Source organism: Leuciscus leuciscus, assembly GCF_965113295.1.
Source record: "Leuciscus leuciscus genome assembly, chromosome: 4".
Taxonomy (NCBI): domain Eukaryota; kingdom Metazoa; phylum Chordata; class Actinopteri; order Cypriniformes; family Leuciscidae; genus Leuciscus; species Leuciscus leuciscus.
In genome coordinates this window covers 20044651-20111805 of record NC_138728.1, presented here as the reverse complement: position 1 = coordinate 20111805, position 67155 = coordinate 20044651, and the positions used below count along the sequence as shown (strand labels likewise).

General features: G+C 36.6%; 2 protein-coding genes across 6 annotated transcripts; one reads left to right on the top strand and one right to left on the bottom strand.

Moving 5' to 3' along the window:
• Positions 1–14466: 14466 nt before the first annotated feature.
• prkcq (protein kinase C, theta) lies at positions 14467–37684 on the bottom strand. 5 transcript variants are annotated; one of them, XM_082168215.1, is made up of 18 exons: positions 37574–37684; positions 30879–31314; positions 27809–28008; positions 27079–27139; positions 26438–26618; positions 25688–25719; positions 25494–25579; positions 24957–25086; positions 24190–24299; positions 23104–23242; positions 20832–20989; positions 20159–20332; positions 19697–19788; positions 19525–19587; positions 17513–17651; positions 17203–17391; positions 16997–17125; positions 14467–15789 (listed from the first exon to the last, which is right to left on the bottom strand). In XM_082168215.1, exons 2-18 carry the CDS (start codon positions 30994–30996, stop codon positions 15631–15633), a joined length of 2160 nt encoding a protein of 719 aa, XP_082024341.1. In that variant the 5' UTR covers positions 30997–31314; positions 37574–37684; the 3' UTR covers positions 14467–15630. The 5 variants fall into 5 exon arrangements, with proteins under 5 accessions (XP_082024341.1, XP_082024345.1, XP_082024342.1 ...); XM_082168219.1 differs by having other exon boundaries at positions 23104–23239; XM_082168216.1 differs by lacking the exon at positions 37574–37684 and adding an exon at positions 37071–37536.
• On the top strand, positions 32625–55236 carry LOC309497897 (protein FAM13A-like). Its single transcript, XM_082168324.1, has 8 exons — positions 32625–35495; positions 53363–53480; positions 53561–53767; positions 53853–54030; positions 54243–54369; positions 54586–54641; positions 54846–54932; positions 55151–55236. Exons 1-8 carry the CDS (start codon positions 35442–35444, stop codon positions 55194–55196), a joined length of 873 nt encoding a protein of 290 aa, XP_082024450.1. The 5' UTR covers positions 32625–35441; the 3' UTR covers positions 55197–55236.
• Positions 55237–67155: the final 11919 nt, after the last annotated feature.

Genomic DNA, 67155 nt, shown 5'->3' with positions numbered 1-67155 from the left:
TCGGAACATGTTGTTGGATCATTTTCAGTATATAAATACAGTATATACTGTGTGTATATATATATATATATATATATATATATATATATATATATATAAATCTTTGCATTTTATTTGCTTATATATTGGATTGTTTATTTGTTTCGTATTTAAAGAATATTTTGCTTAGTTACTATATGCATTATCAGAGAAAATGCAACATTTTGTTTCTGCAGTTTCATCTTGCAGTCACATGGTTCAAACAGAGGTGCAGTCTAATTTCAGTAAATGTCTTTAATAATTACCTCTTCAAGCTCAATAATTTAGAGAAAAAAAGAATAATTATATATATATATATACACAAAGCACAAAGAATAGTGATTGTACATAATGTGCTGTGGTGTAACCAGCATATTTGCTATTTAAGGCCATTTTTCACTGACCGACAAACCTTCCTAAATGTATCTGAAAATTGGAGGACTGCATCTTCCCAAATGTCATGCGATACCAGGCATGGTACTGAAATTGGACAATATCATTTTCAAAAATGATTTCTTGTGATCAGCAGTACACTTTTCAGACAAAATAAATAACATCCTAGATATACTTAATTGTACCTGAGTTTAAAATGACCATGTAGTAAATGACAGTGTAGCTCAAGAGTCTATGTGGCTGTTATCAGGGAGCTCTAATAGTTATTTATAGCTCAGTGTTGAGTCTGAGCTCCAGGCTAAAGCGATGCAGAACATATATCGACAGTGTCAGATCAGTGTGAAGTCAATCAGGTCGTCGGTGTTACAGCTTATCACATGAGAGGAACCCAACGCCCCAGTCATTCACGTGCACATGGATACCGTCAGCTCGTGCTGCACACGCTATGGAAATGCCACCAGCTGTGTTTTGGAAATATCTATAATATTTGTAAAAGCAAATGATGATTGTGGAATGTGACACATATTTAAAATGAAAGTAGTTTGTTATTATTGATGAGCATCATTTCAATTCCTGTGCGGGCATATTTCCCATTTGAACGGGAACTTAAAAGGCTTATTCTTTCAGTTGCATTTGTGTTACATTATTGCAATGAACCATGATGTACTAGTGTGCTAATTCTACTTGGATGCAGGTGGTATCAGGGAAAAATACACTCACCGGCCACTTTATTAGGTACACTCACTAGTACCGGGTTGGATCCCTTTTGCTTCAGAACTGCCTTAATTCTTTGTGGCATAGATTTAACAATGTGCAGGAAACATTTCCCATAGATTTTGGTCCATATTGCATTATAGCATAACTCAGTTGCTGCAGATCTCTTATGTCTACATGTCTAAATGCATTGAGTTGCTGTCATGTGATTGGCTGATTAGATATTTGTGTTAACAAGCTGTTGAATAAAGCTGTTTGAATAAAGTGGCTGGTGAGTGAACATTTACATATTTGTAAGCATTTTGTTGGATTGAAAATGTTGCCAATATTTGTTGCCTAATATTTTGGTTTTCCAGGAAGAAAAAGGTTTAAATGCACACATATGCAAAAAGTGTTATTTTTAGGAGTACATTAACATGTGAGCGCTGCAGTGATTATATTTTTGTAAGCCAACCCAGAAGTTCACCATGGGTCAAAAATCCAATGGAAGAACCCTAAAAAACATCGGCAGAAGTAAAAAACTGAAGTAAGGGTATGAACGAACAAAACTACAGTTGCACCTCTTTAATCGTTCTAACCTACAAGTTAGAAAGTTTGAGTTAGAAAAGTTTGCAAGTTTGAATGTACGAATAAAAGCGAACTAGAGTAGATTAATTTTCCTGTTTTGCATGATGATGCTGTGTAAAGTCTGTAGTCTTCTGCTTTTTTTAAAGGAAAGTAAAAGCTTTAAATCACAAGGGGATATTACTGGTGTATTTTATGTCATAGAATAAAACATGAATGTAAAATCTTGAGCTTGTTTAAACCACAGGCTTTATTTCAGCCATTTAACCAAAAACCCATTGACTTTTAGACAATGTCAACCAGAAGAGCAAAAATGCCCTGTTTCCAGGATTTAGGACTCATTCCTGCACCACTCTATAGATGACCTCAGATGTAAAGCAAAAGACATGGATGAAAATCCACGTACAGTAATTAACATATTGATTTCATTGGATTACTTTTGACATGGTCGCTTTATATCAATATAATGTCATTGCTTAATGTTTTAAAGTTTTGTTTTTCACGAAATGTGCTAGACTTGTATTTTCTCGTACTGTTTTCTTACAACAGGAGACTGCGGCTGAAGGAAGTTGGATCAGGGTCATGATAATACTGAAACCACACAGCTTCCTCTGAGTAGAGCTGACATGAATGTGCAATGAGCAAGAAATTCCACTCGTTCTCAGAAAACAAAGACGGTTCTAATTACTTTGGCAAATTGTGCTGGTTAATTAACGCTCATTTTCCCAAATCTGCTTAAAGAGACTTTATGAACTCTGACAGACATTATGAAGTTCCTGTGAGGTGGTTATTTTTTGTTTGTGGATATTTTGGTCTATTTTTGGTCCATGGAAAACCTTCATAACATGTAACATCCAGTTGGCCAGTGTTAGAATGTGACAGAATGTAGCTGAAGGAATAGCTGATCCATCTAAGGGTACGATTACATGACAAAACGGTACCCTTAAAAGTTTTACTTTTTTCGCGTATAGACTACAACATTGTCAAAACGATCCCTGTTTACACAGATCCGCGTAAACGACTAAAAACGCTGTATTATTCATGCCAGACCAGTAGTTGGCGATGTCACTTTGTAAAGAAAAACTACGCACCTATGTAGTAAACACATATTACGCATGCGCATGACGTCATCATTACACAAATTCAAGTTTTTGTAGTTTACTTGGAGATGATAGCGATATCCGCTTTAAAAGTTTACGTTTTGAGTGTTGTATTGTTTGTGTAACATTGTCTAAATGTCTCATGAATGACAGTAAAACCTTCTTCCCGAAGATCTTAATAAGGTGCTTTAGTTGTGATCGATCAGGGTTGGAGCTGAACTTTACAGGATCTCCAGGAACAGGAACACTCCTGATGTACACAAGTTCAGGCTCTGGTAAGGACCCTGCCTCACTAAACATTGGGACACTGACATTGAGACATCGTCACTACGGTCATAATTTTGCCAAGTAAGACATGTTCAACATATTTTGTTAGTCCTAACCATATTCCTACCCCTCAACCTAACCCTACCCATACGTTATCCCTAAAATCAGAGGGGAATTATAGGTAACTGATGTAGAAGCACCTAACCCTGGTTCTATGACTAAACTGGACATAAACTGTAAACTTCTGATTGGTTGGTAGGAATGTTGTTCTAGGAGCATGAAATATATTTATCCAGGAACATGTTGCACTTGCTGATATCACCTTCATCACATCACTACAGGTATTTATGAACAACAGTGTAAGGATGACAATCAACAATGACTTTTGCTTTCCTGTTCCAACCCCCTTCAAGGGCATAAGAGGTGTTGATAGTGCTCAAGGCTTCTAGGCCAAAATGTTTGCGGGTCTGCTAATTGTCACACCTTTAGTGCAGTGGTGGAAGTTGTAATATTCTGATTGGTCAGTTTGAATGACTCACATTTGGGTTTCAGCCACATGGTCACATGGAAGTGATAAAAGAAGATTGTATCTGTTGCTCTGGTCTCTTTTTCTAGGTGCTTTTCTCTGATGTTTTCTTTCTTTTCTTTGTCTCTTCTTCTTGGGGGCGTTGCTCTTCCTCTCTACCTGAGCTCTGCCTTCCATCTGTCTTCCTCTCAACACTTTCTCTCTCTCTCGCTCACTCTCTCTCTTTCTCTCTCTCTCTTGCTCTCTCTATCTCTCAGGTAACATTTTACATGCTGGGTACAATTAACTGTGTTTTATACAATTTCATTCATCTCATTTGTAACCAAGTCAAGTTTAACCATAGCCAAATACTGTTATTAAATCTTCTCAATTATAACCTGAGCTAACTCAGTATTAACATTAACATGCTAGCTATTGCAATACAATATCGTCACACTATAACAACACTCTCCCACATGTTTTGCTATTATAATTGCGCTTATTTCGCCATTGGTATAAGTAGCAGCAGAAGACTTCATATAGAAGAATTTAAAGTTTTATACCATATTTGCTGATAACGTTTCTTTAGTCATTCGGTAATCCTGCAGCCCGAACCGCTGTAGTGAAACCACTTACAGCAGCAACACAGATTTTTTCTGACATTTTTTTTTGTAATGGTATTTACAATACATTATGATCATTTGATTCTTACAAATCTCTTCAACATTTCAGCTTACTATAAATGGTGGCTACATACAGTATGTTCACATATATTCGTGCTGAAATATGGTTAAATTATGTTTTTTTTAAAACACCTCTGTCTCATGGTGTTTGAGTTGGCTTGCGCAATTTATGTTTCACGCTAAGGGTGAGCATCGATGCTACCTTGTTTTCACGGTGCATTGTGGGACCTTTTATTGTGTGAACGTTTCAGTGCACTGGAAGGATTTTGTGGTTGAAACAAAATGGCCGACTCCCTCAACATGCACCCTCAAAACACCTTAGCATGTAGCAATTCCATAACACAGCCCAGCCAACACTAAAGCATTGTGGGGTGAAAAATATATAATATGTACTTTGCATTTAGCCACAAAGAATATACATAGCTAAGACAAAGTAACAACTGACTTTGTCAGACTTTGTCTGTTTGACTAACTAAGAGTTTTAGCATTTTAGCATGCAGTTATGATGGCTTCACACACGTGTCATGGCCATCAACGTTTGTCTCTAAGCTCTTAAAAAAACTTTTCTGTTTGGCTTAGCTGAAATAAATATATAGTTGTTCTACTGGCTGTTTTGACATGATCCTGCTAAGCTCTGTGTCTTTAAATAGAGCTGTAATTCTCAGGAGATTAGTTCAGTGTGGTGACTTAGCACGACTGGCAATACACACTCAACGCAGGATACCAATGAGCCCAAGATCCCACGGCTTCTCATTCACTTTCTCATGTAAATCAATTAGCGCCTACTAAGTGATAAGTGGTTTTGAAGAGAAAAAGAGCTGAGCTAATGTTCTTTTTTGCAGCTAAATGTGACATGCTACTCACTACACATAATAAAAGGGTGAATTCACATCCTGTTGACGTGCTGTATTCATTTGGGACGGGATACTCGTAAAACCCTGAGTCAGATCTTTTGTTTGATCTCATAAGGACAGGAAGGCCGGTTTCTAATCCTGTCAGTCAAAGCTGACCCATCAGGCACAGGTTTACATGATGCGTCACTGGGCCTAAAATGACAACGCTATACGTGCTCAGCAAGGCCTGTCGGAAGCCAGAGAAGAAGCGACCTGTGTACAATTTTATCAGAGATAAAAGACTTAATTGCACCTTGAACTCTATGCAAAACACTCTTATCTGCAGAGTCTGTTAAAGTAATGTTCCAGGTTCAGTGTAATTTTAGTATTATTGTTATAGTATTTATTACTGTTTAAAATGAGCTGGTTTTATATATTTTTTAAAATAAATTACTTTTACATATTTTCAGTTTTCTTTTTAGCTTTTTTTGGTCATTTTGGTATGGTTATGTGCTTTTGTAATTTACATTAGTTTGTATATATATATATATATATATATATATATATCATATATTTATAGCCTATGTCTTTTATTTATTATAGCCTATTTTTATTTCAGGCTCAATATTTAGCAATTTTTGTACCTCAACTTCAACTTACTTAATAAAAAAACAAACAAATTCAATTTCATTTAAAAATGTCAATTACATTTAAAATGTAATTTAAAAATGTCAATTACTTTATTTTCCATTCATTTATATATATATATATATATATATATATATATATATTTTTTTTTTAATATTTATTTATTCATATTTATATATTCATTTTACTTTATTTTAGCGAATAACAGAAATTATTTCTAATATTTGTATTACATTTCAATGCTGTTGTCGATGACAACAGAATTTGATCTTATAAGATTTTTGTGTGTCAAACAAACAAAAAAGTTTACAGTAATGCACTACAATGGAAGTGGAAGCAAGTGTAGTGTTTAAATTAAAAAAATTAAAAGATTATATTTTGTTAATCACCAGTGTTAAACTAATGCAAATTTTATGGGGTCATTTAAAGATCAACAAATTTGCCTCTAATAAAGTTTTCTCCAAAATATATATATAAATAATTAATTTAACACAATGAAAATTAAAATAGTTTGTGTGATTCTTTCACTTTTTGTTTAGATTATGACGGTTTAAAACCATGTTAATATTTTATGATATATTTTTCATATTCAAAAAAAAAATTCACTGAGAAACACCCATCAAAGAAAAACAAATGTTCATCAACGGATCTATGAGGTATTAAGATATCGACTGAGATGGCAGACTGGCACCACTGTCCTCATGTGGCACGCAGATCTCTTTCACGTTTGCCTCTCCTCCTTTTTTCTCTCTTTATCCCTCGTTCACGGCTGAATAATTAATCCCAGAGTATGGTGTGTTCAGACTCACGTACTCACTTTCTGTCTCTCCGCCCCACTCTAACCATCCCTTTCACACATGCATGCTCATACTGGCCAACATGAACACTCAAATAGAAAATAAATGCTTAGTCAGCTTTCTTTCTTTCTCTTTTTTTTCAGAAGTGACCATAAAAGTGTCCCAGACTGCAGAAGAGACAGTCTTTAGTTTAGTTAACTTGGCATCTTTCAGGGTTTCCATGGAAACGCTACATCATGCAGGCTTCACTTTCACTGTGCCCAGTGTTCATATTCACTGGAGGAGTGATTCAACAGTCTCTAGCAATAAAACTTTACATAGAATTTTTTTATAAATGTGATCTTTTTAATGGCTCAAATTTTTCTTCTAGCCTCTCTTTAGCTGTTAATATATATGTAATATATATTATAATTGACATCATATAATTAAATAAATCATAAATATATTATAAAGTCTATCTATCTATCTATCTATCTATCTATCTATCTATCTATCTATCTATCTATCTGTCTGTCTGTCTGTCTGTCTGTCTATCTATCTGTCAAATGATCTTCCCATCCGTCCGTCTGTCTGTCTGTCTGTCTGTCTGTCCGTCCGTCCATCCATCCATCCATCCATCCATCCATCCATCCATCCATCCATCCATCTTTCAACATCACAATCTATGCTTCTAAAAGTTTATATCGAAATGAATTTTAGGAGAAACACCTGAGACAAATTTATAAGCCAGCATAAATGCAAACTCCATTAAGTCTCTTAAAAGTCTCTATAAAAGTTCCCCCTTGGCTATCTAGTGAGGAAAGTCATTTAAAGCCAGATTGAACTTAAAAAGTGTGATTTTTCTTCATCTTCTGAGCTTGACAAACACTAAATTTTTCTTTTTCTTTATTTCTTTACTTCTTTACAGTGCAGATACAAAATGAGGGGATGTCTGCGTCTCATTTGTGCCAAACCTCCCCCGATTCTGTCTCTAAATTACGGTTTGAACAGCGGAGGAAGAATAAGATGGGCGGAGTGAGAGATCGGGATGGGGTGGAGGACAGACTTTCAGGTGGACGTGATACTTCTCACATTCACTGGATGGGGCTTGGTTTAGTTCCTTTTTTCCCCTGTCTTGCTCCAAGTCCAGCCTCAAAGGAGCGAGTGTGCATCAGTAACCTAAACCAGTTCCTGAATGTCATCCAACAACTGTCCCTGGAGTCCTGAACAGTCAGATCTCAGGTGAGCATGCGCTTATTAGCCCTGCTAAAAGATCAAAATGAACGTGACGCACAGTTGTCATAAATATAGTAGCCCAAGAAAAACTGACTTAATACTGCCATTCTGTTACAAAACGACAGATTAGGACACAAATGCAGAAGTGACAGGCAAACCAGTTAAACAAAAGGACAAAAGGACAAAAGGACAGGTCACACTCTTTTATTAATATTGCAAAATGGTGGTATTTCCAAAATGTGTATCTGTGCACATGTGGCCTAGACATCTGACAGTGACCACAAACGCTTCATTGTGCTTTAAAATGTACAGGAAGCAATGTGAGGCATACCAGTGAGAAGAAAACACACACACACACACACACAAACATATTTTAGCAGTGTTTGTTTTGTTTTGCATCATTTACTGCGTGGTTTGTGGGGGATAATTATGTATTTTTTGTAAGTGAGGATGTAATATTCTTGGCTTATTTGATTGGATTACTGGCAGACAATGAAACGGAAAAATCCCATTGATTTACACTGCATGAGCGACCCAATGAATTTGAATTAGACTGCTCATGAGCTCCCAGTACATTTCCCTGGCCCTTTTTTTTGCAATGATGTCATTGAGTGGACAGGAATTCGAAGGAGAAAAATAAACAAGCACTGCATTTGCCAGACCATTACATCACAATCACACGATTACTGGCATTGTTGGGCCAGAAATGGTGTGACACCGTGACCTCTAACATGGGACATTTCAAAATGTACTGGACAGCTGTTAGGTTTTCTCATCCAATTAAAGTATAAAAGTTTAAAATACTTAGTTTAGACAATGTTAAAAGGTGCACTCAATATTTCTTCACTCATTAAAAATAGAACCTTATTTTTTATTTGAATTTTTATGAATTAAACAGATCGTAACATACTTTATCACAATAATAATAATAAAAAATAAAAACTGTTAAACAAAAATGTTTAAATATAATCATTAAAGACATTCCTCCTTATATAGAACCTTTTTGGCATAAAGGGTTCTTTAAAATTGAGTCAAGAACCCATATAGGGTTCTATATAGAACACCATTGCACCTTTCTTTCTTAGAGTGTACACATGAAATCATTTGAAAACATTTATTTAAAATTAAGAAGATGAGATGCAATCATATATCAGTAGCCTAATAAAAACTGCTTATTAGACTACTTTTTATAATTATTTATTTTACATGGAGACCATAGGCTTTATCCAGCCAAATACTACTCGTTTTTATCTCTGTAAAACCTTTATTGGACACTTATGCTCACAGAATAAAGTAACGGTTGACTATCTGCAAATAGCACATTTCTACAGTGACAAACTGAAAACTTTAGCTTTGTTTGATAATACATCCATGCCACTAGATGTCAGTATAAATCCCAAAACGACAATCTTAGCCAGTTCAACAAAAACAAATGAACTGAGTACACCTAAAATAATGGTTATGCTAATGTATCAGTTACCATTTCTGACCATATTCTGCAGATCAAAGGTTACCACAGCGATTCAGCTTTAAAATAACCTAATTTGAAGAAAATGTGATGTTTGACCAACCAGAACTTACTACCATGATGTTAAGGTAAGTGTTCCCTTACAGTTATGTTACTATACAGCTGTTTTTTTAGTTTGTTGCTAGAAGTTTAGCTAGCTTTGTTTGTTGCTTGGGTGTTTTGGATGTTTGCTAGGCCTTGCCAGGTGTTAGCAAGGGTGTTCTGTCGTTTCCAGGGTGTTGCTAAGCAGTTGTTAAGTTGAGTTGGAGTGTTTTTTAATTTGTCGCTCTTCGATTGGGTTGATCTAGGTGGTTGCCAAGGTCTTACTGGCCTCGAAACAACCCACTCACAAGTTTCACCTTCAATGTAGTCTATGGGGCTTTTTGTCCAATTGCTTAGAAAAAACAATAGACGACCTTAAATGACAGTACTTTCCAGGCTAAGAAAAAAGGGTATAAAAGATGTTTTCTGGACTGCTTTCAATATTACATGTTTTAGGAATTCCAAGTATCAGTCATGGGTTAAACGGATGCTTCTGTGTATCTTTTCCTTAAGAGGTTGTTATTGGTTTGTGTTTGTCCAGAATTGCTAAACTGACAGACTAGGTGAATGTTAGTCAGTTTTCTGGTTTTGTATACATTTAAGCAAAGAATTACAAAAGGATGAGAGCACATTGTGTGTGAGAACAGTGCTTAGAACTTCCTATTTGTCACTTTTTGCATCCACTTTCACAAGCGGACACAAACCTTGCACAATGTGAACCTTAAATTAAGGTTCCTTTTTTTTTTTCTGACTACTTGTGTTAAACGGATAGTTCACCCAAAAATGAAAATTCTGTCATTAATTACTCACCCTCATGTCGTTCCAAACCGGTAAGAACTTCGGAACACAAATTAAGATATTTTTGATCAAATCTGAGAGCTTTCTGACTGCCCTACAGACTGCAACGTTATTACCAATTTCAAGGCCCAGAAAGGTAGTAAAGACATTGTTAAAATAGTCCATGTGACTACAGTGGTTCAAACTTAATGTTATGAAGCGACTAGAATACTTTTTGTGCGCAAAAACAAAACAAAGATAGCAACTTTATTCAACAATCTCTTCACTTCCATGTCAGTCTCCTGTGCTATTCACATAGTAAACACAGTGCAGCGTTTCTGGGTTCTACGTCAAAACGCCGGCTCATTATTGGCTGTCTCCTGTATCAACATCACACGCGTGCGTCGGCCAATAGTGAGGTGGCGTTTTGGCGTAGAAAGCGCTGGAAGCGTTTTGGAAGCGCTGTGTTTACTATGTGAATAGTGTAGTACCTAGCGTTGCCAACTGTCCCAAATTAGCCGGGACGTCCCGTATTTTGGGTCTAATTTATTTGTCCCGTACGGGACCTCCCTTTTCCCGATTAAATAGACTGCTACGCTGATCTAACCACTGACTGATACAACAGCAACACGACACTTGAAAATGATCACGACACCGCATCATCCAATCACAGCCCACACTCATGCGCATCAGACCATACCAATAACAAACTCTAAATTTAGAATGAATTATTCTTTTGGGACAATTATTGTTTGATTTGCGAACAGAATCCTCTGCTGTCTGGTCGCTCCCGGTTCGATCCGGAGATTCCGGACTCGCGCTAACGGCAAATCCCTTTCACTGTCCGGCCGGGTTTTGATTTCGGCAAATCAGTTTTGGTGAATTCAAACAACGTGATTATTGTTCATGAGTCCAACATCCAGCCACTCAAGAAAACATGAAATCTTCTTGAGGGAAAAGTATGCTATTACTTTCTTTTATTTCTTTAAAATGTAGTGTATAATGTTACAAAAGCTTTCTATTTCAGATAAATGCTATTATTTTGAACTATGGTTTGTGTGTAATGTGACTTTTTTGTGTGACCGTAAAATTCATTTTAGAATTAAATTGTACATAAATAGGTTAAGCAAAACAGATGTGTTTATGTCTGAGAAAATTTTAAACGCATACGAACCTGAAATGACATATACTGTTTGATACAGTACAAATGTTTTGAGTGTCCCTGATTTTCCTGTAAAGAACCACGATTGTCCCGCATTTTTCTTTTCTGAAGTTGGCAACCCCAGTAGTACCTTTACTATCTTTCTGGGCCTTGAAAGTGGTAATTAAATTGCTGTCTATGGAGGGTCAGAAAGCTCTCTGATTTCATCAAAAATATCTTAATTTGTGTTCCGAAGATTGAACGAAGGACTTGCGGGTTTGGAATGACATGAGGATATGTAATTAACGACAGAATTTTCATTTTTGGGGGAACTAACCCTTTAATGGATTTTGATTGATTGACTTAATGACAGTCCATTCCCTCCAGTTCAGATACAGTGCCTTCCCTGCTAACCTTGCATCATGCACACTCACTGTTAAACCTAATCCTGTTATCACAAAACCAGTAATAGATCACTTCCCAAACATGCCATGCGTCATGTCACTGGCTGTCTGGCAGTGTTTCAGCCTTACAGTAAAAGACCTCATAATCTAAATGTGTTTTGTAATTATGTAATTTCTAAATGTATAATTCCATGTGTGTATTGTGTCAAAATCTCACCACTTTTTATTTAACATTTTCAGCATCCTTTTCCAGTTTTCCACTTTCTACTATGTAATTTTCTCCATTTTCTTCTCGCATGATAAAATAGTTTCCCCACTGCACCCAATCGAGAGTAAGAAATCTCTTCAATGCTGACTGTTTAAAAGTCTAATCTCGCAAGTGTCTAGGCTGGATGTGTGAGACTGTTGTCTGCTCTTGACCTTGATCACTTTAGATCCCATTACTTTGCACACTGACTCTGGCCCCCATCTAGATTAACTTACTTTCAATGCTAGACCATCAGCCAAGCACGTCGTGCACATACACAAAGAGAAACGCATGCCTACTTTCAGGTAGTACAGGTTCGCGCATATACTGACAATGCTATATGCAAATTGTGTATGTGACACATTAAAATAGTAACCAGAATGTCAACCTACGTGCACTGAATCAAGCAGCATTCTCAAATTAACACTGCCCATATATCACTGCCACTAAACTATAGATGACCATGGATGGATGGATGGACGGATAGATAGGCAAACATTCAGATAGATAGATAGATAGATAGATAGATAGATAGATAGATAGATAGATAGATAGATAGATAGATAGATAGATAGATAGATAGATAGATAGATAGATAGATAGATAGATAGATAGATAGATAGATAGATAGATAGATAGGCAAACAGACAGACAGATTGGAAGATCATTTGACAGATAGGTAGACAGACAGACAGACGGATGGATAGATAGATCAATTGACAGATAGATAGATAGATAGATAGATAGATAGATAGATAGATAGATAGATAGATAGATAGACAGACAGACAGACAGACAGACAGACAGACAGGCAAGCAGGCAGACAGACGGATGGGAAGATCATTTGACAGGTAGATAGACAGACAGACGGATGGATAGATCAATTGACAGATAGATAGACAGACGGACGGACAGACAGACGGACGGACGGACGGACGGACGGACGGACGGACGGACGGACGGATGGATGGATGGATAGATCAATTGACAGACAGACGGACGGATGGATGGATGGATGGATGGATGGATGGATGGATGGATGGATGGATGGATGGATGGATAGGCAGACAGACAGAGACAGACAGATAAATAGACAGACAGACTTTGAGCATTATAACAATAAATCCCTTGGGGACAAAGTACTTCAGCTACAGTGACATGTCTACATTCTTTAACCTTGACCACAGTGGAGTCACTTGTGCACGTGTTTGTTTATGGAGCCTTTGAATAGACAAACTGAGCAATCAGCCTATTTGGAAATTAGGTGATGCCAGGTTATGGTGATTTGCAGGGTGTGACAGCGAGTTTGCATGAACGCTGTGGGCAGCTCATGCCTTTACCCAAAGGATTTGGCTGTACAATCTGAACACTTTCAAACCGCATCAAACGAGGAGTATTTTGAACAGACAGTGTTTGAAAGTACATGCATAAACGCAAATTCATATTTCAGTAAAAAAAAAATATATATATATATATATAAAATAAAATAAAATAAATTACAGCTGGTAATTAACGTGTGTAATAGTGATATTGGATATCACGTGATAGAAATTCACTTCCATTTATGGTCTTGCACCTGCATAGCATCATAAAGTGAACTGCGTATGCACTGCAGGCAGGGTGTGTGTGCGTGTGTGTGGTGTAGGGGAAATGTCACGAGGAAGAATGTGTGACAGTTTATACAAGTTCAGGGTGATGAAATTTGTTGTCTGAAGGTGAAAGATAAGTTAGACCGTCCGGTCAGGTCATCTTAGGAGACCGTCGAGACAATAATCTGTCTCCGAGTCTGTGGGCATAGTGATCATGTCCATCTCTCTATGAATCGAACCAAGCACTGCAAACGAATAAAATGCAAATGACCAGATTCACTTCTAGTAATTGAGAACTATTTTGTCCTTGTCCCATAAAAACACAAGGAATAGTGTTATATCACATTGATACAAAACATGACTCATTTTCCTCATGACTCAGTGGTCATGTGCGCTAAACATTTGTCTCCTTGTTCTTCCGGTCTCTGACTCTCACGCTCTCCTATTTCATTCTGAAGTAAATTCTGACCTCTAGTGGACTGAATGTGCCATTGTAAGCGTTTGCATATCACTGTTCACTGTATTCACAAGGGCTTAAATATTTGTAACTCCATGTTTTGAGTCAGAAGTCCAAATATGTAAATGCTATGTTGATTTCACACCTAGATTAAAAGCCGTCTAAACTTATAAATAGTCATGTAGCCTACTGAAATATCAAAGATTTTGTAGCTCAATACTGTAGCATGTTGTCCCAGAAGTTTTCATAAAGAAGCCTATTGATTTATACTTATGTTATACTATAGCAAATGCGATATAGGCTACTATGCCAACATTTCAATTAAGACTGATTTTGACTTGCCTTTCGTCTGAAATACTTGTTCCTCGATTAGTTTTCAGCTTTCGTTGTTGTTGTTGTTGTTGTTATTATTCGTGGCTTTGTTGTAGCACAGTTTAATTTATTCAACAATAAAGCTTTAATTTTTCATGCACCGTAAAATAACCATACATAGCCTAATATAATGAAGGAAATCATTTCTAGACGTCTCACAAGAATTCATAATGCTGACTACACAGACACGAACTTGTCTCTCTAAATATATTCAGTTTTATGCACTACACATTAATTTTCAAGAATTCACATATAACTTTGTACAATCCAAGAACATAACAGAATTCCACTGAACGTACAGTTTGCTACACAGTGTGATATTTTGCCACAACACTTTTATACAAGGCATTTAGAATTCAGTATTATGGAACACATAAATCTGATCATTATTAAAGATAAGGACACCAGCACATTCATTCTAATAAAACAATCTAATACTCTTTTTTTTTAATGACTTTGATGATGCACAACTATCTTGATAGCCTATGACAATAAATGCATTTCAAACAAATACAACCCACAATACGAAATGTGAAGCTTTTTTCAAATTCATCACCTGCACAACTTCACTTTCGTCACTCCCATATTTAATAATGTCTATAGGCTACACTGTTGTCTGGGATTCTTCATTGGCCTTTTTTAGTAACTTACGTCATTATACCAGTAGGTGGCGATAAGTGCCTCATTCACTCTGACTCGTTCAAAATGGATCAATTCAGGAAAGGAATGAAAAACATCTGTTGTGTTTGATTCTATTTCGAGTTCGGTTGGCTGAGCAAAAAATAGAATTATTTTGGCAATGTGTCTAAAATGTAAGTTAGTCAATATTAAAGACCCCCTGTGGTGAAAATCAAGCTTTTAATGTTGTTTATATGTCTATGTGGTGTTTTTAATATGCTTTAGACAAACCATGTGCAAATTCACCTGAGTATTTTCTCTTTAAAACTGCAGTGAACCTAGTTTCAAATTACTGGTGTTTCTTACATCACAAACTACCTTCCAATCACGTCATGAGGGGGGCGGGCTTTAGCATATCATTAGAGTCTCAAGAGAAGCCAAGTTCTCACGGTATATCATTTATATGATGTTATGATGAATTATATGTTTTTCTCCACTGAGATTCTAAGTTGTTCAAAACATTTCTAAGGATGCTGATTATTTGAGGCACTAAATAATATAATAATAACAATATATATCTTATATTAATTTGACACTACTGTGTCTTTTAATCACTGCACATACTGTAGTATGAAATGAGGTTGACCAGAGGCTGATATAATGTTCATGTGAGTGTTTGTCTTTTGCTTTGGATCTGTTCACAGTATTTGCACAAATGTCTTTAATGAATGTTTGTGAGTCAGGGGTTCTTGAGACGGGCCATGACGGGGTTGATGAAAGAGAAGTTCTCAAACATGCTCTGGTCCACGCTGTTGATGATGATACGGTCTGTGACGGAGAGCCGAGGCTTCTCATTTATGAACTCCTTGTCGAAGTTACTACAGTCACTTGCTGATTTCTGTAAACAGACAACGTGTCAGACAACGCTCAACGTGTCAGTCACAGGTAACAGTTCAGTTTGTGACGAACTCTGTTCCAAAATCTAGTGAGCTGCAGCTTTGCAGTTTAATGTCTACATATGGAACTGCCTGCTAAGTCAGGTCCTTAAAGGATTAGTTCACTTCAAAATGAAAATTCTGTCATCATTTACTCAACCTCAAGTTGTCTGAAGAATGTCGGTAACCAGACAACTGATGGACCCCATTGATTTCCATAGTAGGAAAAGGAAAAAAACAATACTATGGAAGTCAATGGGGTACACCAACTGTTTGGTTACCCATATTCTTCAAAATCTCTTCTTTTGTTTTCAGCAGAAGAAAGAAACTCATACAACTTGAAACAACTTGAGGTTGAGTAAATGATGACTGAATTTTAATTTTGAAGTGAACTAATCCTTTAACTGAAATGACACCTTAAAAGTTCCAGAGAAATGATCTTCATAGGGAATAATGTCGCACATTGTGTTGAGTGTAATTAATTACCAAGTAATCTAATTACTGTAATTTAATTACTTTTCCCTTGAAAAAGTAAAGTAAGGGATTACTCTTAATGTTTGTTAATTTAATTACAGTTATTTCTGATGTAATTGCATTAAATACTGTATGGACTATAGAATAATTCTGTATAAAACAACAGTGGATTTAACATCAAAATTTTATGTAAAATGTGTTTTTAATGTAACCTTCTCCCTTTGCACACTTTGCTCAGTTTAAGAATAATTTATGCAATTGTATATTGTTTATTTGAAAGAATCAAAGCAATTTCGTGAAAATGTACCAGTTGATGGCTGAGAGTAGGATCCCTAAAAGCTTTTTATTTCTGTTTCAACATCTATGCACAATATTCCATGCATTTAAGTCACCAAAATGAAAATATGAGGAACAAAATTACTTATTTTAATTTTAACTTTGTGGTGTGTTATTGCTATTTTTTGTTTTTTGTGATATTTGGAACTGTTTTTAACCCCCTGTTACTGTAGCACTTTGAGATTTCATTGAAATGTAAAGTGCATCATAAATAAATGTATTATCTGTCTTCATATTTTTATGATAGTTGTAGTTCCATTGAGAATGAGACTTATGATACATGTGATCCTATGCCTATGTAGGGAGCTCATTAGGTTTTGGAACAGAACAAACAGACTTTAACGGCTGTAATGAACTTACCACAGTGGGCCTGAAGGGCGGCTCCACCTGTCGTTTCTCCAGTGCGTTCCAGTCTGTGTCTCTGAAGAACGGATGCTGTCGAATATTTCCTTTCACGCCCAGCCTTTTCTCCGATTCCCGGACAAATAGCTAGAACCGGTCATAAAACCCCAGTTATAGTTTATACTCACAAATCAGAGTTTTTTGTATCGTTAGCTCAGACGTACCTTTACAAGAATGTCCTTTGCGTCTCTGGTTAACCAGCGTGGGTAGCATGGGTCATCAGTGCGAATCGACTGAAACAACTCTTCCTCGTCGTGTCCATGAAATGGGGATTGGCCAATCAGCATCTCATAAAGAAGTACACCAAATGACCACCAGTCTACAGAAGTCCCATATTTGTGCCCAAGCAGAATCTGTGAAACATACAACATATAGTTCAAATACATTTGATTGATTTATTTGCTTAATTCATTTTTTTTTGCAAATATTTTTAATTGAAATAAAAGTATTTTGAATGGTGGTAGAGATCCTCACCTCAGGGGCGATGTAGTCTGGTGTTCCACAGAAGGTGCAGGTTCTAGCTTCTCCAATCATGTTCTCTTTACACATGCCAAAATCTGCAATCTTGATGTGACCATCAATGTCTAGTAAAATGTTATCCAGCTTAAGATCTCTGCGAAGTCACAACACGCAAATAAATCAGCGATGTCCTTTGAGGAAGCAAAGCGCTAGTTGTTTTTTCTTTTTTGTAATTCAATGCAAATTCATGTTCCAGATACACTTAAAGGGGTCATGACATGAGAAATTAAATTTGTCTTGATCTTTTGACATAAGAGGTCTTTGTACTATTAAAACATCCAGTAAGTTTCATAGCTTGAAACGCCCTCCTCATTATCACAGTTTTTGTATTCGCTTTGATACTATTTTCACAAGTAAGGTGTACATTTTCAAAACTCCTAGTACTAATATCACAATCATCAAAAGTGTACTTTTTTCAAACATTTCAACATGTTTTACACAAAATCACAAAGTGTCCTTTCACAACACAAACTAAGTGTTTCATCTATATAAATGTTTCATTCACAGAAACTGCTTTTCATAATGGTATTACTATTCAACTTTTGATTGGTATCTCTTCTCGTTCAGTTTAGGCTACCGGTAATTCTTTTGTCTATTATTTAATCCAACTGAACTTAATGGTTAATCATCATTTGGTACATCTATAGATTTCGACAGACATTGATTTATTTTTATTTTTTTTGTAGAACTTGTTTGCAATTTCAGATATGGATAACCAAATGTAATGAATTATTGTGTACAAATGTAGTGATTTGTAGATAATAACCATTAAAAGTGTGTGCACACGCATGTGTGTGTGTGTGTGCAAGAGAGAGAGACAGCGACATTTGCCATTTATGAAGTTAGAGCAGGATAGAGTACAAGGGAAAGGAAACAGTAAATGACTGTGTAACATCACTGCATTTTGCATTACGGTATGTATGCCATGTGATACTGTAAACAGATTACCATGGTTAGAGATTGGCACATTACTGTAACTCACCCCTGTAAAGGTCAACTGCAGTATAGATTCAGTCATATGGCACGTGAGAACATTTACTGTATTGCCAGCAAACTATGTTTTATAACACAAAACCTCATGGCAGTTTCATAACTTCATCACACCTTTTGATAAAACACTAGATGCTATTACATTACTATAAACATTATGGATTTGATTACATAAGTTAGGTAATGCAAGTGTATCTTCTAATGTGGTAACTGTAGTCTGTATTACTGTCATTATTTTAGCAACAAGGGTGATTTGAAACATGTATCTTGCATTGTTTGCTGTTGAATGAACTGATTGTTAAAAGTACTAAATTGAAAGAAGATCATACGGTGATTGAACCAAATGTCCTCATTACATATTACAATAATCATGTGTTTGAAACAATGATAATGTGGACTGAAATGTGTATAACTAACGAAAAAGCATGGGATCAGGTTTTGAAAGAATGACCAGCTGTTTTATCAGTTTAGATTTTTGTCAAGAGTTTTGAAAATGTACACCTTACTTGTGAAATACTTGAAAAACTACAATGCATTTATTTAATCAAGCTTCAAAAATGACTTTTTTCATATTGCGGGATCTGTGACGTCACAAGGGCAAACACATTTTCGTATGACTTCCTCCAGAGCAAGACATTGATGAATAGTCACACATCATCGCACCATAGGCCCCGCCCACATGCATTCAGTCAATATCAAGTGGGCGTTGATACTGTTTCCTATGCAATGACATTGTGTGTGTGTGTTTTGTGCAAAAAAACCCATTAACATTAACAAGTGAACCTTAAGGAACATATTCAAATAATAATAATAATAAATAAAAAAACAAGTCATGGCCCCTTTAATGTTGACACATTTTCCAGGCTAAATAAACATAACTTACAGTATAAAATATCCATCCATCCATCCATCTGTCTATCTATCTGTCTATCTATCTAGCTCATTTTATGGTATAGAGTTTCCACAGTAGTGAATACCTGTACACAATGCCTTTAGAATGTAGAAACTGCAGGCCGCATATGATCTCTGCCGCGTAGAACCTATCAGCAAAGAGAAGAGAGGAGGTGGAAGAGGGTGAAACCACAGAAAAGAAGAGTAGGCAGTCTCAGCTTTTAAAATGTGTTTGTGGGGGCTGCATATGAGTCTCACGTGGACCGTGGGAGATCGAATCTGTGGCAGGTCTGAATGTGGAACATTAAGTCGCCTCCGTTTAAGTACTCCATCACGAAGAAAAGATTTTCCTTTAAAGACCAATACAGAAACAATCAGTCTAACATAACCAAATTACTTCAGTATGTGAGAGTGGCTCAATGTGTGTCATATGAGTGGGTGGAATGTACAAAATATTATATTGTAGTATTTCAGGGCCTTTTATAATTATTATGTTTTAGTTTTTTGATTAATTCTAAATAAAGTGAATATATTTTAAATATAATGGCCCTTCTTTATTGCAAACCCTTGTTATTTTCTTAAAAGATTTTTTAATAACAATATTTTTAAATCCACAGAACAAAAGCATAGCAAAATAACAACCAGTCTCTACCAGTTGACACATTGCTATTATGTCGAACTGCCCATCGCTAAGTGTGTCAGTGTGTCAGTGTGTATTACCCTGGTCTGGAAGGTGCAGTAGAGGTGTGTGAGAAAGGGGTGTTCCCAGGCCAGAGACAGCACTCTCCTCTCCACCATAGTGCATTCAACATCATCATCCATCAGAACTACATCTTTCTTCAGGGCCTTCACTGCAAAGAACTGCCCTGAGCTTTTCAGCTCGGCCAGGAAAACCTGCAAACACACATACGCATATATGCAAGATTTATAGAAAATGCATCCAGAATGATGTTCCCAGATGCAGTTTAATAGGATACAGTCATATTCACTGGTGACTTTTATAATAGCTGTCAATAGACATTACCAAAATAGCCACAAAATGAACTGACTTCAAGCAGAACTATGGTTCTATGCCAGTTGCTTAAAAAGCAGATTTAATTGTGCTTTGCAACCTTTGACCAGTAGGTGTTATGTATCCACTTTGGAACTGGTCATACTGTAGAGGTACATTGCTAACAATTACCAAGTTTAGTTTCAATACGGCAATGTTTTCCCAAGATTTAGCTTCATTTCCTTTTTGGTATTCAACGATTATTCATTGAAGATTTTTTATTTTGTCTCAGTTTGACCCAAAGAATCAAAGGATACCTTGTATTTAGGCCAGTCGTTTCAAAAGTTTGTATATGGTAGCCGTATATATAAGAGTTAAAATTGAAATTTGAGAAACTCGTACCTTTCCAAAGCTCCCTTTGCCCAGCATCTTATGCAGAATGAAATTGTCTAGAGTGAATTTGTGGTGCTCTTTGCGTGGGGTGGCATACAGGGGCTCAGGCTCTTCAAGACTTGTCCTGCGACCTTTAGCTGTAGCGTCCCAAGAAATGCCTTGATGCTCTGTTGGGAGGAACGGAGAAGAGCTGGACGTCAATAGATGGAGCAAGACAGCATCAATAAATCAATTGCTCTGTTCCAAAACCTAATTAGCTTCTCAGAACGGCAATGGTTTTTGGTGTTATACTGCAAAATTATGCCTTACAGGATGTCATTTTGATCAAAATCTCATGTGGAATGTTTCTTTATAAGATGAGGCAATCCCAGAATGCTCAGTAATGGATGAATGAATGTCAATAGATGTTATTTATGAAGATATTTTATCAAGTACTGGTCGAATATTCACAGAAAATAATTTTGTGTAATTAAAACGTCCTATTTTATCCAGTTTTTTGTATACTATGTAAATGTTGTGCTTATTAGAGTATGACACTGTTAGCTTAGCAACATGCTAATGTCAAATTCCACTGAAATCAACTGTAATTTGAGCTTAAATTTAAATTCAGTGTCACAGGAGACCTCTCAATCAACTACCTAGTTCCTTATAAGCACAACTCCATTGTGGGAAGTTTTAGAGAAGGAATGTTCTAGGTTTTTATTGAAACCATTCCTCATACAGGGAATGTTTCAGTCACCTAAAATTATTTTGACAATGTTATAACCCTAGAAATGGGCAACTGTCGGTAGCGGACTGTCTAAGGCAGGGGTTTTCAAAGTCAAAGACTGTGGGCTTCCCGTATGACACAATGTGCACAATGGCACTTCCCCACCCCCAATTTTTCCTAATTTTCAAAAGCGATCAGTGCGCCGAGACCGCCGCACACACACGGTTTGTTTGTGCATCAATAATAACGTACTCTCTTCTCGTGTGCCTAATGTAATCGTCTTTATCTTGTTTACAGTCGTCATCCATCAAAACTTTACTAGTGACTCATTACTACAGTGACTCATTTAACCATGTATTACTGTCTTTGGAAGGCTGTTTGCCTGCATTTCAAAAATGTACAAATTCACCTAATTGCATATTTACATGCAATGCTGGGATTCCCCAACTTTTTTGTCAGCTGAACCTCTTTGACCTGATATATTTACTTGAAGTACCCACTGAGAGTTAGGTCAATAATAAAATCAATAATAATAACAACAATAACAATACAATTAATTTCACAGTTCTCTGATGTTGGTTAATGGTCACATGACATGCAGGTAAACAAAATATTTAATCTATTTTTTTAAATTGTTTTTATTTTAAAATGGTATAAAAATGTATTTTAATTAAAAAATGTTATGAATTTAATTAATAGCTTTTCATTAAACTTACGAACCCCAGTCTGGGAAACCCTGACATAATGTAATATTTAATGCGCTTCATGTTGTTGATAACAAAGAATGGAATATATTTTCTTTCTCTTTCTATTTTTATATCAATATGGTACAAGATTATCCTTTTCAAATCAATGTGATAAACGAGTTACATCAAAGTCAGTAATCTAAAAGTAGTCAGATTATATTAACTTGAATGTAATGTAATGGATTACGTAACTAACTAGGGGTTGAATGACTTTAAAGTCGACTTTTATGTTATTAAAGTCGAGTCGACGTCGACTAGTCCCTGATGACGTCATTAATGAATAAAGATAAGCCTGAACTTTGTTACACTGCTATGGCATATGACACATGACACAGCGCTGCCCACAAGGCTATTGCTCCTTCAGCTTATTTTATTATTGTCTTTGGGTCATCATATTTCTCACAGATTTCTGCTTGTTCTAAATCAGATACAGATAAAGTAGCACAGTAAAGATTACATTTATATGAATGCATTAGTGACTAATAGGGCAGCTTTGGGATTTAGTGAATAAGAAATATATGCTAGAACTGTTCAGTTTCTAAGCTATTTATTTATATATATTTACGGTTTAAAATGATCTCATCAAAAACAGAGGAGCGGAAACATAATGACGTCTCTTGTCCAAAAACCTGCTTATTTGTAACTTTTTTAAAGTATTGTTTCCACTATAATGTATAGATTGAAATGATGAATCATTCATTTAAAAAGCGCCCACACTTTAAAAACCCCTGGTCTAAGGTAATTTGATTAAATTAGTTTTTGGTTAGTAGCAAGTTCGACACTCAACTGTGTGAGTGCACGTCGTTTTGGCATATGGTATACGTACCTTTGCGTGGCAGAGCTGGTGGAGGTGTGAGAGGAGAAATGGGTAAGTGTCCTGAAGGCTCTCTAGTGACCCCTGGCTGACTTGCGCCCACTGGACCCTCTCGACCAACAATATCACTATCGCGCGAACTCCGAGCCTGCTATGGAAAGAAGCACACTGAATTCATATCAGATTAAACAACTCACACCACACGATAATGTAGGTCATACACACCCTTCAGGCTTTGTCATGTTGTGCCCAGCACATACTAAGTTGAGTTAGTCCAGAAACCTATTTTAACGCATTACTATGGTCCCTTTGTACATAACTGTTTTAATTTGCATTGTGAACATTTTCATTAAATAAATATGGCAGACGAGTGTCAATAGATATTGGCCTGGTTTCACAGACTGGGCTTAGATTTAGCCAGGTTTATAAACATGCCTTAGAAAAAACCATTACTGGTGTGCATCTTGAGACAAAACAATGGCACTGATATATTTTAAGATATGTCAAAAACACCTCAATAAAGCATTTTAGTCTGGGACTTTTGCCTTTTGTCTGTGGAACCAGGGGATTGATTATACATTTATTGAATCCAGTACTCAAAATTGTTTTTAGAGCATTTCATTGTTAGCTTAGCATCATGCTAATGCCAAACTCCATTGGAATAAACTGTGTATTACTTGAGTCTCTTGTGCTATTGCTGTACTTTGAGTGGCTTGTTAACAAAAGTGCTGCCTATGAAGATAGTAACAAACTTCAGTAATCAAGGAGGCGATAGAGCTACCTTCAAATGTTTGTGCCATTAAACCCATGCGTTATTAGGTTGCTATGCTATTAACACGTAGAGTTTAACTAGCATGTTCTGTTGACAGTAGTTGACCTAAAAAAGACAACTAAATGTTACGGTTATATTAGCGAAATTTTGGCAAAACCCAACTTGAACTGTTACAAAATCTGCCTATGGAAAAATGTTGAAATTCCCCTGCTAAAATTACTGGATTACATTCGCTGAACTTCGCAGAACAACAGTAAACTGTGTAAAATTTAAAATGTTGTGACATCTGTTTCATTGCATTGCATTGCATGTGTGTGTCTTCCAACCTGCTGTGTGGTCTCAATCATAGCCAGGGCCTCTGCCATTAGCTTCTGGTTGACGCCACAAAGGTTTGCTACTTTCCTCTGACATTTATGGTGAACGTTCATGCCACATTCTGCAATGAAAACACACTTAATACACTTAACTGAAATGCAAATCTAAAAATGTTATGTGGATATTTTTATACATTAAAAAGTATATAAAAACATGGTTATGCATTTCACGCAGTTACTTTGCATTGCATTTACTTTGTGTTGCATCTAAATGCAACTTTTCCATATGCAAATGCTTAAAAAAGGCCTTAGGGGTCATTCTACAAAACAGATGACATTTGCTTCCCATATTAATGTTCTCTATACAGTTTTAAAAATGAATTATCTCATGCCTTTTAATTTAAGTATATATATGAATTTTTCGAACTTTATTTATTTAGTAACTTAGCAACTTTATTTTTACTTAACATTTTGACTTTATTCTCTTTATTTATAGTATATTATTAAAAAATCTTGTGCCAAGGTTGTGCATCAACTTTGCTACCATCATATATTTACCCTTTTAAACTAATAAACTCCATAACTCCATATTTTCATAATAAAAAAAGACATCCTCCTTCTGGTAAATGAACTTAAGGAACAAGCAAATGTTTGCTAAATATCAGAATTATATAATTGAAATTTGCATTAAAAATCACCTTTTAAAATGGAAAAGGCGACAGTTTCACAGAATGACCCTTAGACATTCATAGTTGACATGTGGGTGTGTAATGAATCACCTTCACATTTAAGGCCCTGCCGGGCAAGACCCCATAACAGGGTTCCACAGTGCTCACAGAAGGTCGGGCTCATGTAGTTATACACTTTAAACCTGTGAGGCATGTCAATCTTAAATCGTTCCTTATGGATCTGAAACACACAGATATATTTAGCATAGAACACAATCATACTGACGCACAATGTCAACATGGAAAATAATCCAAAACGTCATGAATTTTTCTTTCAGTGTGACTCAGAAAAGTGTGGAAAGACTATTTTATGACGTCTACCAATAACTGAAAGAGGAAGGAGTCTGAGACAAAAAGATGATTCATTTTCTTCAATACTTGTAATTATACTTTCATCTGCAGATTACTAAAGCTTTGCTGAACCTATATTTAGCCTTACAGTTGCACAAAATGTCCAAAGGTCTCTGGCTTAAAAATCAGGGCATCAAAACCCTTTTGTGAGTGTAGAGTCTACTAACAAAACGAAAACTAAACGCTTTGTGTGTTTGATGTGTTTGTATTAAAGGGAGATGAAAAACTTGTTTTTACCATAGTTTCTTTACTGTTTATTGCTGAGCCTGTGCATTTGGCGATGACTTTGTCGATACACTTTTTATGGATGGCGGCATTGCATTCTGGGAATAAAAAATGAAAGCAATGTGTAGGAGGGATCCTGATACTTGGTCAATGGAAACTTGTTTAAGAACTGCAAAAGCAATGAGGATGTGAGAAAAAGTACTTACGTCGACACTGGTATCCCTGTTTATTCAGGCCCCTGAAGTAGCAAAAGAAAATATTTGTAATGTGTACTGTAATGTAATATACAGTGCTAAATTACAAAAATTTAAATATAAAAAAGATATATATATATGAGCATATCATACACTTCATATCATACAACGACTTCACTGTATAATATACGATAAAACATTTTTTTTATTGGATTTTAATATTTAGACAATATTTAGAGTGTAAATAATTATTTTTTTATTGATTGATTCAGTGATTGTGATATTTTAAAGATTTAAAACATCAAAAAGTCTTACTGTTCACAATTCCTCAGTTCACAGCATTTTAAAGTTTTCTTTATCAAAATGTTTCTTCTAAATGTTATAGCATTGCCTCGTATTATGCATAATTACATGCAACTAAACATAACCCTAACTCTATAGTAAGTACATGTAGTTAGTTAATAATACTCAAATTTATAGTACTTAAATATAGAATTATACTGTAACAAGGACACCTTAAAATAAAGTGAAACAAATTTTTCTTTTCTTTTTTTCCCATTATTTTTGCATGTTTCCATCCAATCAAATCAGTAATAGATAAATCCAAAAGTCTTGGCCCACATTATTTCCCCCTGAATATTCAGTTTTCACCCAAAAATGCATGAAATTATGGAAGTTGGGCTGTATGTAAAAATCAATTAAATTTCTTAGTATCAGGGTTGTTTTACTGTACATGTGGTTGTTTGAGAGCGTGTATAATACCAGACAAACTCCTTGCAGACCGAGCAGAAAGTCGGCTGAGGGAAAAAGGTGGCGGTAAACTCGTGACATTTGACCACGTGAACTTTGGCCTGTTTGATGGCTCCTCGTCTGTGGTGCAGGGCGAACATCCCTTCTCTTTCCCGTTCAGTTTCTCCGTCCGCTTCACCGTGACCTGCAGCGTCTAACAAACAAGAACCCACACAAAAAAGACCAAAAAAAGCCCCCTAGTTGAAAAACGCTGGGCTAGATCCATCAGTATATTATGAAAACATGATATATAACATACTAATATAAATAATAATTAGTGCTGGGCAACGATTAATCGCATCCAAAATAAAAGTTTGTGTTTACATAATATATGTGTCTATAATTATTTTGTACTGTAAATACACACACATCACATGCATGTATATATTTAAGAATATAAATTATGTATAAATATCTATATACAGTACATACATGCAAATATTTCTTAAATATATACATGCATATGTGTGTATTTATACAGTATATACAAAATAATTATACACGGTACACACACATATATTATGTAAACACAAACTTTTATTTTGGATGTGATTAATCGTTGCCCAGCAATCTATGTGAGACGGTGTGTAGATCTGAATAAAAGAAAAACTCACCACTCCTCTCCAGAAAATACCGCGCCTCCATCAGTAAGCGACCCTGTGGCTTCAGTTCCACCTATAATACGCAAAAATAAATCTTACCAAATCATTGAAAATGTATTAAAAACATATATTACATATCAATTCCCAATCAATTATATTACAGTATATGTGACCCTTAAGTACCACAAAACCAGTCACACGAGTCACTTTTTTTGAAATTGAGAATTATTCATAATAATAAATAAGCTTTCCATTGATGTACGGTTTGTTAGGATAGGACAATATTTGGCCGAAATACAACTTTTTGAAATTCTGGAATCTGAGGGTGCAAAAAAATCGAAACATTGAGAAAATCGCCTTTAAAGTTGGCCATTTATGTTCGCGATTGTGCTGCATTCACATATTTACGGTAGGAAATGTACAAAATATCTTCATGGAACATGATCTTTACTCAATATCCTAATGATTTTTGGCATAAAAGAAAAATCGATAATTCTGACCCATACAAAGTATTGTTGGCTATTGCCACGAATATACCCGTGCGACTTATGACTGGCTTTGTGATCCAGGTTCACATATATTCTTTTAATACGAGTGTTTAGTGTTTTAGTTCAAATGTATCTTTTAAAATAAATAACATTTAATAAGTCGATGGATGTACAGTATATCAGCTGAGGGAACACATTTGTTTCCATTTTGTTTTGCTTTGGTATAGTGAGCATGTCACCACACAAACACTCACCCAGATCTCCAGTTTGCCGTTCTCCTTCTTGCAGCGCGACGCGAGTGTGTCGAGCTGGACAGTGGCCTCCGTCTTTAGCTCAGCGGTCTTGTCCTTGACCACCACATGCATCACCCGTCCTCTGTGGACGTGAGCGTCGAATGTGCTGCTCCAGGGGGGATACATGGTGGGACGCTTCTGCTTGTACACCTGACCCTTTTCTACAGATACACACACACGCACTAAATCAGAGTCTCACACCACTGAAAACCTGACTGGACTAAGCTTTAAAAGTATCAGCAAAACAATCCTCTATGTGTTTCAGAGCATTATGACTGGATTTACCAGATCTGAAACTAATGCTACTGGAATGATACAATGCTTTGACTGTGTGATATAGTAATCTGACAACTTTTACTGCAGGAAAAACATACATATATACAACCATTCAAATGAAACCATGCAATTTTGGTAGAATGTCGACATAAAGTCAACATGACATTTACAATCAGCTCTACCTTTTTATTCCTGGTCTTATGATGCAAGAATGAATGTTAGAAAACATTTTTGTCTTGCTCCGCCTCTGAAACTCTAAAAAAAATAAAAGGACTTGATGGTGTGTAACACACCCACTTTTCACAAACCACCAAATTCAATAAAATCACATTCAGCCCTGGATTTTTTTAAATAAAATTTTCACTCAGAAGTACATACTTAAAACATGTTGCGAACACTCTTTCACGTCGAGTTAAATTTGTAATTTTGCATCCAACACATAAAAACAACAACAACTGGACATGCAGTTTATCTGGCAGTGAAGATGTTTCATAGAAGTTTGGAAATGACGTGACGCTTTATATTTTGACAGGTATGTGTGGTTGTGGTTTGGTTCTAAAGATTGAAACCAAAGGGGTTGCTGGGAAATCCTTGTTTCTGCAAATACTGCTCAGTGGCCATGTCTGAGTGATACGTGTGTGTGTGTACAACTGCATATCATTTCATCTAATCTGATTTACACCCACATTTAGAGGTCAGTGCAAGTAAATGTGCTTAAAAAAATAACCACAGTCCTCAAACCCCATGCATGCAGTCGGTGTCCCAATGCACTTTTGCAGAAATTACTCCTTTAATATAAATTCGATTTTTTTATTCGTTTGCTGCGTTGATTTTGGCATTCTAATTGTCACATTCACTTGCAGTACAGAAGCGGTGATCAGTCTATAATAATTCATTATTATTATAAGTCTTACCAATGAATTGGTTGATTCAGTTTAAAATTAGATTAAATAGATTAAATTCTCAATTTCTCAACTCACTAAATCAATTATCCAGTTGCACTTTTTGACATATACAGTACTTACATATCTTGACAGCATCTTCTAAACATCTTGAATTATCACATATTTGGCTGTCAAATGCTATCAGACATGATGACAATTGTGCTGGCTTCATATTTTTGGGAACTGACTGTCTGTCATCATAAACTAATTATTTTGTTGAATAGTTAGTCTAATGACTTACTGAAAGTACTCTTTAAAATTGTGGGAAGTGTGCGAGATGAATCACAAGCTAAATTCTTAAGAATAATAGGAAAGAAACAAACACCACCCTTTTACTGACAATGACACACTTTAGACAAATAATATTCAATAAACTTTGACCATACACATTGCTTGCACACTTTCTCAGTTTCACCTACTAAGAACTGAGTAGGTTGGTCATGTGGGTGTTTCTTTTTCCACTATGGGCAATTTTGTCCTTGTAGACTTTTAGTAAATATACTTCTAAAAAATATATATTTTGTTCATATACTAGTTTCTTAACATGTAACATTTTAACATGTATGCATCACAGGAAAATTATTTCATTATTAAATTTTTTTGAACCATCATGTCACCACCACAACTCAAACCACCATTTATTTTGTGTTATAAATGACTTTTTTTAAAATACATTTTTGCATTATAGCTTTTTATAAATCATGACAATAATACACACAATTAAATTATATTTTCAGACTTTTTTTCATACTTTGCCAAAATCGCAGCTTGATGCACAATAAAAATATTCTATTTTCTAAATAACTTACTTAGATTTTTCTTTGCGCATCACATAATTCATTTTTAATCTTAAACATGCTTTTCACTGATACTGTTGTCTACTTAATAACTAAGCACACTAACTTTTGACAAATATTTATTGGGGGTAAAATTACTGGTTGTTGTGGTAATGACACCAGATTGTCACAGTTTTAAACAAGTAAAAATGTCATATTGTAAAAATGTATATATATTTACCTTTTGTCCTAGACTTTTAAACTTAAAATAAGAAAATAAATAGATATTTGAAGAGTTCAGATGCAAAAGCCTCTAAGTGCCATCTGAAATTTTCTTCTAGAATTATCATTTTTAGAAAGCTTGTATATTTAAGTTAAGTAATTTCACTTAAATGACAATTAATAGGTAATTTGCATTGCCATTTAAGTGAAATTATTGAACTTACATATACAAGCTTGATAAAAAATGATCATTCTAGAAGAAAATTTCAGATGGCACTTAGAGGCTTTTGCATCTGAACTCCTCATTTATAAATAGGAAAATAAAAATCTATAAATAGAAAATGCATTTGAAAAAGTGTCAATTTTTTTTATGAAGGCATGGTAAAAAGCCAATTCTAATGTGACCTTCATATACTAAAATTCAACATCTGGCTGATAAAAATGGTGACACTATAGTTTAGGGTCCATTTCTCAATATGAACTAGTTGCTTATTAGCATGCATATTACTAAGATATTGGCTGTATAAAGCACATATTAATGCCTTATTCTGCATGATCATATTCTACATCCCTTAAACCTATCCAATACCTAAACTTAAGAACTACCTTATTAACTATTAATAAGTAGTAATTAGGAAGGACCCTGAGAAATGGACCCTAAACTAAAGTGTGACCATAAAAACGTAATAATGGCCATAACTGAAGAAACTACTCTGGGAGTGTCTGTTTTCTAGCAAAGGTTGGGTTTTTTGGGGGGGTTTTTTCACTTTACACTTAAACTATCCTGATATATCCGTAGCAAAGATATCTTACCAGTCTCCACAGCCTCTTTCATGTAGACAGCACAGTATGGATTGAGTACTTCTTCGTGGTAGGCAAGCCCTGGGTCCATCTCAAAGCTGGAAAACCCAATCCTCAGGAACGGAGACATGACTGCAAACTCTCAGATCCAACAGCAATAGCCTCTGATATACAGTGTCCGCTGGTTAATTCCACTGTGGGAATGTTCTGAACAGTGATGTACTCCTATCTGATGCTTATTTTCATATTTGTGGTGTCCGTCATATGGATTTCAAAACTCTCAGAAGTGGACAGTGCTGGTCTGGAATCGTGGTGTCCTTGTTTCTGTGGCATCCAAAGTAATATTTTTCAAATCGAACATTTAACTTTGTCCTTTGTCCATCAAATCTGTCTCTCTTATAGCCGAAGTTTTAGAAGGAATGATGTTGGGATGAAAACTTGGAAATATCTAAAAAGAAAAGGATAAAATATAATACATGCAATAATAGTAAAGTATAATAATAAAAAAGGAAAAACAAACTAATAATAATAAATGGCATAATAAAAATATAGTTTATATTAAATCTACAGTGTGTAATATATTGATTCTAAATGTAAAAAATACTATCTAAATATAATTATTATATAAATATATGTTTTATATAGAATCTAAATGGACAAAAAGTCATACACTAAGTTAACTGAAAAGTAAAATATCTTCTAATCAAATAAGAAAACTAATCAGAATTTAACAATTCATTGGAAGCACATCCAGTATTTTAATGGTTAGAAATGTCGTAAAACTCATGTTTTCATCTTTTAATGTTCATATGAATCTGATCTGTTAAAGAAGATTACATGATGTTTAATAACGAAGTCTCCAGGAAAAATGACTTTAACTATTCACTAAACCCTATAGAGGAAAAATAGCTGCAAACAATCTGGTTGTAAGATCATAAGATCATTCTGATATTCTCTCTGTTGAATGGAAACCCGATCAACACTGAAGCTGAAGACATGCGTTAACTTCTTTCCATACTACACATGCCCTTTAAATTAACATGACACCAGTTCACACCAACCGCCAATGTTTCACTCAATCAATAGCACTTCACATAAAACTCAGCAGAAAACAAGGAAACTAAGCAGGCTTGTTAAACAGTTGGACCACAGAACCACAGTGAACACTTACAGAGTACTTACCCGTTGAAAGCCGTAAGGTAACTGGTGAAGGGAGAGAAACCAAGAGAAACGACTATTTATAGATGTGAAATACAAAACTACCATCCAAACAGCCAGGATTCACTTCCCCGCTGAGTCACAGTCAAACATACAGTAAGACACACACACACACACACGTCATGGTCAGCGATTTACACTTTGCTCAAACTCTGCATGTTATTATAGAAGCTTGTTTCCGCAATGGAATAAATAAATGTAAAAGATAACTGCAAATTTTTATCTCTCAATTCTGACTTTTTTCTCGCTATTTCACGCTCATGCAATTCGGAGAAAAAAAAGTCAGAATTGCAAGATAAAAAGTCTCAGTCACCTCTTTTTATTTAATTAAGTGGCGGAAACAAGCTTCCATGTTATACTGTAAAACATTATAGTTGGTTTAACTTAAAGTAACCAACCTGGTTGCCTTAAAATGTTAAGTTAATTGAAGTTAAAAAATTTAGTTAATACAATGGTTTAATCAACAGAAAAACAGAAAATATTATGTTATATGAACCACATAAATGATCTAAGTTGATTTGACAAAAGAAAAAAGTATGAAAAAAAAATTATGAGTATTTTTTTACAGTGATCAAGTTATTCATGTTAACAAAAAAAAAAAGATTTTTACACGCAATAAATTGTGAGTGGCACTAACTTACCACCACAGTATTAAAGGTGGCATAACAAACCAATAAATATTTGTTAAAAATATTGTTATAGAAATATTCTGTTACGCTCAATCGACAGCATTTGGGGTGTAATGTTAATTACAGCATAATATCATTTCCAAAGAAGGAAAAATCAATTGCGGAGAAGTGCTTATTATGGAAGTAAATGGAGCCAATTTTTGGAAGCGAAAATGTGAAAATTGCAATTTTAGTAAAGCACTTACATCAGTTATTCTGTCAATTTATGTAAAGTCGTTCTCGTAATTTTTTCGGTCGTTTTAGGTTTTTAGCATTACGTTGTCTTTGCAACAAAGATGTAAAATTGGATGTAACTACACAGAAATGGTTAGTAAGCGATTTCTTCACACTAAAATCACTGTAGTACGCATACTATTTACGTCTGGTATAGCTATCCTATAGCCTGGCTAACGTCAGACCTCTTTCTCATTGAGACGTGGTCTGGGAACCACATGTTCATTTTCTCGTATTTGAGGCGTGGTTTACGAATGCCCAGAGCCGTTTATTGGGCGCTACGAATGTCTATCAAATGCGCCTGTACGTACCTCATAGCCAATCGTTTCAATTATACCAGATGACGTATGTAGAGCGACAGAAATTCGACGAGGAAGAAGACGAAATAAACTTGCGTTCTAAACTACTTAGAACACTATCGAAGGCTGCATCAAAAGGTAACTTCGCGTCTGATGCCATGTTGGATCCATAGATATAAACAAACTGCTTCGGTGTGTCGCATAGACCACGTCGTCATCGTCTTGCTGCTCCCTCCCCGTTCTGTGATTGGTTCCCTTTTTGAGGGGAAAATCTAGTCCATGGTGTCCAGGCTGCCTAGCAGCGTGAATAAAATTACGCTGCGCCCAAGGCAGCATGGGGAAACCCAGGCTAGCTATCCTATTGAAAAGTGAGGATTTTAATGTTGGCCCGATTTACTTCCATTGTCAGTGACTTGTAGAAAAGTATTTATGTGTTAAACAACATAACAAAAATGTCGCGAGGGTGTTGCTAAATGGTTGTTAAGGTGCTCTAAGTGGTTGCTAGGGTTTCTGAGTGGTTGTTAAGGCGTTGCTAAGTAGTTACTAGGTGTTATGAGTCAAAATAGCCCTTCTCCAAGTCTCTGTGATGTTGTTTTTCATGTGAATACCAAAAGATGATTGTAGATATAGAAAGAAAGAAAAAAAAAAACATATACTAAAATGTTATGTGTAAACAGAAGAAGAAAAAAAATAACACTAATTAATACTCAGACATTGTTATGCCAAAAAGTCGGAAGCAGCTAACAATATACATTCATATATAGTTTTTTTTCCTCAGCTCAAATTTCTCAAAACTCTCTTTCTTGTTTGGTAAATGCGTCTGCATGAGTGCCAAGCGCTTCCTGTCGTTTGACTGACAGCTCAAACCGCACTTCCTGCATCACTGAAGGACTGTAGCACAGATAGCAAGTTTCTGCTGTTACCTGCTTCTGCTACCAGGATAGACAGAAGAGAGACAAACAACACAGCAGGACACAGACAGACACTTTAATGTCATAACTTTATAGTAGGCCTTTGTTGACTCCATGAGAGTGATATTTCATCAAACACATGTGTGTGGTCAATACTGAACTATCCCAGCTTGTGAAAGCTACAGGGGTGGAAGAAGTGTGGGATCAAACAACAAACCCCTCTATTGAACTCACGCACTGGACTGGACTGAACTGAACTATAAATACATTTGAGCTTTTCCAAGCCTCTTGAGAGGTTCATCTCATAAGGCTTGTCAAAAGAATATTCCAGGTTCAACAGTTAGGCTCAATGGACAGACTCTGTGGCTCATTTACCACAGACAATATTCTCTCATCTCTCATCACAAAACATTACATTAATTCACTTACAGTGGAAGTCTATGGGGCAAGTAAACCTGGAGCGTATATAAGCAGAATTGTGAAGGTTGTATTTTGTTAAAGCAATTTTTCTGTATAAAAATGTGTTATTTGAGCAGTAGTTGTCAAAAATTATTATTATTATTTTTATTTTTATTTATTTTTTTAGATGGGACCAGGGTTATATTGTGAACTAGAACTATTAAAAACCTTTCTGTTCAAATAAAACTGAAATAAAATAAAATATAGCATTAGTTGGAAAAACTTGCACAAAAAAAAAGGATATATGGTTAGGCCTAAGTTGAACCACTAAAAGTATTAACTGGAAATAAATATGAACTAAAACTGAACTAAAAACAAATTAAACCTTAACAGCAATATTTAAAAAAAGTAAATAAATAAAAAGGCTAAAACTTCAAATTTTCCTGGAAACTAAACACATACAAATATTTGTTTTCAGATCTTTTTGTTTTTAGTGTTGCATAATGTAAAAACACGGATACCAGACTTACTCGTTTATTATGAATTGGGGCTGCATGATATATCGTTTTAGCATCGATATAGCAATGTGCGCAGTCATCGATAGTCAGAATGTGCGATAACAAGTTTTGGGATTGTAGTTGATCCGTGTGGACCAAGCACCACAGTTCATAACGTGATTCTCGGATAAATTGCAAAGTAAAAAGATCATAGAGCGAAAGCTATTCAATTGCACGTGTTTTAGGTCCTGTCAGTTTAAATCAGCAAATCAGCATAATAGAATGGTCATGTGACACTGAAGCCACCACAGGAGTAAATTAAAAGATCGAAACCTGGGTGTTTCAGGAAATGGAGACATCCAGAACCTGGACTGACAACCACATCTATTGTTTGACAAACAATGTGAGTCAAGATTTAACAGTACAGTAAATTCAAAAACAGAAATATTGTGCATTTCTATCTGAGAGGTAAAGAAACACCTGCATTTGGTGTAAACAAACGTGTGTTCAAGGTTTCAGCACTATAACATAGTATATTAAGTATATTATATATCACTAAAAAGCAGATCTACTGCACACGGTTTCTCATGCAACACCACATAATATTCTAAGATAAAGAGCAGAATATTAATGTGTACCGTATCTCATAGAACTTACGATTCAGTGTATTTTTAACCCAAAAATTCACTAAAAGATGAACAACTGAAAAACAGCACTACTTTTCACAACCTTTTCATTCAATATTCTTATAGCTGCTGTTATTCAGCTATTTGCTGTTATTAATGCTTGTGTTCACTTATTCATGTTGGTGTATCGCAGTATTATTGACCCATGGGTTTCTGCCACAAGGCTGTTGAAATAACATGGCACCCTCGGCAAACCGTTATAGCATCATCGTATTTGAGGTTTAGCACCATGTCAACCTTTGTAAAGAAATCAACGTTATAACCACTGAGCATCCACATTTTCTTTGTTAACCTTTAAATAGCATAAATCATATCGGTAATTATAATGGCAAACCATTCCCTTTTTGATAGTTAGCTTTAGATGAAGGCTATTTCAGGTATAATGCAATATATATATTAAAAAGGTAGGCCTAAATGTTGAAGTAACCCGTTTTAAATCATGTAACACTGGCTCTGCTCCTCTTGGTTAAAGTGTGGTTGGAAATTGCAGTCTGATTGTGAGTAAGATGTTCCAGTGACCAACATTTGTAGTTCCTCTAATTCACACATTCTGTGTCATACACACCACAGAAGGTACTTAGTATGTTCAATTTTTTTTTCTTGTTTTTGATCGTTTTGTTTTTCTAGATCAGTCTAAATGTGTATTTTTTATTATGGATGGCGGATCACTTGCAGACACACGTTACACACTGTGCTGAGTGTTAATGTACAGTAAAATGCTTTAAAAATATATTGAACACATCACATTGGTGTTCACTATAAATCATGTCTTTAAATGCACATAATCCTTCAGAAAATGTGATTCTTTGACAATAATGCTGTTGTTTCCAAGCAATAATTGGCAGTTAAAAAGAGTCAAGTGATTGTTTTTTCTCTACAAATCTCAGTTGATTCATATGACACTTTTTCTGCTGAAGAAAAGACCCGAGTGTCTTAAGTTTTAGAAGACATCTCAATGCTTCAAACTGAGCTCAGATTTGCCAAGATACCAAAATATGCTATCAAAAGAAATCTCAATATGAACTCACCATTTCTCACCAAATTCCTCCAAGTCAACAACTGTCGAATTTTAGGTGAAACATCAGAGTCTAACTGTCTCCTGAGCTTTGAAAGAGCAAGATTTGAGTAATAATATCTCTTGAGACCTATAAAAGAGCTTCATTCACCTCTGTGGGTAGAATTTACATCTCGGTAGGTAAGGCTAAAGCCACAACAATTCAGAATGTCAACAACTGATTTAGAATAGACCAAAATAGCAATAAAATAAAGGATAAACAAGCCTTCAATCCTACCACAGAATGAAAATCCAAGCTTGTGCTTTGAACTGCAACAAAAGCTCGTGATCCACAGCTTTTACTACACTTGTGTGGGTTTCCTTCTTCTAACTGAAGAATAAATCTTCTTGATACATCCCACACATGGTGTTTTAAAAGATCACATCACATTATGTTTTCAGAAGACTAAGTTCTCGAATGCAAAGTTAACTTCTACAGGTTTCTTCTACTTTTTGTGGTTTCCTGCAACCGCCACACGAACTGCTAAAAGCAAAACCAACTGGAAAAGGTTGCAGAATGTTGTGTGATGGTGCGTTAACATATAATTAGTGTATTCTTAGGCAACAGTTAGGCTAACTTGTACTTCTAGTCAGCAGTTTCATCAGCAGCACTGACAGCCAGTGTGTTTCTCTTTTATTGATGCAGTTCTGTAGGTTATTAGAGTTATTTCAAAAATAAATAAAAAAGCTTTAAATGAAGGCTCATACATATAAGGTAAAGAGAATACAAAGGGCACTTACCCAGTGCTGTTCAATGCAGAACTCTGAAAGGACTCGCTGCTTATGGAACTTCTGCAGGGCGTCAGGTTCAGGTTGCGCGCGCACGTTACGCGCGCGCCGCGCGTTTCACACCTCTCATCATCACACACTGAACTAAAGGAAGCAGAAAGCAAGTGCTTTGCGGTTTGCAAAATTGCAGTTACCTGCAAAAATATAGGTCAGCTTCTTTTAATGGAATGAATGTGGAGTGGAAGGCTCAAAGTTCTTAATTTTCTCATTCAAGTTCTCATTCTTAATTTTTCAGTATATTTTGGGATCCGTAGATACATAGCCTAAATACCTGTTGCATAAAAATGTGTTTTGTAGCCTGCTTTATTTTATTATTATTATTTAGAAGCTGGTGAGTGTTAACGAACGCTACAATGTTACATTTGTCGATCATATTTCAGCAAACAAAGTGCTGTTTTTGCTCGGCTCTTTAGACTCTTTTTGAGTCGACTCGTCTCAATGAATTAGTCAAACGAGTTAAAATCTGAATGATCTAAACGGCTCACTCGCAAAGGGAATCGATTACGTCATTTATTGGCACTCGAGTAAGTCTTTACAAAATACAAATAGGCTACATGTGTTACAGAAATTTGATGGACACAATTTGATAAGCACACTAGCAATAATTGTTCTATTTCGGAGATTTGTTTTTATTCTTATATGTATTCAATTACAGCTGACTATTTTTACTCTTTCATGTTTATTTTTAATTAGACTGCCGTATTTTGCCCAAACACACTGTTTCTTTTAAGTAGAAAAGTTATATCGAGACAAAACATAAGTGACAGAAATTCCTGGACACGTAATGCACTTTTGACTGGTGATAGGAGTTGGTGAATAATTTTTTGAACCGGTTCTTAGAAACCAAATGATTCAGTAAAATGAATCATAGGAATGATCTGCCAGCAGGCGGCGCTAAATTACAAAAATAAAAATAAAAAATAAAAAATAAATCGCCGCAGTGACACCCATGTCCTCAAAAAGACAGATACATGTAAATGATTTCTCTTTCTAAAAGTGTTGTGATCGGAAATGTTATTTTATTTTATTTTATTTTATTTTATTTACAAAATCATTTGAGTAAAATAAATGATAAAGTGTATATAGGTGCCATAGGAATATGGCACAATTTATCAGCATGTGCAAATACTGTTTGAGAAACATTAAAGTATATACTTGTTCAAAATAACAACTTCAGTGAGTACATTTTTTTTTTTTTTTTTTTTTTTTAGCTTTAAATGACATAATTTACTATGTGATAACATTATACAAAAGCCAACAGATAAATTAGCCCTACAAACTTTATGATGTGGGTATACAGTGTATTGCTTAGAATTAGTTATAAACATATAAATAAATTAGGCAGTTAGTGTTATAAACATCTGACAGTTAACCAGCTACAGATGGAGGATTGATTTGTATGGTGCATTTTTTTCTTTCTTTTTTTCTAGATGGAATGGACGTGATGAATTGTGAGAATTTGTTTTATTGCACTCTTTTTGGGGGAAAGTAAGTGAGTGGCGTTAAAGAGAGGAAGATGAAGGAGAAATAGGGAGGGGTGGAAATATGGGGGGATGGGACGAATAGTAAGATAATAGTAATTGTTGCGTTGCATCAGGGAACGTGCCTTCACTCTATATTTCTGTTGCCATGGAAACCTGTGAGGGAGCTGGGGATATCTGGGAGACCCCCAGCGAAAGTCCTACACACACACACAGAGAGAGAGAGAGAGAGAGAGAGAGAGAGAGAGAGAGAGAGAGAGAGAGAGAGAGAGAGAGAGAGAGAGAGAGAAATCCTGTGTGATTGTGTGGGAATGTCTGAATAAATTTCATTTTAATTATTTGAATGGAATCCAGAGCTTTGGAAAGAAGCAATTGTTGTGTCTGTTATTTAGATTTATGACCAAATCCCACGGATCTGCCAAAAGCCCCACTTAATCTCAGTGTGTAGCTAGTTAATAATAGCTCTAGGGAAATTAACTCCTGTCTTAATTTTATTTTATCTAATGAGATTGATTTACTCCAATTATGACAGAAATGAAATACTGACTGTAGAATATCACTGTTAAAAATGCATTAGATAATGATCGAGATGACTGATATTTTGATTGCTAGCATCACTTTTTTCCCCCTTTTACTCCTCCAGATAGACCAGATCTATATCTGCAGAAGTATTTATATATGGCATGGCTACTTGCATTCATGTTTCATAAATTGAAGTACAAAATTCATAATTCCAAAGTAAAAAAACAAAAAAAAAACAAAAAAACAATACAATACTTTACATGGTACTTACAGTTTTTCTCAGTCGCTTTGGTGCATTTCTCACATCACTATTTACATTTGTACAACAGTTAATGCAGTTCTCAAAACAATTAGTACAAACTGCAAAACCTAGTTGATAACCTGCAAAAGTGTGTCACTTGCTCAAAATGGATAGCTCATTCCTCAAAAGCAAGTATTCATGTCAATGAAAGTGTCATGTCATCAAGATGAAAAGTCCTGACACCATTGTTTATGAACAAGATAGTCAAATGGCTTTGTCATGTTTTCATTATGACAGTTTACTCTGTAAATGTTTTCCAATGCAAAAAAGTCAGATCTTGGTGACACTACCTGGAAATGCTCAAGACAGCACTATATACTATTTGCACAGCCATTTGAAAAATACAGTAAAGTTACACATTACTGTATTTAGTGAGGTAACTGAGTACAAGACACTGAATCTGTATGTTTCACATTGTTACTGCATATTCTCTTTGCAATTCTAATTTGTTCACAGCATTTTGCAAATTAAAAAATACATCCTTATTTACAACAAACATAAACTCCCTTTGGGTAGAGCTGTGCACAACTGGAAACAATATTGCAGTACATATTGGAACTGAACATTGGTTGCAACTAATGCTTCACACACCCCTTCTCATCAGTGAAAGCTGAGATTCACCTGAGAGAAATTGTTCAATTTAGGAGACATTTTCAGGAAAAAAAAAGATTTACAAAAATGTGTAAAATTTGCTTGACAGATTTTGACAACTAGTTCAACATTTTTGTATGTAATGACTCAAGCCATGAAATGAGGACTATTAGTTTTATATGGAATGACTATTCAGCATTCACAAGTTAATTTTGACTGACATGACATAAGCAAATGATAATGTTATAAAACAGCAGAGAGTTGTATGAAAGCAATTGATGCATGTCCAAAAGCATTTGCAATTTGTTGGAAGGAATGAGAAACTGCTACTATGATGTGCACAAATGACTAAATGTTGTGGAGGTTGAACTAACTGTTGTGCAAATGTAAATAGTGATGTGAGATATGCACCAAAGCGACTGAGAAAAACTATAAATTCTTGTCATTACATAGTTTTGTTTCCCAGTCTATTTTACATATTTCAACACTGGAAAATAATTTTAATGTTCACAGTAAAGTACTTTGCTGTGTATTTAGTCATTTTTACTGTAATTTAACTTTACTGTACAATGCAAGACATTTTTTAAATTTGATAAAACCACTAGACAAGGAAATATATAATAATGATAGATAGATAGATAGATAGATAGATAGATAGATAGATAGATAGATACACTCTAAAAACTGCTGGGTTGTGTTAACCCAATTTTGGGTCAAATATGGTCTCACCCAACGTTGGGTTAAAAAATGCAATTTAAAAATGGACAAATTGCATTTTGGACAAAATCAAAAATGGACAAAAATGCAATTTAAAAATGGACAAATTGCATTGGTTACATTAAAAATGTAAACCAACGGCTGGGTTTGTCCATTTTTAAATAAAATTTTTAACCCAACGTTGGGTGAGACCATATTTGACCCAAAATTGGGTTAACACAACCCAGCAGTTTTTAGAGTGTAGATAGATAGATAGATAGATAGATAGATAGATAGATAGATAGATAGATAGATAGATAGATAGATAGATAGATAGATAGATAGAATTTCAACATGTATTTATATACAAATAAACATTAAAAAAATTAAAGATACACTGTTAGAAAAAACTGTAGAAATTACAGTATTACTGGCAGCTGCTTGCCAGTAACTTACTGTAGATTTAAATTGATGTTATTTACTGGCAACAATTTGTACAAAATTAAATGAACATTAAACATTAACAAGTCTTTATCTTTACATAATAAAACTAAAATAACAGCCTCATGCAAAGCATTCTTGGAACCAAAACCTGAAGGAAAAAAACAGAAAAAGGTTGATGAAGATTTCTGGTTCCCAGAATGCTTTGCACTAGATTGTTATTTTATAATTTTATTCTGTAAAGACAAAGACTTGTTAATGTTTAATGTTCATTTAACTTTGAACAAACTGTTGCCAGTAAATAACATAAATTTAAATCTACAGTAAGTTACTGGCAAGCAGCTGCATAACTACAGCAAATTTTTTACAGTGTAAGATAGCATTTTTAATAAAGTGTTTTATCTTTGACCTTCTTCACAGAGTGTGATCTTGCTTTTAGTTAGTTTTGAGAAATTGTAGCATCATTTCAGGAAATGTGCTTTTGCTGTGTTGGGAAACTAATAAGATGCATCGCAAAACCCCAAATCTTAGACACCATCTGCGCTAATGAAAGTTGTTCACTTGTGTGTGTGGTCTTGACTTATTTTTAGCAATGGTTAAAATAATTAAAGGGATACTCCACTTTAACATGAAAATTCTGTCATCATATACTCACCCTCATGTTGTTTCAAACCTGTATGAATTTCTTTCTTCTGCTGAACAGAAAGGAAGATATTTAGAAGAATGTCAGTAACCAGACAGTTTCTGGTACCATTGACTTCCATAGTATATTTTTTTCCTACTATGGAAGTCAATGGTACCAGAAACTGTCTGGTTACTGATATTCTTCTAAATATCTTCCTTTCTGTTCAGCAGAAGAAAGAAATTCATACAGGTTTGAAACAACATGAGGGTGAGTATATGATGACAGAATTTTCATTTTAAAGTGGAGTATCCCTTTAAATCCAACTAGACTTTAATAATGTTCTTTTTTTTCAATAAGCAAAAAGTATGGCATGTACTAATGAACTCTGGAGTAAGATCATTTATCTGTTATACAACAAAACATTCAAATTCTTTATGTTGTGTGGAAAACATTGAACGCAAATGTAACATAAGGCCTGTTTATGCTTATGGGAAATGATAGGAAACCACTTTCTCTATATTGCTTCTGTTAGTGTTATTTTTACAGGAAGTATGAATGAATATGAAACAGTTTTCTCAAAACCATCTCTGTTTAAGCAGCTCGCATGCTGAGATTGTACTGTCATTCACAGTGAATACAAATGAAAGGACCACACACACACACACACACACACACACACACACACACAAACACAAACACACAGATTGCTGGAATGCCCCATGCAGTGAAAAATATCCTGCCGCGTGACTGAATTGGCTGTAGAGAGAAACTGTGGAAACGTTTAGTGAAAAAATATTCATAATATCAATGATACTTTAAAACAGTTTGCAGGAAAACCTAAATACTTTGGTTCATTTTAATGAAAAAGTTTTAATCATTATAACAGAGGTTTTCCGTAATATTTTCTGAGCTAATCATATTCAGTTTGTTTTCACTATTGCAGCATTTTTCCAAAACACTCCTCCATGACTAGTACAGACAGGAAATGATGCGTTGTGCTTTGTGCCATCTGAGAGACTTTCTGTCATCCGATAGAATGAAAACAAGCAGAATCGACACAATTTATCAGTAATATAAGAAAATCCCTTGATAGACATACAATTGTAAAGAACAATCCCATATTAAATCTCATATACAACTTGAAATGGTTGTTTCTCCTATATATATATATATATATATATATATATATATATATATATATATATATATATATATATATATATATATATATATATATATATATATATGAAATGGAAAAGAAATTGAGAGTCTCAAATGTTTACTAAAAAACAGGCATTTAGCCTTCTGAAAATCTTGCCCTTCACTGTCGCTCTTACATTTTTTTTTTTTATACAGATTGTGCCAGATTTGGCATCTGTGATTAAAATTGTGTTGGTTCTTGCATATTTTCTAACGGAAATATTTTTAATGAATAGCAAATCATATTTTGATCTTTTCCCCACACCAAACTATATGGATTCAGAATAGAGCCAAATGGACCACTTTTTTGGAACTCAAAAGAATCAAATCAACCCTGAAGGCCATTTTTATTTTTTAGCATCTGTCTTTGACATCTCATCTCAAAGCCTCCACATACTTCTTTCTGGACTAATAGTGCATCTTGAAGACCAAAAATGCTGAAATCTGCAAGCCATTTTCTGAACGTGAATTGGATCACCTTACATTAATTTTGCTTTAAAGGAGCCGTGTGTAAGATTGTGGCCAAAACTGGTACTGCAATCACTTTCAACTAACTTTAGAGCGGTGTATCCCCTCCCCCTCCCCCCTGACTCGAGGTTGCCAGATAGGCTGCAGGATCCAGCAGGAACGTAGACTGCTATAGCTGTGGTAACTAGAGCAAAGCTGGCAACCCTGGTGCCGAAACACTACTGACTTCGTGATTGGTAGATAGGTGGAGGGTGGGGCTTCAGGCCAAAACACAAGATGACAACATCAACATCAGTTGAGGGCTGCAACTTCACTTTTAAATGACAATATCCTGGCTGGACTACTGTTGTCAGTGATATAAGTATTTGAAATGAACATGATTTGAAGTGACATATCAGGGCCATTTTATGATTAATTGAAATACATTTCTTACATACAGCTCCTTTAAAGGTCCCATGACATGGATTATTTTATTATTTTATAATGTTTCCTGGGGTGCCCTTATAATGTTAGTATGTTTTTAAGATCAAAAATTGTAATAATTTTGAAATAAAAGGCATTTTTCCAAGCCTGATTTTAGCCTCTGATTTGAACGCACTGTTTGAAGGGGCGTGTCTGCTGTGAGACTTCAGTGTAAACGCCCACTGCTGTGATTGGCTGACATGCTTGCATATGAAATAGCTAGCATTAAATGTGGAACTCTCTCGAATACTTTTACTATTACAGCTATTATACGTTTTTACTATTACACTATTATCGAGATGAACAAATCGTGAGAAGTTTTTTAAGTATTTAGATCTATTCCCATCACATAAAAGGTTGCAGTGATGAGCATTGAGCAGACGACAGCCCGTTGGTTGCGTGAATGAAGATCTTATCATTGCAACGCAGTTTCTGCACTCTCACTAATGATTTCACCAATGCAAACATGAGGTAGGCTAAGTACAGTAAGAGCTTGCTTGTGCAGCGTAACAGAGTCATTGATTACATAACGAGTTTTGGCAAGTGTCCAGAAAAACTCGCGCTGTGTGATTGACAGCTTGGGCGATTGGAAAGGGATTGTTCTTTGATCGCTTTCTGTATATATTTTAATCATAGTTTAAATAAGATTATTTTCATCCTACCAAGAGAAACGAAGTTGATATTAGTCACTGGCTTGATTTACTGATGCATGAACAGTATTGAACGAGTTTGAGATCAAGATGATCTGTCTGAACTTGAACAATTACACATCAGAAATTCACATAACCCACTGGTTCTTCAGAGGCTCGGATGAAGGAACTAAAAAAAATACTTTTGTGTTCATTTGTACATCCAAACACTGAGCAACTGCCATGCTTCGCTCGTTTGCAAGCCATGATGTCTCTCGAGGAAAAACCAATATCACGCTCGCGCAGCTCATTTTCTCATGGGCGGGCCAAATTCTCTTTGCAAGCAAAGAAGAGAAAGGGGAGGTGACCTTTCCCTTTATGACGACATAAGGGGAAGATTTCTAGATTCGCCCGTCTGAGCTTTCATTTTCTCAAAAATACCCAGGGCTTGGTTTACACCAATCAAAATGTCTAGCCACTTGCATCATACAGTGAAAGTCTCCAAAAAGTGCTTAAAAAGTAGTCCATACAGCTGTTCTGTGTGTCACAAGTTAATAAATATGAAACTAGTCTTTGTTTAAAATTGAATGGAGACAGTCTGTGATGCTCTTTGTATGAAAAAGCAGCATGAACATTCCCGCTTAATGACTCCTTTTGTAAAATAAATTTTTCAATGATATAATGATAATAATAATAATAATTATTAATTATATTTCTGAAGTTATTATATATTAAATTAGTCTCTGAGCTTGCATCCAATTTCATTGCATGGAAAAGAGCGGCATGAACATTCTGCTTAACTCCTTTTTTCAGTATTAATAATAACAATAATCATCATCATCATCATCATCATCATTAAATTTTTTTAAGGTAATAAATATTAAATTATTCATAGTTTGAGCATGATATACAGACCCCTTCCAATTTCATTCAAATTTTTGGGAGGACTTTAATTGTTTTTTGGGGGTTTTTGGTGGTTTTCTGTTGCTTACATGAAATATTACAAACTATTTTTATATGATTACTAAAATCATTTTTTGAATGCAGACTAATTTACTCCAAACCTAAACACCTGATTATTATGACCTCTATAACTTTTTAAAACCTTGTCTACAAAATAATTACTTGCATATAAAATGAGATATTTTGTACGAAAAGGATCCCTTTAAAAATATACACACATCTATATTGTTCAGCTCTCTTCCATTGATGGAAGTTTAAGATGTTTCTTCATGTTTGATCAAGTTGATAAATGCACACACACACACACACACACACCTACAGGCAAGGTCGCAACAGAGTCCTGAAGTGAAACTTTGCTTGATTCTTTTTCCATGATGAGTCATTTCACTCGATGTCAAAGATATCAATATGACTAACACTAATTATGCCTTTGCATTTTACAAAGAGCCCATTCTTATTTGAATGCATGTGTTTTTTTCCCCCTCCAGATCTAAAATGGGACAAGGAACAATGTCGGGGGTTATTACATTCACCTGTTATTACACTGAAAGAAATGCGATGCTAGGCTGACCTAGAACACGCAACAAATGCATTTAAAGGCATCAATGATAGAGAGTATCCTATTATAGATAGCCTACTATCTTTACTATCTAGTGTTTAACTCAATGTTTGACTCTGATAACTCTGATATTCTATATATGAACACCCTGGGTTAATTTCAGTTATCTACCTTGCTTGAAAGAGCTTAACTGTACTGTATCTGTACAGACTGCGACCTCACTGTAAACTCAGGTAATTATGATTCATTTTAGTGTTGCGCTTTAAATTCAGCAGCGAGTGAGCGTGCCGCTGATTAAAAGCGGTGCAGGAAACACTGATTCTGGCAACCATCTGATTTGGTACATTAAAGGGTAACTCTCGCCAAAATTGAACCAAGGCTCTTTTTGTTAATCTACCCGAGTCAAACTTTGGTTTTGTACCATAGACTGTAAAAAAAATATGGACGTAGTGTCCGTGACGTCATCCGTAGGTTTCTGAAAGAGCATTTTTGAAGCCTAAAGTGGGCGGAGCCGGCCGTCGCCATCTTGGCCTTGCGTCACTCCCGGATGCAGGATGGTAGGGGAAGACTCATGAATATTCATTAGGGATGTCATCCCTGATTGGTCTGATGACCTACCCCTAACCCCACCCCTAAACCTACCCGCCACTGGGGGTCTGATGACCTACCCTAACCCCGCCCCTAAACCTACCCGTCACTGGGGTTAAGACCAATCAGGGATGACTTCCCTAATGAATGTTCATGAGTCTTCCCCTACCATCCTGGGGGAAAAAATTTCGCCTCCCGGATAACAGAAAATGGGCAAAGAGGCTGAGGAGCCTGGCTATCTGAAATCACGCCCACCTAGCTCGACGTGATCGAGTTAGCTTATGCTACTGACAGTACCAAGTCTGCGACTGCACAGGGCCTTGCGCTAAAGTGACAGTTCATGATGTAAAGCCAATTAAAAGTTCCTATTTTTGCCCTTCGAAATATTATAATAGTTAAAAGACATGGCTACAAGTGAGACTGTGTATCGTGATTCTGTACTATTCTGCTAGTTGAAAATGTATTATGCAGTAACTTAATATTACTTTGAGAGAGTGTGTGACAGTGATTTATGTGCATACATGTCAGTCACTCTTTTTTTACAGTCTATGGTCCGTCAGCGCGGCATCGCTCGTCAAGTTCGTAGAGAGCTTATTCAGTCCATTTTAAATTCTGATTTTGGCCGCCTCTCAGCTGGGTTAAACCATAGATATATTGCCTATGAAGTTCAAGTAAATGCGCTAGAAAATCCGCGCTCATTCAAGGGTGTGCATTTATTGCATGGACAGAGAAAGCGCCGACACCTGCAGGATTTCACCTGACGGTACATAAGCATATTATAATCTATCTGTTCCGTGAGAGCAGAACGAACGAGCCTTTACTGACGTTTTTAAATCTGAAAACTCCAAAAAGCAACGAAATTGTCAGACATCCATTAGTGCATGTTCACAGAGGAAAACAACTGAAATACAGCGCTGGTTGTTCTCTCGAACGATACTCGGCGACAACGACGGAATCCTAAACCGTGGGCGAAGTAATGGGTGTATTAAATTGTATGAAATAATCCCGAAAAAAAGCACAAACACTGCAGAGATGGCAAGTTCAGCAGCTAACATATGCTGAGGTGAAGTGACGGCTAGTAACAGCAGACAAACGGCTAGCAATGACATCAGCGGCAATCCACCTGTCACTCAAGTGGCCACACCCTTAATTATGCAGAACATTAAATATTAATCAACTAAACGGATGAGTTATAAAAAAATTCACCCCCCTCACAGTTGTTATGAAGGGCGAAATTAGCTGTATAGACCAAAGCCACATAGAGAACCAGGCTGTAAACACGTTTTTTTTCTGCTGTAAAGTTGGTAATTTTAACATGGGGGAGATACAGATTTGACTCACTTGTGCAGCCAGCCTCAAGCGGCCAGTCAATGAATTGCAGTTTAACTCACTTTCGTGTTGGTTTCAAGAGAGAGACGGGGAGGTTGCCGCTTGGGTAAAACCAGCACGGCACAAAAGACACACAGTATTGATACAAATACTTTAGCTAAATGAATAATGCATAAGTTGATACTTGTTCAAAACAATCACTTTAGCAAAGTTTATACTATTTTTGGGGTTATTTTGATAAATTAAATAATTAATGTTTGTTCAATAAATAGACTGTCATCAAAATTTATTAAAAAAATACAGAAACAAAAGTATTTTAAAAACTAAAAGATTCTTGAGATCTTTGTATTTAAATTGCTCCATAAGTCTAAAACATAAATAAAAAAAAAACATAAAATAGATCAAATTAGTACAGAATCAATTTTGCCACGATCAAGTCAAGTATCAGCCAAATTTCCAAGTCCATCATCAAAAGCATTTATGAAAAAAAGTGCTGAGCTGAATTTGTGCCATAGAGTGGTCTAAAAGAGAATTAAGTCAAATGTGCATTTTACCCCAGTGTGACTTTATAACTGTTGTAACCTACTATCATTTCAATTTGTACTGTAACTGTATAATATTAAATTAAATGTCTAATACTTCCATTTAAGATGAGGCAGCTCAGAGAGTGCGTGAGAGCCCACTGAGCATCAGCCAAATCAGACAGTTAAACTGGCTGACAGTAAATAAATATACTAGAGTGTGATAAGAAAGACAGACATTTAATTATTTAATTGGAAGAGTAATTATAACAACATAAATTGATTTAGCACTAAATCCTGATTGTAATCTAATTGCCCATGATTATAAAAGAGTTGTTATTAATTCTCTATATTAAGATGATACTGCCTCAGAGTCAAACTCCTTATAGTGCTTTAAAGAGCAGCTGAGTTTAATATCACTGGTGTCACCTACAGACTCTCTCAAGGTAAAGCCACACAAGCTGGACTGATGTATCAGAGAAACCACAAGAGCACTGTCTGATAGACTTTTATTCTATTTATTCTATAGACTTTTATTCTTTTATTCTATAAGATGTTAATGCTTTTCTTTCAGGTGTGGTTAAATTAATCATCCCTGCTGTTGCATCCAAAAAAAACAGTCATTGCTTGTATGGATTTTACCTGAGAGGAATTTTACTCCCTTAATTTGAATCGTTGAATTTTAATTTCCCCAAATTTTTTATGGGGTTGAAGATTTATTTTTCGTTAATTTAGCCACTATTTCAAATAAATGCCTAGGGTTTTGTTTATTTTCTTCTAATAGGGTTGAAAAATAAGCAGATCTAGCAGCTTTTAAGGCCTTTCTGTACGCAATCGTGCTCTCTTTCCATGAAATGCGAAAAAACTCATAAAGTTTTGTTTTCTTCCAGTTGCAAACCATTTTTCTGGCTGCTCTCTTAAGGGCCTGAGTGTGCTTTATGGCATTGGACTATTTTCTTAAATCTTCTTTAAGCGCAAAGGAGCATCTGTGTCTAAGGTGCTGGAAAAGAGAGAGTCAAATGTTTCTGTCACAATATCAAGTTCTTCTAAGCTATCTGGGATGCTGAGATGAAACTGATCAGGAATATTATTAAAAAAGCAATCTTTAGTGGCAGAAGTGATAGGTCTAACATATAACACGGAGTCGACTTTGCAGCCTTGGCTAAATGAAGTTTATACAAGACTAGATAATGATCTGAGATGTCATCGCTCTGCTGTAGAATTTCAACGGCATCAACACTGATTCCATGTGATAATATTAGATCTAGAGTATGATTACGACAATGAGTAGGTCCTGACATATGTTGTCTAACTCCAATAGAGTTAAGAATGTCTTTAAATGCCAATCCCAGTGCATCTTTTTCGTTATCTACATGTACATTAAAATGACCAACAATTAGGACTTTATCTGCAGCCAATACTAACTCTGATAACTGAAAAACTAACTCTAACTCTGAAAATCAGCAAATTCTTTGATAAAGTCTATATGGTGCCCTGGCGGCCTGTAGACAGTAGCCAGCACAAATCTCAAACGTGATTTATCATTTACACTAAGATAGTGTTACATTAAGCACCAACACTTCAAAAGAATTATATTTAAAACAAGACTTCTCAGTAATTCTGAAGTTAAATTACAGCAACCTTTGCCTTTCAGACGAGGCTCATGTTTATAACAGTAATATTGGGGTATGGACTCATTTAAATTTAAAATTGTATTGTTCATGGAACAGACACAGTCTCTATATGATGATATCTTGGTGAAAGAGGCTCTATGTGATGGGATTTATCTGACCTCAGTGACGTGAGACAGCTGGCAGACGGTTGGTTTAGCCAGTCTGTCTGCTTCCTGACCTGAGCCCAATTCATGTTTGAGCTCTAAGACTATGTGCCATATTACTAGAGAGAAGAGCAGCATCTCTTTTCAACAGGTCAGGTCTGCCCCAAAAACTTTTCCAATTGTCTATGAATTCTACTAGAGTTGGGGTACTCGAACTCGGGCTCGAGTCCAATTTTGAATGAACTCGGACTTGTCACGCACTCGGATGAAAATGTACTCGGACTTGACACGGACTCAGACATTTTAGACTCTGAAAAATGTCAGAGTACAGTCGAGTCCAGGCACTGGAGGACACAATATATTCCTTCATTAATAATTAGTTACACAGAACTTTATTATATTAAATATGAATCAAAAATGATTCACACCTTCACAAAATCCAAACATTCAGTGTAAGAGTAAAAAAATTACATAATATTATTTACAGTAAGTTTATTTGATTCACAGCTTATTTAGAGTTTTGACCTCGACAACCAAACTGCATTTACCGCAAACAGTCTAAACTAAAAGATTGTCAGATTTCTGTTAGATTGTCAGAACTAAAAGATTTTTACACATTGTCATATAGATAACCTGAAAATGCAGCAGTTTATTAAGGTTAAATCTTGCTTACCACTCTTACTAAAAAAAAAATGGGGTAAGCACACTTACATTCTCATTTTAAGAGGTGTTAAATATGGTTTGATTTGTTTACATTAGTTAATGTATTAGGCTAACTAACATGAACCATGAGCAATAGCCTACATTTGTTACTGTATTTATTCATCTTTGTTAATCTTAGTTGAACAAACAATGAACAGCTGTTTTTATTATGTTACTTCACACAGTGCATTAGGCTAACTACTGTTAACAAATACAACTTTTGATTTAAATTATGTAAGCTACTAGTAAATGGTGAAATTAACATTAATAAGATGAATAAATGCTGTAGAAGTGCAGTTTATTAATAGTTAATGTTAACTAATGTAGTTAACTAGAGTTTAATAAATTGAACCTTATTGTAAAGTGTTACCGATTTGTTATACACCGATTCAGTGTTGGACATATCAGTTGTTTTAACCATTCATTAAATGGAATCGGTTCAAAGGAGTCATTAGTTCGCGAATCGGACGTGTCATTAGCGGACTTGTATGCGTAAATGTTATCCCGGCAGTTAGGACATTGCACAAGATTTGTCAACACAGAAAACATTTCATCATTGGATAGGTTTTGTTTTGTTTTGTTTATTGAAAGTGTTTTTTATGTCAGCTGAATGGGCGGAACGCTTTTCAGAGAAGATAAGGCAACGTAAAAAAGTTTTATTTTTTATTTTATTTTTAGCACAATTAACACCCAGCAGTGGTAATTCAGGAAAAAAATATCCGAATACTCCACGTGAAACTTAGGTCTTCCGATCTTTTACCATCGTGATTTTGATTAATATGCGCGAGGTAGCGAGAGAGAGAGCAAGATAGTTTGAAGGCGCGCGCGGGACCGGGCCTCTCTCTCTCTGCTCGTTCTTTCAGTAACATGCGGCCTATCCCAAGCGCAGCAGTCATCTACATCACTCACCGATCAAATAAGGCTTTGGCGAGACAAAAATTCGCTTGTGAGAGAGACGCGTGAGTGACAGAGAGACGGAGGGAGAGCAGGGAAAGGAAATGCAGCTTAATGAATACGCTGCGTGTTTTAAATAGCGTAATTTTTTTTTTTTTTTTTTTTTTTTTTTTTTTTTTTTTTAACGAAACGCAATATGTGGCGGCCGGTGTTGATTCTGTGGCGCACCGCCACGAATTAGTCTATGTGTGGGAAACACTGAAGAGTGATAACTGCATTTAAATGTGGGAGTGAATCCGCTACAGTTTACGCTTTAGTCCTGTGGCGAGTCATGAAATTGCGATGATTCACATAGTAACCATAGCAACATGAGAATGTGATAACCATAGCAACATTTTGGTTTGAAACATTTGGTATCAACACTGTTTGGTATCAAATACAATAATCCGTGTTCCTCATAATATCTAACTGTTATGTGACTTTATCTTACAATTGCAAATTTGTTTCTTTCATTGAAATGGAGATCGGAGTTTTATCAGTGTGTGTAAGTATGCGATATGCACACAGCAGACTAATACTAACAATTGGACAAACATTGACTTCCAGTAAAATTACTTAATAAATTTGTGTTAAAATCAGCTTTCTACGGAGCTTTCTACCTTTGCAAAAAATAATAATAATACGGACTTTCCCGTGCGCACGCGAAAGTCCGTATTATTAATCTTTTATAAGCTTTCTTATTTTTTTCAGTCTTGTTTTTAATGTCTAGTATTGAAATTAACAAACGACAAACCGTAAATTGGTGTAAGTGTAGCCCACATGAAGAAATGCTATTGTAAATGTAATATTTCCTGACTATACATCCTTTAAAATGCACACTTGGTAGACAGCTTCCTGTAAAGTTATTTTCTTATGCAGTCTGTCCTGTACAGTAGCCTACATTTACTAGTTAACCGTCCTGATTTAAAAAAAAATTCTGAACTTTTGTGCAGGTGGAAACACAGAAGGATGTGTTTGGTGTGCCTCTGATTGACCTGAGGAAGAGTGGACAGATGAGGCAGGGTCTTCCTCTAGCGCTCATGCACATAGTGGAGTTTGTGGAGAAGCATGGTGAGTGTGTTTGACACTGTTTCTCAGTCTCCACGTATGCTGAGATTATGTGTATTTCTAAAATGTGTGTTTGTGTTTAGGTCTCAGTCAGAGTGGCCTGTTCAGAGTTGGTGGGAAAGTGAAACTCTGCCAGGAATTAAGGAAAGGTTTTGATCAAGGAAGCTTTCCGGAGTTTGACAGTGGGGATATTCCTACTCTTGCCTCATTATTGAAACTTTTCCTTAGGGAGTTGCCTGGTGGACTTATTCCAGAGTCACACAGGACACAACTGCTGAAGGTGTTCAGGGGTAAGTGAAGCTGCGGTGGTGAGGAGTGAAAATTTGGGGATAAGAAAATCAAATCTGACTGAATCTTCTTCATTGTATCTTGCAGATTCAAAAGAGGAAGAACTGAATCAGGCTGTGAGGATGATCCTGAACAGTCTTCCGGAGGAACATTTTAACGTCCTCTGCTACCTGTTGCACTTCCTGTCCCGTGTGGCAGCTGAGAGTCTTCTAAATCGTATGACATCCAAGAACTTGTCAATAGTTTTTGGACCCACCATCTTTCAGTAAGTGTTTGTGTGTGTGTATTCAGCTGATAGAATCTGTACTCCCAAGCACATTACAATGTAACTCAAGTACTGAGGTTTCAAGAATTACATGCACAAGTTTTCAGGATCCTATGAGACACAGAGACCAGTCTGATGGAGCTGTCAATCATAAAAGAAAGATGGGTGTCTGTTGTATAGTGATGTGACACGTTTGTTATCTGTGTGTGCAGCGTTCCTCTTGGCCCCACCATGATTGAGGAACAGGGGCTGTGTAACACTTTGACGGAGCACCTGCTGAACAATCTAAAACATTTGCTGCCGAACATGTACCCTCATGCATCCACCGGCAACAGAGCAGTGAGTTTGTACTGTGTTATGTTTCAAATGATGGTGGCATCTGTATGTGACTTGGGTTTATGAAATTGAATCTGCCATTATAATAATAATTAAATTAAATGATTAGTCATTGCTAGTGTTTAAGAGTGAAAATGATAATAGATAGGCTAATTCTATACTTTTGTATATGTATGAGAGATTGAAAATGCTTAGAAATGTGTTTGTGTGTTTGAGGAGTCAGGGGACTGGACTGACGAAGAGTGTGTCAAACAGCTGCCACTCACAGAAATGAGGTAAATATGCTGAACACACACTCACAAGCACATGCAGACCTGTGTTGTTGGCAAACAGTTGTTGATCAAATGCATGCACAGATCACATACACCCACAAACATGTACACATACAGTAGGATTCTGGTCATTATGGGTTTATTTAGTACCATTTATTGTTGAGTGCTTGTCAGTCCATCTTCATGCTTGTTCTGTGTATTTTCCAGATCAAAACTACCTAAAATTGGACGACTTGGGCGACTGAGAAAAGGATTAAGCAGTTTTGGGAGAACGTTTTTCTCATGCTTTCGCAGGTATGCAGCAGGATCTTTATCTTTTTATCTTTATCCTAAGACTGATCTGGTTGTTGCCCTGCATGTGCCCATATGAAATTTTTTAATTAAGTTTTACTGTGGTAGATCGTGAACAAGTTAAGATATAGGTAAAGTTTGATTTAGTTATACAGGTAATGAATGTGTTGAGTGAACAAACGTGATCTGTTTTCTTACTTTTTCATCACTTCACCACACAGTAACAAAATCGAGAGTGAAGAGGCCTCTGCAAAAATGGAGACCTAGACATGTGTGAGTAGAAGACAGTGGGGCTGGTGACCTGCAAGATACTGGGCTTGGTGAGGATCACCAGAAGACAATGGGGTAATATACTATAAATTATCTAAATGAGTTCTAATCTAAATGAATAGTACCTTAGTATAGTAGGTTACAAGGTGGCTAAAGGCACACCCTAAGAAACATTTGCTTTTCACTACTCCCATAGTGTATGATTGCAGAAAAGTATTAGTGCAGCAGATTAATGGCATATTTCAAGAGAATCGTTCAAATTGGTATAGAAGCATGAAATTTGGCACAGATACTCTCTAAGGGTCACTTTTTGGGAAAAAGGCGTTGGCCACCGAAAAATTCAACATGGCGGCCATTTTTTCAAGATGGCCGCTATTTCTGTAAAATGCTCATTATGTCAATTGTTAAAACAGTGATGTAGGCATAACATTTTGTGAAAATACTCTCTTCAGAATGTTTTTTTTGGAAAACGGTGCTTGTCCCTCAAAAATTCAAGATGGCTACCAGTTTTCAAGATGGCCGCCATTTCTCTTGAATCCTTACATCTTTTTTTCAAATGGTGCTGCTATCATGAAATTTGGTACAAATATTCTTCAAGGAATATTGGAAAAAGGTGTGTGCCGCTCAAATTCAAGATGGTGACCATTTTCAAGATGGCCACCATTTCTGTCAGAGCTCAATTTAATGTGTTAAGGAAGGTTTTGTTTAATAGAGTGAACGTCATTACACAACCAGGGCACACTGGTGACTTAACTGCTGGGGAACTCAGCATGGGGTTCAGTGTCAGCTGACCTAGTTTTACTTACACTGTAGTTCTTGACTAGTAGTAATAGTATAGCTAAGTTTAGTGTCCCAAATGCTGTCTACCAGCCCCTCATCAATTAGCTAGTAATAGATGTAGTTAGATAGCCGCACCTGAATTGACAGAGAGCCGAGCCAAGGGTAAGCGGGGCAATACATGACTTGTTCATGTATGCTTACCTGGAAGGTGTACAGATCACACGGGACTTAAATGGCACTGGATGAATGATCGGGCTAGGTGTAGGTGACCCGTACCTAGTTGTATCCCATACCTGAATGTGTACTATGTCTATGATTGAGGTGGTAAAAGGATAACCCCTCGGCCTTAATCAGACAACAAACCCCCAAAATGGCAAATGAAAATCCCATGTCAGCCAAGAGGCCAACTGATTGGAAGAAATGTTGTCTTTGTCAGACAGACACAAAGGAACCCCTCCAATCACCACCTACCCATCATGTTTCTCAACATGATGGCTATAAAATGATTGCCACCAACATTCCACTCTTACACAAGATGAACAAAATGCCAATGACCCTGGACCTGGAACGACTGGATGAAGGTGGTGGTATAGAAGCTTTGAGAAGAACCAAGCGAAGTATCACTACAATTGTCTACTTCGGTTCAACAACACAAAGTTACTTCGTGCCCAGAAGCAACAATCCGATGCTCAATGTAGTGAGATAGATGAAGGCCAAACAAAGCATCGCAGAACCATGATGCAGAAAAGTCTAGATGATCAGGTTTGCTTTCTTTGTGATAACATATCTCCTGAATCTGACCTACGTCAGGTAATGACACTGCAACTGAATGACAGACAACATGAATGTGCACAAACACTGAATGATGCTAAATTATTGTCTCAACTAAGTGGTGCTGATGCCATTGCACAGGAGCTGAAATACCATCATTTGCGTCTCATTCATCTTTACAACAGAGAGAAACCTCAGAAGGCTTGAGAAAGAGTCACAGAGTGAAACGATTCAACCAGCCATCTTTCCTATGGCTCTTTCTGAACTGGTCACCTATATTGTTGAAACCAGTCTCAATTCTGATGGTCCTTCCGCCTTCCGTCTCGCAGATACAGTGGGGAGAACAAGTATTTGATACACTGCTGATTTTGCAGGTTTTCCCACTTACAAAGCATGTAGAAGTCTGTAATTTTTATCATATGTATTCTTCAACTGTGAGTGACGGAATCTAAAACAAAAATCCAGAAAATCACATTGTATGATTTAAGTAATTAATTTGCATTTTATTGCAAGACATAAGTATTTGATACATCAGAAAAGCAGAACTTAATATTTGGTACAGAAACCTTTGTTTGCAATTACAGAGATCATTCGTTTCCTGTAGTTCTTGACCAGGTTTGCACACGCTGCAGCAGGGATTTTGGCACACTCCTCCAGACCTTCTCCAGATCCTTCAGGTTTCGGGGCTGTCGCTGGGCAATACAGACTTTCAGCTCCCTCCAAAGATTTTTTATTGGGTTTAGGTCTGGAGACTGGCTAGGCCACTCCAGGACCTTGAGATGCTTCTTACAGAGGCACTCCTTAGTTGCCTTGGCTGTGTGTTTCAGGTCGTTGTCATGCTGGAAGACCCAGCCACAACCTATATTCAATGCTCTTACTGAGGGAAGGAGGTTGTTGGCCAAGATCTCGCGATACATGGCCCCATCCATCCTCCCCTCAATACGGTGCAGTCGTCCTGTTCCCTTTGCAGAAAAGTATCCCCAAAGAATGATGTTTCCACCTCCATGCTTCACGGTTGGGATGGTGTTCTTGGGGTTGTACTCATCCTCCTTCTTCCTCCAAACACGGCAAGTGGAGTTTAGACCAAAAAGCTCTATTTTTGTCTCATCAGACCACATGACCTTCTCCCATTCCTCCTCTGGATCATCCAGATGGTCATTGGCAAACTTCAGATGGGCCTGGACATGCACTGGCTTGAGCAGGGGGACCTTGTGTGCGCTGTAGGATTTTAATCCATGATGGCGTAGTGTGTTACTAATGGTTTTCTTAGAGACTGTGGTCCCAGCTCTCTTCAGGTCATTGACCTGCTGTGTAGTTCTGGGCTGATCCCTCACCTTCCTCATGATCATTGATGCCCCACGAGGTGAGATCTTGCATGGTGCCCCAGACCGAGGGAGATTGACCGTCATCTTGAACTTCTTCCATTTTCTAATAATTGTGCCAACAGTTGTTGCCTTCTCACCAAGCTGCTTGCCTATTGTCCTGTAGCCCATTACACAGCTCTCTGGTCTTGGCCATTGTGGAGAGGTTGGAGTCTGTTTGATTGAGTGTGTGGACAGGTGTCTTTTATACAGGTAACAAGTTCAAACAGGTGCAGTTAATACAGGTAATGAGTGGAGAACAGGAGGGCTTCTTAAAGAAAAACTAACAGGTCTGTGAGAGCCGGAATTCTTACTGGTTGGTAGGTGATCAAATACTTATGTCATGCAATAAAATGCAAATTAATTATTTAAATAAAATACAATGTGATTTTCTGGATTTTTGTTTTAGATTCCGTCTCTCACAGTTTCAGTGTACCTATGATACAAATTACTGACCTCTACATGCTTTGTAAGTAGGAAAACCTTCAAAATCAGCAGTGTATCAAATACTTGTTCTCCCCACTGTATGTGCAACCTGTACCAGCAGCGTATCCTTTTTCTAACAGTGGCACTTCCTCTCTGTGGACTACACCTTGCCGTGGTGGAGAGGCTTGTGTACTCCAATGAACCTGAGACCTATTCCGGTGGGGATTTTATATCCCTGGCAAGTTTAACTAAGCTGGACAGGTCAAAGGAGAGGAGGCAGACAAAGCAGACATTATGACTATTTGACAGAAATGGTGGCCATCTTGAAAATGGTGTCCATCCTGAATTTTTGAGTGGCACATACCTTTTTCCAAAAGAGTGTTCCTTGAAGAGTATTTCTGCCTAATTTTATGCTTGCATCACCATTTGAACACTTGAAATAATTAATATTCGACAGGAACGGTGGCCATCTTTAAAAATGGCGGCCATCTTGAATTTTTGAGGGACAAGCATCTTTTTCTATTAACATGTCCTTTAGAGAGTATTTGTATAAAATGTTATGCTTGGATCACTGTTTGAATAATTGATATAATAAGCATTGAATAGCAATGGCGGCCATTTTGAAAAATGGCCGCCATATTGAATTTTTGAGTGGCCAACGCCTTTTTCCAAAATAGTGGCCCTTAGAGAGTATCTGTGCCAAATTTCATGCTTCTATACCAAAGTGAACGATTTTTTTACTAATCTGCTGCACTATATTGAAAATTGATGAGCAACAGATTTTGTGTGAAAATAAATCATAAAGGTGGTTTGTTAGTTTAAAAATCGTATTAATGTATGAGGTGGCAAGGAGGTACACATTGGGTAAAACCATAGACTGTAAAAAAAATATGGACGTAGTTACGTCCGTGACGTCGCCCGTAGGTTTCTGAAGAGCATGAAGCCTAAAGTGGGCGGAAATTTTGGCTGCCTCTCTAATGGTTTAAACCATAGATATATTGCCATGCCTAAGTAAATGCGCTAGAAAATCCGCGCTCATTCAAGTATGTTCATGGACGGAGAAAGCGCCGACACCTGCAGGATTTCACCTGACGGTAAGTTACATAAGCATATTATAATCTATCTGTTCCGTGAGAGCAGAACGAACGAGCCTTTATTGACGTTTTTCAATCTGAAAACTCAAAAAAGCAACGAAATTGTCAGACATCCATTAGTGCATGTTCACAGAGGAAAACAACTGAAATACAGCGCTGGTTGTTCTCTCGAACGATACTCGACGACAACGACGGAATCCTAAGCCGTGGGCGAAGTAATGGGTGTATTAAATTGTATGAAATAATCCCGAAAAAAAGCACAAACACTGCAGAGATGGCAAGTTCAGCAGCTAACATATGCTGAGGTGAAGTGACGGCTAGTAACAGCAGACAAACGGCTAGCATTGACATCAGCGGCAATCCACCTGTCACTCAAGTGGCCACACCCTTAATTATGCAGAACTTTAAATATTAATCAACTAAACGGATGAGATATAAAAAAAATCACCCCCCTCACAGTTGTTATGAAGGGCAAAATTAGCTGTATAGACCAAAGCCACATAGAGAACCAGGCTGTAAACACGTTTTTTTCTCCTGTAAAGTTGTTAATTTTAACATGGGGGAGATACAGATTTGACTCACTTGTGCAGCCAGCCTCAAGCGGCCAGTCAATGAATTGCAGTTTAACTCACTTCCGTGTTGGTTTCAAGAGAGAGACGGAGAGGTTGCCGCTTGTTTTGTACGTTTTTTTGTAAGGTTTTATATCATAGATATTATATAGAGACTAGATGCCCTATTGGCCGCTGGGCACTGAGAAATGCGGCCGCCATCTTAAACCGGTCGAATTCCTAGTTTCGTTGCGTGGCAGCAGTGAAGATGCTAGAGCACTGTGGAGTATTTTCCTGTTCTAATCGGCGGACCATCGCAAATAGGGCCCGGGTGATTTCTTTTACTATTGGTTGTATTTTGTGAATAGAATATTACCAGATAATTGAGAAGGAGCAAGGATCTTTGATATTACTGTACTGAAATCGTAGCCAGCTAACGTTAGCTAGGCAATGTTTACTGCACCAGCCGGTGTTCACCTGACATGGAGAGGTGGGGTAAAGTAATAATTACAAGAGCTTCTCGGTTATTTTAGTCCCGTCCGAATGTGCATCTAATCATTACGGACAATGTCAGTAAAGATTACGGCGACTTTTACCTTCTGTAAAAAGGTCCAGGAAAATTACCTCAGGAAACGTTTATATTAATAGACGTGCGAATAGACCCTCTGTAAATCAAGTAATTTCGTGTTTAAAAGTAGTTTCCTGTGGTTTTTCAAGTATTGAGACGCTTGAAAAGCCATTCAGTTGCGTTCTAGACAGACATTAGGAGAAGTCTCCCCCAAGTGTTTTCTCCCTCCCTCAACTCAAGTGTTTTCCACATACCATTCAGATCAGAAAGAAGTTCGAAAGCACTTGTAAGAGGCACGAAACTTCCTTTTAGCGCAATCCAATCTGAAGTTAATTCATACATTTTTCGACCAGACATAACTATTTTATATATATATATATATATATATATAGGCCTAGGTTATTTGTGTTTGCGCACGTGATATCAGGAAGCAATGTAAATGTAAAACACACACGTTTCTTCAACTTATTAAAATATCTTACTTTATTGCAACTATCTGTTTCTGCTTCTTTATCATATTTATAGTGTGTGATTTATAAAATACCTTATATCCTACATCACATATTTTGATTTTGGACGTCTGGTCACTTTATATCTTATATCAGAATATTATATTACTGTTAAGCCTACTATGAATATTAAAATACGCCGAACCATGTGTCCTGTATAATAGCTACATGAATGACCTTTGCAGCAAAAAAACCCCGCGTGAAAATCAGTTCGGTATTCAGTGAGGTATGATTAATTAAATGCGCTGACAGCTCATTGCACCTGCCATACAGATTACACTGAGTGGAGCGGGTGACCGGTCTAAGATGATGGCCCCACGGCTCGCCCGCACCAGTAGGCGAAAACATTTTTCCCAGGATGGTAGGGGAAGACTCTTGAATATTCATTAGGGAAGTCATCCCTGATTGGTCTTAACCCCAGTGACAGGTAGGTTTAGGGGCGGGATTAGGGTAGGTCAACAGACCCCCAGTGGCGGGTAGGTTTAGGGGTGGGGTTAGGGGTAGGTCATCAGACCAATCAGGGATGACTTCCCTAATGAATATTCATGAGTCTTCCCCTACCATCCTGGGAAAAAAAATATCGCCGCCAATAGGCAGTAGCGGTCGATAGGGCGTCTATCTATATGATGTCTATGTTTTATATGACTCACTTTATCAGTTAGTGTTTCCGGTGGCTGGAATTTTGTCAGTAAAAAGTAGTCGATCTCCGAATGCAACATAACATGAGGAGTATAAAGATGGAAAGCTACTAAAGCTTGTTTCCATATAAATTAACGGATACTTTTTTATCTAAGTTATCATGCTTTTCATTGAAATTACAAGTTCATGACATTTCCTCATATGGAGTCAGTTCATTGCGTTGCATTCGGAGATCGATTACTTTTGACTGACAAAATTTCAGCCACCGGAAACACTAACTGATAAAGTGAGTCGTACAAAACCTTTCTTTTTAGTAAACTTTGTGTACAGAAACAATGTTATCAATGCTCGAGTTCATGTGAAGAGCCCCTGGTTATACTTCAAGCACAGATTTATGTAGTGTAAACGCAAAGTTTCTTAAAAGGAAAGCAAAGGTTTTGCGAGTGAACGCTAAGTTTCTCAAAGTTTCTCAGGGAACGCAAAACGTTTTGTGAGCGAAAACAACGTTTCTCAGGCGAACGCAGAACGTTTTGTGAGGTCCTCCCCTAACTGTCCAACTTGATCTCAGGGGAAGACATAAATGTTACGAGATAGTAATGTTAGTTGTGCAAAAACATACGATCATTAGAAAAAAATTATGAAGGCCCGCTCCTAAACATACCCATCACTGGCACGTAAGCAGATCATACGAATGAGATTGTACGAATTCGCCAAAACTTAAAAATAATTTAATGAATTGCCATAAAATTGTTTAAATGTCAGTAAGGAGTAAGCACATCGTAATGAACGTATGAATGATTTTGTACAAATTGTTACAAATTAGCCACCAATTTACCAGAATGTAAAATAGTTACATATTGCCATGAGAATGTGTTGCAATAATAATCATTTTACTTCATTAGCAGACTTTATTGCCACCAATACATTTTAGTTGTACATTTTTAACATTAAAACAGGCAAAATATTAAGCACTCATGGAAATGCATTTCATTTCAAAGCAGGTGTGTTGGTCTGTTGCGTTTTTATTTCACCTTTAAACTCCATTGCGGTAAAAAAATAAGTATGAGAAAGAGTCGTCCTTGAAGCTGTATCTTGATTTCCGATTGCATGCAAAATGTGCAAGTCTTAAAAGGAAGCATATTTCAAAGGAGAAACAGCAGCCAACAATTCAAAACTAGCCCCCGTCACCCCCCCTGAAGGTCCTATGTGACCCAGTTTCAGGTGTGTTAGTATGAGAATCAGCTTTGCGGTTAACACATGCAAGCAGGTTTTTTTTTAACTCTAACAGGCACACAGACACAGCATCGTGTGCTCCCAACCCCTGATATTATCTGTATAGACTGACTCATACTCATAATCACACACATAGTATAACAACACCAATCTAATAGAATAGCTAAGTCAGCAATGCTGTACCACAAAGAAACCTCATGGGTTTCATGAAAAGCTTTAAACAGTGTTTAAACGTCCATAATGCACTGATATTGTAGTCCAGTTAGAATACTGATATTATATAGTTTAAGGATAACTTGCAGATTTTTTTTTTAGATGTGACTGTACAAGCACCTGCTACAATATAGTATGAACAACATCAGCGCTCAACACTTTAAGTTTGAAGCCCTTTTTGTGTAGTTTACTTTTCTTTCTTTTTTCTTCTTTTTTTTTTTTTTTACAGAATGTGAACTTACAGTGTACTTGTCTAAAAAAAGTGTAATATGAGGTAACTGCATGGGTTAAGATTAGGTTTAGAGGTTATTACATATAGTTATTATTACTAGTTACTATTGTAGGTACATAGAATGTACATGTAGAACTGGACTGTAAAATAAAGCTCTACCCTGTTTGCTGAAAACTTCCAACAACAAGTACCAGGATTGTGTGCAGAAATGAATTAAGAATGCCTATTAAATTCCATTTAACATTTCTGAATTTGAATTCAATTTAAATTGAGGTAGTGAACAAGATATAGAATTGCATATATAAGGAAGAAAAATGATATTCCAAGAAATTCACACAGCTCACAATTCACACAGAAATTCATTGCCAGTAGCCATATCACCCTGTAGCCCAAGACTGGTTGCCCACTTAAGCTAAGCAGGGTTGAGCCTGGTTAGTACCTGGATGGGAGACCTCCTGAGAAAACCAGGTTGCTGCTGGTGCTCACCCTGTGGTCTGTGTGGGTCCTAACGCCCCAGTATAGTGGCGGGGACACTATACTGTCAAAGAGCACCGTCTTTCGGATGAGACGTTAAACCGAGGTCCTCACTCTATGTGGTCATTAAAAATCCCAGGATGTCCTTCGGAAAAGAGTTGGGGTGTAATCCCGGCATCCTGGCCAAATTTGCCCCTTGGCCTCTGTCCATTATGGCCTTCTAATCATCCTCATATGTACTCATTGGCTTCATTACTGTCTCCTCTCCACCAGTTAGCTGGTGTGTGGTGGGCGTTCTGGTGCAATATGGCTGCCGTTGCATCATCCAGGTGGATGCTGCACATTGGTGGTGGTTGAGGAGATTCCTCCTTCCATGTAGAACGCTTTGAGTACCCAGAAAAGTGCTTTATAAATGTCACAAATTATTATTAATTACAGCTGTAATTTTTGCAAACTAATTTCGATTACATTTCAATTACAAACTGCCGCGATATGTAACACCAACGTAATAAAGCGTTACCAGAAATGTAAAAAAAAATTGTTGATCGAAAGACAAAGACTGCCAATTCAAACCTGTTGACCTGACAAAGTCTTTGTTTTAGTGTTTTGAAAAAAGTTTGCTAAATGAATACATTTAAAGGTAGGGTAGGTAATCATTTTTCTAAAAAAAAAACATTCCAAATTTGTTTAAACTGTCTTTATATACCAATACATAATTAAAATGTAAGTACTCTGAAAAAGAAAATATAAAAATCGAGTGACTGTAGACCTTTTAATCTGCAATAAACACAGCTCATTATTTCCATTCACTCCACCCCCTCCCTTCTGAGCTCCTTCCAAAGCCACGCCCCCAAAACACATGAACGCGCGACGCCAAACGCTCAGGCTGGAACAAGACGCATTTATTACCTGAGACGAGTGGAGAGGAAGGAGCGCAGTACATACAGTGACATCATGTCAGAATCACATGTAATAAAATACCTAACTTTATCACTATGAATATAAACAAATAAGATTTCTTTTAGTACTCACTATCAAGCTAGCATATCGATAATGGTAAAGTTTCATTCGGTAACGAGCTATATTTATAAGGCAAAACTAAAAACAGGTTGCATTGATACACGTTTTTCCATTACCATCAGTTACACTGTGATGAAGATGAATTTCGTGTAAGATTCATAACATATACGGTGTTTTGCATGTAAGAGTTTTCCATGATGAAAACATTGTTGACTCTAATGAAGACTAACGTACACTCCGAGTCCGGAGACAAGTACCGCATCGTCGGTTCGAGGACAGGTCCGGGGTTGAGGGCGAAGCAGAGGAGGTCGTTCAAGAGCGCGGGCAGGGTCCGAGGAAGTAGTTTTTGCCTTGTTTGCCTTCGCTGACTGCATATGCAGGTGCTTTGAGCTGAATATTTCCGGGAACGGTGACATGTGATGAGTGCACGCCGGGCAGCGCGCGCAGTGGGGCTCGGGGCGGGCACGAGACATGAAGGCATCTGATTGGTTCTTTACATTCGCACCGAATGGCAGTGATTGGTCAGAGTTTTTACTGTCCTGCAGCTGCTACAGAGGTCTGATTTTTTTCATTCCTTTTTCTAAACACATAATGTATTGACTACTATCAGGATGGAAGGACCATTTCACCCAGTATAAAAAAAAGTGTTTCTGAACAGGATTACCTACCCTACCTTTAAAAAGGATAAAAGGTTTATAGTCCTGATGGATGGATGGATGGATGGATGGATGGATGGATGGATGGATGGATGGATGGATGGATGGATGGATGGATGGATGGATGGATGGATGGATGGATGGATGGATGGATGGATGGATGGATGGATGGTTGGTTGGTTGGTTGGATGGATGGATGGATGGATGGATGGATGGATGGATGGATGGTTGGTTGGTTGGTTGGTTGGTTGGTTGGTTGGTTGGTTGGTTGATTGGATGGATGGATGGTTGGTTGGTTGGTTGGATGATTGGATGGATGGATGGATGGATGGATGGATGGTTGGTTGGATGATTGGATGGATGGATGGTTGGTTGGTTGGATGATTGGATGGATGGATGGATGGATGGATGGATGGATGGGTGTTTGGTTGGATGGTTTGTTGGTTGGTTGGTTGGTTGGTTGTATGGATGGATGGTTTGTTGGTTGGTTGGTTGTATGGATGGATGGTTGGTTGGTTGGATGATTGGATGGATGGATGGTTGGTTGGTTGGATGATTGGATGGATGGATGGATGGATGGATGGTTGGTTGGATGATTGGATGGATGGATGGATGGATGGATGGATGGATGGTTGGTTGGATGATTGGATGGATGGATGGATGGATGGATGGATGGTTGGTTGGATGATTGGATGGATGGATGGTTGGTTGGTTGGATGATTGGATGGATGGATGGATGGATGGATGGATGGGTGTTTGGTTGGATGGTTTGTTGGTTGGTTGGTTGGTTGGTTGTATGGATGGATGGTTTGTTGGTTGGTTGGTTGTATGGATGGATGGTTGGTTGGTTGGATGATTGGATGGATGGATGGTTGGTTGGTTGGATGATTGGATGGATGGATGGATGGATGGATGGTTGGTTGGATGATTGGATGGATGGATGGTTGGTTGGTTGGATGATTGGATGGATGGATGGATGGATGGATGGATGGGTGTTTGGTTGGATGGTTTGTTGGTTGGTTGGTTGTATGGATGGATGGTTTGTTGGTTGGTTGGTTGTATGGATGGATGGTTGGTTTTTGGTTAGTTGTATGGACGGACGGACGGACGGACAGACAGACAGCAATAGAGTGTGTCCTAAAATTCCTTCATATGAGAATATAATCCTTAAAGAAAATGAGACCTGATTGGCTGAATGGGCATTTACTGAAAGGTTGTATTTTTCAATTGACTGGGGTTTGTTTAAAAATAAGAACAGTACTAAACTAAAGTTTACACTACCGTTTCCATAAAAATTTTAAAAAAAATCAGGAGCTTAACAGTTAAATGACCCATAGTGCTGACGTCTATACTGGGAAAATGCATTGAAAGGGTATTATGAGGCATCCGATAAATACTGCGAGTAATGATTTAGATCCATTGCAAAGTACAT

What these genes read in the sequence shown, in the direction of transcription:
- prkcq (XM_082168215.1), bottom strand. Translation starts at nt 30,996, where the DNA reads ATGTCTCCGTTCCTGAGGATTGGGTTTTCCAGCTTTGAGATGGACCCA. An exon ending in ACTGCACCTTCCAGACCAGG is followed by an intron (nt 19,789 to 20,158) that starts GTAATACACACT and finishes TGGTCTTTAAAG; the next exon opens with GAAAATCTTTTCTTCGTGAT. An exon ending in TTCGATCTCCCACGGTCCAC is followed by an intron (nt 19,588 to 19,696) that starts GTGAGACTCATA and finishes CTTTGCTGATAG; the next exon opens with GTTCTACGCGGCAGAGATCA.
- LOC309497897 (XM_082168324.1), top strand. Translation starts at nt 35,442, where the DNA reads ATGGAGACATCCAGAACCTGGACTGACAACCACATCTATTGTTTGACA. An exon ending in GGAGTTTGTGGAGAAGCATG is followed by an intron (nt 53,481 to 53,560) that starts GTGAGTGTGTTT and finishes GTTTGTGTTTAG; the next exon opens with GTCTCAGTCAGAGTGGCCTG. An exon ending in TTTGGACCCACCATCTTTCA is followed by an intron (nt 54,031 to 54,242) that starts GTAAGTGTTTGT and finishes CTGTGTGTGCAG; the next exon opens with CGTTCCTCTTGGCCCCACCA.